Source organism: Cydia splendana, chromosome 16 (assembly GCF_910591565.1).
Source record: "Cydia splendana chromosome 16, ilCydSple1.2, whole genome shotgun sequence".
NCBI lineage: Eukaryota > Metazoa > Arthropoda > Insecta > Lepidoptera > Tortricidae > Cydia > Cydia splendana.
This window is the reverse complement of record NC_085975.1, coordinates 15,863,433-15,935,521: the sequence shown is the minus strand read 5'-3', so window position 1 is coordinate 15,935,521 and position 72,089 is coordinate 15,863,433. Positions and strand designations below refer to the sequence as shown.

General features: G+C 37.3%; 4 protein-coding genes and 1 long non-coding RNA gene across 6 annotated transcripts in view; 4 read left to right on the top strand and 1 right to left on the bottom strand.

Moving 5' to 3' along the window:
• Window positions 1–5,963, top strand: part of LOC134798435 (pupal cuticle protein 36a-like) — a 12,959-nt gene extending 6,996 nt beyond the window's left edge. For both annotated transcript variants that reach the window (XM_063770874.1, XM_063770873.1), the window contains one exon: window positions 4,798–5,963. In XM_063770874.1, the coding sequence (XP_063626944.1) occupies window positions 4,798–5,078 (281 nt within the window). In that variant the 3' untranslated portion in view covers window positions 5,079–5,963. The remainder of the gene's footprint in view (window positions 1–4,797) is intronic.
• Window positions 5,964–22,247: 16,284 nt separating this feature from the next.
• LOC134797919 (filaggrin-2-like) lies at window positions 22,248–24,526 on the top strand. The gene is made up of 3 exons (XM_063770263.1): window positions 22,248–22,420; window positions 23,003–23,345; window positions 23,878–24,526. The coding sequence occupies exons 1-3, from the start codon at window positions 22,412–22,414 to the stop codon at window positions 24,399–24,401; spliced, it is 876 nt and encodes a 291-aa protein (XP_063626333.1). The 5' UTR covers window positions 22,248–22,411; the 3' UTR covers window positions 24,402–24,526.
• Window positions 24,527–42,093: 17,567 nt separating this feature from the next.
• Window positions 42,094–46,176, top strand: LOC134798026 (pupal cuticle protein 27-like). The gene is made up of 4 exons (XM_063770358.1): window positions 42,094–42,249; window positions 43,201–43,423; window positions 43,808–44,056; window positions 46,034–46,176. Exons 1-4 carry the CDS (start codon window positions 42,241–42,243, stop codon window positions 46,174–46,176), a joined length of 624 nt encoding a protein of 207 aa, XP_063626428.1. The 5' UTR covers window positions 42,094–42,240.
• A 1,777-nt stretch (window positions 46,177–47,953) lies between these two features.
• LOC134798449 (cuticle protein 3-like) lies at window positions 47,954–55,926 on the bottom strand. The gene is made up of 4 exons (XM_063770889.1): window positions 55,811–55,926; window positions 54,315–54,509; window positions 50,738–50,936; window positions 47,954–48,645 (listed from the first exon to the last, which is right to left on the bottom strand). Exons 1-4 carry the CDS (start codon window positions 55,817–55,819, stop codon window positions 48,548–48,550), a joined length of 501 nt encoding a protein of 166 aa, XP_063626959.1. The 5' UTR covers window positions 55,820–55,926; the 3' UTR covers window positions 47,954–48,547.
• A 12,220-nt stretch (window positions 55,927–68,146) lies between these two features.
• On the top strand, window positions 68,147–71,399 carry LOC134798390 (uncharacterized). The gene is made up of 3 exons (XR_010145178.1): window positions 68,147–68,201; window positions 68,963–70,063; window positions 70,493–71,399. It is a non-coding gene; the product is annotated as an uncharacterized LOC134798390 (long non-coding RNA).
• The last annotated feature ends 690 nt before the right edge of the window (window positions 71,400–72,089 follow it).

The window sequence follows — 72,089 nt, the reverse complement described above, 5'->3', positions numbered from 1 at the left end:
GCTAACATTTAAAATAAGACAAGTGAAGAAACATTTATAACTGAAAAGGCCAAATCGCCGGTAGCCATCTTTGTTTCTAAAGACTATAGGAGGCCAATTCTGTCGTAACAATTCGATAATGTTAAATTTTGTTTTGATAAGAACTTGCGTCAGTGTGTGGTGCGCATGAGGTGCCTGATGACAGTTCGTATCAAAATGAGGTCAACACCTTATCAAATTGTTTAAACAGAATTGGCATCTAGCCTTAACGTAACTTCTAATTGATGTTTTCACATTTATCAATCTTTCTTTTGTTTTTATAGCAAAGTAGGTACGAAATTTGACAAAGATATTTGATCATACAGAAACACAGGTATAGTCCGACATTGTAGAAAATTATTGAGGGCGCCACTTCCTACGTAACTGTCACATTTTTGACGTAAAATGGCAACAACTTAGTATGGAGATTTTTTTGTTCCATTTTATTTAATTTCTACTATTTTTGTCGCACTCTAAATTAGATAGATAGTAAAATTACTCCTTTAAGTAAATGCCTGAATAAGTCTACATACATATTCAATAGGCATTTAAAGACGTTTAAATTAAAATGACGCATATATACTTAGATATCACCATAAATAGGACTCAATGCACCTATTATAAATCAATTTCACAAATCGCTCTATTCTGCAACCTTAGAGGCACAATTCAAATTCCAAGCTTTTCATGCGTCTTGCTTACATATATGGATATAATTTGATTTTAATGTAAGCCTGAGGCTTTTATGCTCAATTTGGATCAGAGACATGTTACAGCAAAATATCCTTTAAATAAATATACTTATAGTACAGATTTGCGGGACTGATTACATGCCCTCTGGAATGTATCATAATATCCTTTTATATATCTGGAAGTTAGTTAGGAAACCGACGCTTGTTTTTTTTTTGCTGAAACCGAAACTAAAACTTCGGTCGGACACTACTGGAAGTACAGTTTCGGTGCGGCTGAAAGATTTTTGATCGAAACCGAACCTTCAGCTGAAACATGGTTTCGGTAACCTGTCAAAACCGAAACTCAAACCGAAACTTCTGATGAAACTGTGATTCCAGTGACATAGAGTTAAAACCAATAAAAGTTTGCAAAGGTTTTGACAGCAGGCGCAGTGCAAGTGTTATTCATACGTCATAATTTCATAGAAGTCTGACGTTTAAAATAATTTCTTGATCTAACTCTACCTTTCCTACCAATTACTTTATCCTCCTTCCCTTTCTTTTCTTCTTCTTTTTTTTCTTTCCTCTCTTTTCCTTCTTCCCTTTCGATAAATGATTATCAATTTGACTAGGCCCCCTGACCACCTCTTATGCAGTCTTAGCTATTTCTTCAGTTGACTGTACTAGCGAGCAATGATATGCGATCATTTCGTAAAGTCGTTATAAAAGTAAGGATCTCGCGTGACAATCCCACGGTTGGGCAATGTGTGGGAAAGGAGAACAAAGGCTTTCAACTGTGGGTTCTGGATCTGATTTGACTGAATATTACTGTTTTATTCGTGTTATAGGCCAATTCGAGTTTTAGTTCTTCGATCTGTTTCCGATATGATACTGATCTGTTAGTGTCAAAAGTGATCAGTATCGGAAACAGATCGAATTACTAAAACTCGAATTGGCCTATTAGAGCATTTTTTGTTCCAGATAAGTATTTATTATAATGGTTTAAAATTCATGAAAAAAAATACACTTATGCAATGTTGTTTCAATCATGTTTCTACAAAATTTTAGGTATAAAAAGAATCTTTAAAAAAATCTATACAATGTCAATATTTATTTAACAATCTTTGAACATACTCGAATTCACCACAAACAAGTTTCTCCTCACGACTTTGCCTGAGTAAAATTAACATTTACAAATGTAAATCATCCTATATCCATTCCCGGTAGTCAAACTATCTCCATACCAAATTTCGTCCAAATTAGTTCAGCAGTTTAGTAAAGATGTAGGTAAGTGACAGCCAGTTATTTTGCATTTATTATTATTTAAAACCAAAATATTACTTTGCTAATCCGCGAAAAGATAACGTGCTAGTCAATCAGTGCTAACCCGTTATACTTACTTGCGTATCTTTTACATGCATTAATGTTGTAATTTATTATTATTAGTAGGCATTGAATAATGCATTGTATAAATACGCTCGTTTTCATACAGACGGTTCATTTAACCTTTAACCTGCGGTATTTCCGGACCGGTACAACCTTCAAACCTTCAAGAAAAGAGCGTACCTACTCCCATCTTAATCTTTTTGAGGTTCCGTACCTCAAAAGGAAAAAACGGAACCCTTATAGGATCACTCATGCGTCTGTCTGTCTGTCCGTCTGTCACAGGCTATTTTCTCGGAAACTACTGGACCAATTAAGTTGAAATTTGGTACACATATGTAAATTAGTGACCCAAAGATGGCCATGTTTTTTTTAAGATTTTAAAATACATAGGTTCGAAGTTATTTAAGAAAATAACCAAATAAATGACCATTCCCCACCCCTTTATCTCCGAAACTACTGGGTCTAAAATTTTGAAAAAAATACACAAAATAGTTCTTTATCTATAGATGACAGGAAAACCTATTAGAAATGTCCGCTCAAGCGTGAGTCAGACGTAATGTACGGAACCCTTGGAACGCGAGTCCGACTCGCACCTGGCCGGTTTTTTTTTAAAGGCCGGCAACGCACCTACAACCCTTCTGGTGTTGCGGGTGTCCATGGGCGGCGGTAATCGCTTACCATCAGGTGATCCGTCTGCTCGTTTGCCTCCTATATTATTAAAAAAAAACCATTTTCATCATAATACAGTACCTAATAGGTACCTACCTATATATTTTATGACGTAACCATCTCCTACATTTATAATTAACAACAGAGCAACAGAGCTCAACGAGGGTGCGGAGTATTAGGGTTGGCAACGCGCATCTAACACCTCTGGAGTTGCAGGCGTCCACAGGCTACGGAGACTGCTTATCATCATTGGGCCGTATGCTTTTTTGCCACCGACGTAGTATAAAAAAATTAACACCACCCATTAGGAAAGGACCCCTAAAAGCAATGTTGCACCAGTCTCACCTTGCACCTCTGCAATTGCCGTGGTTCCGTTATCACCATCATCATCAACTGTGCCTCGACCTTGAGCTTTCTGAGATGATTGCGGGGCCGTAAAGTTAGCGGTTTTGGGTCTTGGTACTCGTAAATGTTAATCATTCTAGTAACTATCATTCAAGCAGATTGTTATTATTTAAAAACTGCTAAAACTCTGGTATCCTAGGATAGCGGTGCCATCATATAGCGGCCGTCTTCATAAAAAATACTACTCCATCATTATTTATCCGTATTATTTTACTAGACGGCCGCTATATGACGGCACCGCTACCTAGGAAAACGAAGCTTTAAAAGTTTTAAAACCGCGTGTCTCACTTTGGAATTGAGAGAGAGAGAGAATTAAATCTGTTTATTAAAAAAAAAAACATTACAATTTTTTAAAGCTAGTTACAATCTTTAATATTTAAGATTTGCTAAAGTCTGACCAGCGAGTCGTGTCACAAACTATTTTTTTAAATTCTTTATATGGCAACTTTTTTTCCTATCAAATAAGCTGTCAGTTTCAAGCTGTCATTTAATTTCATAGTAATTTTATTGCGAGGTGCGGTTTTGTACTGAAATTCCCGCGTTTTTTTTGTGACACGACTCACTGGTCGGATAATAACACCCGCTGTTCTCCTGGCCACAAGAACTGGCACAAAACAATAACGCAGAAGCTCATGCCCCAGCTATTATTTATTACCAAACGCAATGTTGTAATTCAATGGCCGTGTTCTTTTGGATACATTAGTAAATCATTTGCAACTTTGCTCACGGCTTTACCCTAATATGATGAATGTCTATTGTTTTTCATTAAACGCTTGTCAATTATATTCTTCTCTAATTATCTTCTGATTCTATTGATATATCTGATTGGCCGTTGGCGGTCATCAATTTCTAGTTGCCATAAGACGTACAATTTTAACAAGTGCGTCATATTCGATATATCGAAAGCATCTTTGCCCAAGGGGAAACTGAGACCTTAGCTTCACTCGGTCAATGAATATCAAGGAAGCGCTTTTGTTGTTTGTTACATGTCATTTAGGGCCACTGCTTGCACCATTCACTAACCCGGGGTTAACCGGTTACACCTGGACTTACCATGGTTACCAGTACAATTTGATACTGGGTTAACGGTTTAACCGCTTAACCCCGGGTTAGGGGGATGGCAAAATGATGGCAAAAAAATCTATCTCTACGGCAAAACTACAGCCCCTTCTCAGGTGTGATTCTCCTAAACTTCTATTGTTTGATAAGATAAAAGATTTTTATTCGTGACGATCATAAAACATGTACGAACATGTACAGACAACAACAGCAAGAAAAGAAGAGAACAATAAGTGTGCATCACGAAATTTGCAATTTGTTCAACTCATAGACTATTAGGAATCGGATTCCTCTAGACGGACTTTAGAGCAATTATTTCATGAAACCGATGCTGGCAAAAATACTGGGGTGCGGGGGACGAGGTGAGCGAGTCCCGTGCCGTGATTGGTCCATTCAAAGGCACGGGCGTCACACAAAGACACTTTGACTCGAAAATGGAGTAAATCTACCTTATATTTATGGCAGAGGGGGTAGCGCTACTATGCTAAGTCTGGAGGATGTCTTGTCTGTGGTTCAACTCCAGTTGTATCTCTAATCCTTAACATAGCAGTGTTTTTAATATTGTATCTAAAATTCAAATTTCTTTCAGGCTCATACCACGGCGAGGGCGCTGGCTCCGGCTCCGGCTACTCTGGCAACCAATACCAGCAACCATCCGGCCAGTACGGCGCTCCCAGCCGAACCTTCCAGCAGCCCAAGAACTTCGGCGGCTCCTCGGGTAACTTCGGTGGCTCTTCTGGTAGCTTCGGTGGCTCTTCCAACTTCGGTGGTTCTTCCTTCGGTGGTGCCGCTTCCCGCCAATACCTGGCCCCCAAGGCTGGCCCTAATGGCTCAGGAAACTTCAACTCTAGGACCGGATACCAATATTAGGAGCTCAAGACAAATGGATACTGATGAGTTAAAACCAAACTAACAATAATTAGATCTTATGTCAATGGAATAAGGTTTTCGAATGGTCAATTTATTGTATCAATGATGTTGATGATATTCTATGTACAGATGTAGTGCATAATTATTTTCCATCGTATTTTCACGGTAACTTACGAATGTGTCTTGCTATTTCAGTCAGTCTCGGTAGTCTCGTACTGACATTGACTGAACTAGAAATACGATGGAAAACAATTATGTAAATTATGCAGTACATCTGTAACCATCTTTGATTTGTCAGTTTTGTTGTGTCATATTGTATAGAATTTGCATTGATTGTGATTTGTATCTACTGATTTGCCGTCGGCCGAATTAGCAAAATTTTCACATTTATAAGTTTTGGAAATGTCTCATATTTTGTATGGGGGTCGAAATTTTCCATTTCCATGAAATTTTCCAATTGCACCTCTGTACTTGTATCCCACTGTTTTTTTTCATTATATAGCTTTTTTGTATCTGATGTTGTATAGATTTTGTCATCCATATTGACACTTATTTAATATTCGCTTCTTTCTGTATCATCATTAGAGTTAATTATTATATATAATGGACAAAGCTGTGAACTATTGATGTGATTTATAATAATATAAGAATTATTACTACTGTTGCCATTAACTATTTCTTCTAACTAATATGATCTCAATCTTTCGACAATTCTGTATCAAAAATAAATTTCTACTGTTGTGAAAATAGTCGTAAGTTAATACATATACTCAAATGGACAGTAATATATTTAAGAAAATGACAAAAAAATGTTTGTATTGTAAATGTAAGTCATTGTAAATATCGAACACAATAAACGAAGGTTGAACCTCAGATTTGTAAAAAAAACATACAATTTGTTTGATTCCTTGACGGCTGAGCGGGCTGAGAATACGTTTGTGCCATATCATATCAGCCATATCCATTTTTGGGCAAAATCGTTTTTTATTTATCTCTAAAGTAGCAAAAAATATGCTAATAATTGACACTAACGAATTAAAAAAATATATATGTTTCGAAAATGTAGAACCATATCCGCATTTTATCATAGGATAATTACACTCTGTTATCAGAAAATTATCACAAAAATTGTGACATATCCAAAACTTTGTGTCATGTCATAAATTGTGGCAATAATAAAAATGCTTTTATTTCATGATTACCACTATATTGAAAATATTTGTATGGTACTATAAATAGAAAACATATTATGCGCCTAAATGATAAGTAAGTTGGATATTTCCTAAATATAAAACTTTTCCACAAGGTGGACTGATGACCTGGTACCTAAAGGTCGCGAGAGTCCGCTGGATGCGGGTGGCGCAAGACCGGTCATTGTGGCACTCTTTGGGGGAGGCCTACGTCCAGCAGTGGACGTCCTCTAGTTGATATGATGATGATGATTATAACCCTTAATTTTTTTTTGTTTTTCTTCTTTTCGCTCACCTGCAAATCAATGTAAGTGGCGTATGGCACAAACGTATTCTCACCCTACGTCCTATCACCTATCACCCAGGGAACTATGGAAACGAATTATTTCGTGTATTTAACAAATACATCCCAACCTTTCGAACCCTTTACAGCGTTCGTGGTCAACGGGTGACTAATTTAGTTTTAAATCTAAAACTAATTTACCTACACATGATTTCAGTGAAAAAACTAGTTTGAATGAACCCAATACTAAAATGGAAACTGCGGTAAGAGCAGATGCGCCTCAAGAGTATCGCCTAATAAAGACAAGATGATACCCACTGCGCATGAGCGAGGTCAGTGACGCAAATCAGATTAGATTTATTCTAGACTAGCGACCCGCTCCGGCTTCGCATGGGTTACACAAAACCTTAACAAATTATATACACCTAAACCTTCCTCAAGAATCACTCTATTGATAGGTGAAAACCGCATGAAAATCCGTTCAGTAGTTTTCGAGTTTATCACGAACATACATACACACAGACGGACGCGGCGGGGGACTTTGTTTTATAAGGTGTAATCTAATAGACCCTACTTATAGTGTTGTGTTCCTGCCGGTGAGTAAGGTTGCCAGAGCTCAACGAGGGTGCGGAGTGTTAGAGTCAGCAACACGTAGGTAACGTCTCTGGAGTTGCCTGCGTCCATAAGCTTCGGAGAATGCTTACCAAATTAGAAAATGAGGCATAAGTCATGACCCATGACACAACTACGAGTAGACCATCAGGAAATGACCCTCTTGTACCCAAAAATTAATTGTCTTGCGAAGCATCTCTTAGCGCCACTTGCACCACCCCACTAACCCGGGGTTAACCGGTTAAACCATTAACTCAGTGTTAACTTGTAATGGTAACCATGGTTACTCTGAGAATCAGTTGAGAAATGTGCCATACGGAAGCATAAGCTGAAACGGAGAACTTGTACGGTGAAGCTTGAAGCGTCACTCGGTCAATGAATTACAAGGAAGCGCTTTTGTTGTTTGTTACATGCCATTTAGGGCCACTTACACCATTCACTAACCCGAGGTTAGCCAATTAAACCTAGAGTTACCATGGTTACTAATACTATTTGACACTGGGTTAACGGTTAACACCGGGTTAGTGGGATGGTGCAAGTGTCGCTTAGGGCCACTTGCGCCATTCACTAACGCGGTGTTAACCGGTTAAACCTGGAGTTACCATGGTTACCAGTACAATTTGACACTGGATTAACGGTTTAACCGGTTAACGCCGGATTAGTGGGATGGTGCAAGTGTCGCTTAGTGTTCTTAATTTTCGAGAACAGTACATACATGTATGCCCCAAGGAAAAGTCGCATCATTGAATATATGCATGAATCGGCCATTATACCATTACTGAATCGCATTATGCCGTACATAGCCAATGCACTTATTACTCATCGCCTCGTTTTTTTGCGTCGGCAAACGTTTATTTTAATTGAAGGTGGTGATGAGTCCCTGACTGATAGTAACTATGTCAGGAATGTGATCAAGCTGTGAATAGCCCTACTAAACCAGTAAAAAATATAGAAAAACTAGTTAATTACATTTAAACGCATAATTTGTATATTACGATTAAGTATATTTGTATAAGGTAGGTATATAAGAGCCAGTGTGGCACTGCGGAGCTAGAATTGCTTCTGGCCTGAGAAGGGAAAATAGTGCGTGTAATGGTGTCCCATACAACCATTTCCAGTCGCCGTTACGACGCGGTGTTGACACATCTTGTGTCGACACCGTCTGTTTCGGTCACAATTCCAGTCGCAGAGTCGTCGCCGTGTCGACACAGTTACCAGAAATGGGGAAGGGTCGACACATGACACAAAGTGACATAAAGTGTGGTCGCCGTGTGCACACATTGTTTAGGGTTTGCGACTACTTTATGCCAAAATCATTCGTTCATTCGTTCATTTTGTTCCTGTCAAATGGAAACTGTCAGATGGAAAAATACTTAAATAAAAATAAGTGACATTAATACGCCATCTCTAAAACGGATTACAAGACGTAATTATATATTGTTTGGATTTATATTACAATAGGACTTAAATTATTATGGGAATTAAACTGCTCGAGTGATTTGATAAACTAAGTGTAATATAATCAACGCGCCACCACATTGTTTTAGTTTAGCCGGAAATGAAATTGTTTACTTCTCAGTGCCTGTGTTCATAACTATATTATTTGAAGCATTTTTAGTACTTCGATGCGTATACTATACTTAAATAACAGAAATAACGCTTTACATACTACGAAACTTGTTAATTATGATGTATAAATATGGTTTAAGGCTGAGAAATATTGCAGTCACAAAGTAGTTGCAATGTTTCGACTTTGTGTCGACACTGTGTTGACACATGACACGCGCTGTCAAAAGTAATAACAAATTTACTAGTATGTCACTGGATTTGCAAAATGGCTCCTTGTGTTGATTTGTTTTCAGATATTCTCAAAGTGTAAAAATGCCGTGGTCAGAGATGGGCATTAATCGATTAACTGTTTATTCGACTAATTAATGGAATAAAAAAAATTAATTCTCAAATTTTAATCGCGATTAGTTTAGTCGACCTAACATAGATTGAAATTGAATTAATCTGAATATTAATCGAATAAATTATCGATTAAATCTCGATTGAAAGTTGACAGGGGGCCATTTTTGTACGTAAAAATAATAGAAATGTCTTGCATGCAGATGGTAGCAAAACACTTTGTCATAAAAGTCGAGATGGGTGTCGATATATAGGTTTTAGGGAGTGCCAATTTCGAAAATAATGACCATTTTGGAATCCGAAATGGCGGCCATGCACTGTGTCATAAAAGTCGTCATGGATGTCGTTTTATACGTTTTAGGGGGCCCCAATTTTGAAAATGATGACCATTTTGGAATCCAAAATGGCGGCCATGCACTATGCCATAAAAGTCGTCATGGGTGTCGTTTTATAGGTTTTAGGGGGCGCAGATTTCGAAAATGATGACCATTTTGGATTCCAAGATGGCGGCCATGCACTATGTCATAAAAGTCGTCATGGATGTCGTTTTATAGGTTTTAGGGGGCCCCGATTTAGAAAATGATGACTATTTTGGATTCCACTTTTATGACAAAATACGTAGCCGCCATCTTGGATTATAAAATGATCATCGTTTTCGAATTCTGCACTCCCTAAAACCTATAAATCGACATCCGTGACGACGCAAGTTATCTTTATTTTCAGATCTAACAAATTGCTACAGAATACAAAGGACAAAAAAGAAGCGAGGAGGTAATGAAACAAGCAAAAATACAGATGATTCCTCGACGCAATTGGGTGATTCTTAAATTGTGTCCAGATTTTTTTTGTCATAAAAGTTTTTATTTTTCACATATTACTCTCACAAGTTCCGTGACATTTCGACCTTGTAATTTTTTAAGTAAATGTTTTTGTTTATCTATGAGGATCTCACTAGAATAGTATAATCAAGGTATGTTTATATTTGATGAATGAAATAGTAACGCAAAAAAAAAATATATTTGTGTCTTATATTCCTGCCGAAGACTTTTATTTTACCTTTTCCTTCTACACAAGTTTGGCCAAGTAATAAGAATTTAGGGCTCTCAATTTTATTTTGACTTCTACAACAGTAAAGCTACGAGGCCATGTTTGGTATCGTTTTCGTATAAATTCGCAGTACCAAATTTAGTTAAGGTATCACATTGACACCATTCCGAAGTAAAAACATATAAACTTATTAAAATACTTTCTTTTAAACTCCTCTTCACGCTTAAACTGCTGAACAGTTTTAATTTAAATTTGGTACACATATATTTTGAGTCCCGAGACAGGATATAATAAGTTATCTCAAAAATCATCCTTTAAAGGTGTGAAATGAGGTGTAGGGGGGAATTCAGAATTGACTTCTTGAAGTTAATACTGTTTAAGTTTAGGTTTGAAGTCATGTTTTTTCATCATTTTTAACTAAATCAAAGATGTAGACCATCCCAAATTTCATATAAATCGGTTCAGCGGTTATTGATTTCCCATACAAATTTCCACGCCACTTTTCACACCTTCAAAAGATGATTTTGGTTATAAGATCTATGTCCTGTTCCGGGACGCAAACTATTTCTATACCTAATTTCAACGAAATCGGTTCAGCGGTTAAGCGTCAAGAAGAGTTTCAAAAAAACCGGCCAAGTGCGAGTCGGACTCGCGTATTAAGGGTTCCGTACATTAAGTCCGACTCGCGCTTGACTGCACATTTCTAATAGGTTTTCCTGTCATCTATAGGTAAAGAACTATTTTGTGTATTCAGACGGACATACATACAGACGCACGAGTGATCCTATAAGGGTTCCGTTTTTTCCTTTTGAGGTACGGAACCCTAAAAAGATTTATTTTTATTTTGTGGAATGGTGTCAATGTGATATCTTAAATGGATTCAGCACCCCAGATTTATACGAAAACGATACCAAACACGGCCTAGTACCTTCACTGATATAGATATATCAAGATAAAATTGAGAGCCCTAAATAAACTTTCAAGAGCGGATATCTCAAAAACTATTCAACATATCGAAAAAATTGACAGAATAAACTTGTAACAAATTAAATTAACTTTCATTTTGTATAAGTGGCCATGTCGCTGAGATGCATAGTTTCCGAGATATAATCGAAAAACGGGAAAATGGGACCTTCAAAGCCCCCTCTCTCCCCCCCGCTCAAGGGCTACGGCCGGGGACTTTTGATATGTTCACCTCCTAACTTGTCAAACCGAGTTACGGAGTCAAAAATTGTGTTCCGAGCATTTCCCTCTACAACTTTTGGAGCATTCGTTGCCTGACCTAAGTAGCTTATTGAATTTCTTTAAAAACTTTTCTGTAAAGGGTTGACGGGTGTTGGGTGTTTATATGGTTTCGGTCGATTATTATCATTTGCATTGCCCATGATGACTTACTAGAATTACGAGCACACGAGACACTAATAGTAGTTTGACAAACCTTGGTTTTCAAGAGGTATTTTATATTGACATTTGCTGTCACAAATTTGCTGTCAGATTTAGTCGCAAACCGCACGCAAAGTGCACACAAATGTGTCGACACCTTGTTACGGAAAAGTGTAGACACGGCGACGACACTTTGTTTCGAAACAATTCTAGACACATTGTGTGGACTCTGTTACGACACATCTGACATTTAGTTACCACTTTGTGATTCTGCGACTGGAATGGTTATATGGGGTGTGAACTATTTTCGACACCTCACTTCTTTAGCTAAACTCTGCTGCCAATTGTGTCTCTGAAGTTCTAATAACCCCAGATACAAAAAGTGGGGTGTTACAATTTTGAAACCAATGTACGTCTGTGGCATCGTATCTCTCAAATGGATGGACCTATTTCGATGCGGGGTTTTTTTACGTGAAAGCGAGTTTCCTTGCGCTACTGCCGCTTTCTTAGCTACCTTTGATAGAAATCGACCAACAGTTTAAACAGTATCACCTCTTTCAATTCAATTCAATTCAATTCAATATCTTTAATGTCAAAAAACACATGTCAAAATATACAATAGGTACACAATAAAATTAAAAATACATAATCCACACAAATTAAAAAGGAATATATACAAATGTCAGAGTACATAATATATACAATGTCCAAAATAGTGGTATATACAAATGTCAATAAAACTAACAAAAAATTAAAAATTAAAAAATACAAATGTCAAAAAATATTACTAGACTCATTTTACATTAAACTTACTTTTACATTTTATATTACTTTTCCCAAATGTACATTATTTTATTTAGTACATGGCATTTTTGGCTTAAAAAATAATTAAAATAATTCATTACCCGCAAGATCAAGGGTAATATTGTGCTTTTGACTTTGGAATTTTCTTTTATTTTTATAAAAGTTCAAAACTCGAATTTAAGTAACTTGTATTTGTACAGGCATTTACGAGGTTAATGTTGGTAACGTAACCAGCGCCATCTGCTGCCTTAATCGTTACTCAGCAATCAAAGCTCTTTGTTACCTCTCAGTCGCGTTCTGTAGGATTTAAAATCCATTCAAGCTTTAATAGTTCAAGTCATTGTCAGAAGATGGCGTTGACTTGCTGAATTTTAGTTACTCGTATTTGAAAAAGATCGCTTTATAAGACGCTTTTAATTCCATCACAATCTGCCGAGGTCCAGTACGCAATATTTCTTAAATCTAAAACTACAACTAAATTAATTTAGCTATAACTTTAAAATAGCAAATTAATAAATAATATAATAGGTAGTCATTAAATTATTAAAAACGTGCTACTACAAACCTTTACATTCCAAATATTCTTCTATACAGCGTGACCTTAGCCATTGGACAAACCCTGAAATCCCACGTAGGTTTACTTCTAAGAAATGCCCTAACGGCAATATATTTTTAATTAGAACAAAAGATTTAAAAAAAATCAAACAAAAGTTATTTCCAATAATCGACAACAAAAGAAACATGCTGTATAAATCATTGGCAGTGCTTTTGACAATTTGTTTGAAAATGAGCAGCAATGATGACATTTGTCAAAAGTCAGAATCTTATTAATGTCATAAATACAAAAGATAATCAAAACGGTCGAAGAAGGTTTCATTACTATTTATTACCTCAGGAGCTACTAACACATACAGGTTGCTCCAAAGTAAAAAAATCGTAATTTGTTAATTTCTTCGTAACCGCTACACCGATTGTTATGATACTTTGTATACTGGTTCTAAATACCTTAATGCATATGTACATTTCGGCTTTGTCTAATGGCTAGGGAAACCCTGTATAATGTCAAAATGATGTCTTTTTGTTATCATTCGCCCGTGCGTCTCGCTCGCGCCAACATGTATTGACAATTAGAGCGAAAAGCACGCGTGAATCATAAATAAATGTCATCATTTTGATATCAAAATGTAAGTTCGAGTTGAGCTCCCTGTCAAGAGCATGTCGGTCCATGTGCGGTCAGGGGTGCGAAACTCTTGACTTCTTCGGCCAAACTCGGCTCCGCTCGGCTCAGCATTGCTCCGAGCAATTATTAGGGTTGACACAACTTGACGTCCCTTTGCGTTCACAACCACAGATAAGATAATGGCTTGAATTTTGACAACCCTAAATGGCCGAAAGGGATAGTGCCATATATTAGAAAGGGACAGCATTATTCGACCCTGAACCGTTGTCAAACTTCGGTTTTGTAGGAACTTTCCTTTCTGTACGGTAGTACTATTATTTATTCTGTGCTGTGGTGCAGTGTAGACTTGTAGAGTTCCGTACTTAATAGTCATCAGTCCGTAAGGTTACATAAATGGGGCTTTTATAGAGAATAATATGAATATCAAAGGGAGTACTTCCGCGGCACTTACATCCTTTTACTTGAATGTTTTTTGCGGAAACTCAAAAATGGCCAAACTTTTTTCAGAACTTGGGCACTCATGGTTCATAAGTTAGTACATTTTAGCTTCATTACCCACCTAGTACTTATGCTTTCAAGAACTAGATACACGTTACGGACCGGTTTTACCTCCGATTTTTTAAGATATAGGAGGTAGGAGGGGCATTGTTTTCTGTTGTGTATTCCCATTTGTCCCTGGCAAATGGTGGGGAAAATTGGGAATCATTTACCCCTTATTCCCATCTGTTCCCGGCGGGGATAAATCCCCGTTTTCTGTCAATGTACGACCCAGATAGAAGAGACCGAGGTTGAAGGTAACATATGCCATAAAGATTCTTTACGACACAGATAGCTAATTATGAACGAAGTTCGTGCAAAAATAACGTAGTTTCATCTGAATGTTAAGATAAATACTTACGACTCTTTGTACCAGGACCACAGAAAGATACCATCGATGATGAGAGATGCGTACAAGTACGTGCCCTTGCAAAACGGGCACATGGTTTTAGAATTTCGCATTAAATTTGTTCTTAGATAATTATGTTTCTAGTTTGCTAACTTGCTTTCGGCGTAAATAAATGTTCAATTAGGTATCGCTACATCGAAAATAGACAGTGAGTAGTTCGTGAACGAAAGATTCAAATGAAGTTAGTACTTCACTTGATGTCACTCTCTCATTCACTAATTCAGTTCGGATTCATTTAGTTCTTTACTTCAGCAGTTCAGTATATTTATCTTGTCATTTACTTACTCATTCGCGTAGAAAGTGACCAGAACACCATGTTTAAACCTTGGATTCATAAATTCATTTATTTGAGTGATTCATGTTGAATGAAATTATTAATCAAATCAAAGTTGATAAAGATGGATCTGTTGAGCTACTGAACTAAACTGAACTGCTGAGCTAAAAGAGTGAAGTACTTGACAGCGTACGAAAGATGCATATCGATCTTTTCTTTTCAGAGATACATTTTGCGCATGACTAATCGAAAAATGTTTGTCCGATGCTTCATTTGCCAAAAATGTTCATTTCCCCGAATGCGATTATTTAAACCAATTTTTTTGTTACAATTATGGCCTGGATGCGAGTCCTGTAAGCCAAGTCTTTGTTTTGCTATTATTATAACACTTCATTTGAAGAGTTAAATGGCAGAGAATGCATTGAACCTGTGATTAAACGATAAATAATCCTAGACGTTTTAAAAAGGCATCCTGTAAAGTGTGTAAGTATAAGCCATTAGGTTACTGAAAAACTGATAGGTATATAAAAAAAACGCGTTGAGTCTAATGAAAATTAAAAATAAAACATCAGACAAAAAATATTCCGAGTTTGCGATAGGTACCTAACTTTAAATTCTTCTTTGAACAAGATAACAGGGTTTTGACAGCGATGACATTTTATTTACATTCTTCTACCCACCAACGGAGCGGCAGCTGATGTCCACGAGGGTTCATTATACAATTATAGGTACATCGCCCTTAACCACTTTACGAGTTATCGCCTAGGATACGATGAGTGAAGAATATCGCGCCTGGCTTGCGGTCTATAAGGTTCTACATTCCTTATTTTATATCTGTAGGTGTTTAATGAATGTTCGTTGAGTTTTGATGAGTTTTGGTAAAGTAATAGCTGTAGGAGAATCGTTTCAGCCTTGCGTGAGTATTCCGTATTTGAAGCGCACACGCATGTCACGCTCCCACTTCTATTATATATGTATATACTACCATATTTACTGCAATAAGTAAGTATATTAATATAATATGCCTACGCATGTATAAAATTCAAGGCTGGTATGATTAAAACCTACAAATAACATCTAACTCGGGTGTACATAGTAGGTTTTGTCAGTTAGATGAATTAAAGAGCAAAAAATGCATTCTTACTATAATCCTTTTATTTGACCTTAATTAAATTATCAGCATTGCCGCCTAACACAGGGTTTTCAATTAAACCCCGTCATCAGTATTAAACTTCATTGTAAATAAGGCAAAAAATACGTAGGTACCATAAATTCGATTTTAGTAGGTACCCACATAACTTCGCCTTGCATAACTTCGAGTTGTTTTATAATATAATATATTTACATGTTTGTACGTCGATGAAATTTAATTAAAAAAGTAAATTGTCCTTCACCTGAAAATTACAAAAATCTTATAAAAAAATCAAGCTTGAGACGATCTTATGAAAAAATTAAGAGTATTTTTGGATTTTGATTTTTTTGATGTACAAAATTGTATGATGTAGGTAAGGAATCATTGTATATATGTATTAAGTAAATATATCGTTGCCTACTACCCACAACACAAGTCTCACTGAGAGGCTTATTTAGACGGTGCGAGAACTCGCATGCGAGTTTCATTACATTGCGGTATTTAATTGGTCGGCTGAATTGGATGTAACCAATAGTCGTCAATGAAACTAAAATCGCATACGAGTTCGCGCGCCGTCTAAATCGGCCCTTTCTGTGGGACTGGGACGTAGTCACTAGGTTGAACTTATTATTAGAATAGAATAGAAAAAGTTTATTTGGTGTCAAAATAAAACTTAACCTAAAAATACATCTCATTCTAATACATACTAACACCAAAATGGATGCCACTCAGCATTTGCCGATGGTTAAGATACTTAGCCATGGCGCTGGTTTTCAGGGCAACCAGATTTTGAGGAATAAGTTCGATTCGCACTTCTCGTTTTTAGGGTTCCGTACCCAAAGGGTAAAACGGGACCCTATTACTAAGACTTCGCTGTCCGTCCGTCCGTCCGTCCGTCCGTCCGTCCGTCCGTCTGTCACCAGGCTGTATCTCACGAACCGTGATAGCTAGACAGTTGAAATTTTCACAGATGATGTATTTCTGTTGCCGCTATAACAACAAATACTAAAAACAGAATAAAATAAAGATTTAAATGGGGCTCCCATACAACAAACGTGATTTTTGACCAAAGTTAAGCAACGTCGGGAGTGGTCAGTACTTGGATGGGTGACCGTTTTTTTTTTGCTTTTTTTTTGTTTTTTTTTTTATATGGTACGGAACCCTTCGTGCGGGAGTCCGACTCGCACTTGCCCGATTTTTTTTTGTCATTTACAGTCAGAGGTCAGAGCGAGCCTCCAATCCACACCCACCAACAAGTCAATCAAGACTCACTTAACTACTCATATACACATATATACACGAAACATCCGTCTAGAGTCGTGAACGAGTCGTTAACCGAATCGATTAAAAAATCGTTAATTGATTTCTATCGATCGACACCATAGTGACCCGGAAACCGAAAATTACATCATTAAGGGGTATGCTTTTGTTAAATAGGTTTTAATAGGGTAAGTACCTAATACTATTCCGATTTGGTGATATCACGAATTTAGTTATATGCCCACGTCATCTGTTTATAGTTTAATTAAGAAAAACGAGTCAGACTCGCCCACCGAGGTTTCCGTACTTTTTAGTTTTTCAACAAACCTTGTAGGTATTTATGTAGGCTATTCCTTTCCCACTGAGAATCGTGCACTTATGTATTTCTCTATGGCTCTGCTGATTCTACCCCTTGATGTGACAGTTCCTTCAAGTGTGTTAATAAAAAAACCGGGCAAGTGCAAGTCGGACTCGCGCATGAAGGGTTCCGTACCATAATGCAAAAACGGCAAAAAAAAAAACGGTCACCCATCCAAGTACTGACCCCGCCCGACGTTGCTTAACTTCGGTCAAATATCACGTTTGTTGTATGGGAGCCCCATTTAAATCTTTAGTTTATTCGTTTTTAGTATTTGGTGTTATAGCGGCAACAGAAATACATCATCTGTGAAAATTTCAACCGTCTAGCTATCACGGTTCGTGAGATACAGCCTGGTGACAGAGGGACGGACGGACGGACGGACAGCGGAGTCTTAGTAATAGGGTCCTGTTTTACCCTTTGGGTACGGAACCCTAAAAATTAAATTAAGAAATATGTTTTTATCGTATGATTTTACTTTTTAATTACATTTCCAAATTGAATAAGCGCCACTTGCACCATCCGACTAAGCCGGGGTTAACCAATTAAACCGTTAACATAGTGCCAAATTAAACTGGTAACCGTGGTAACTCCAGGTTTAACCGGTTAACCCCGGGTTAGAGAATGGTGCAATTGGGCTAAGCGTGTTAAACTTCCAAAGCACACCTACAAATATTTTATGTAACATCTACTCCATAATTATTTTTTATAAAAATGAATTGTATATAACTGGGGACTCACGGGCGTCCAACATACTTTGATTCAACTGCATTAATAGGTGAAGAGCCCAATGTATGTAATTGTACTTACGGAACCCTCAGAGCGCGAGTCCGACTCAGGTTTGACAGTATCGTAAAAAAAATTGCTCAAGTGCCAGAGGGCCTGCCGTGAAAACAGAAATTCGCAAATTGCGGGGATCTTTCTCTTTCACTCCCAATGAAGGCGTAAGTATAGGGTGACAGAATATCACGAAATAATTTTGACCAGTAGTACCTATAGATACTTAGTCTAAGGGTCACTAGCATCAATCACTAACCCGGGTTTAACCGGTTAAACCTGGAGTTACCATGGTTACCAGTACAATTTGACACTGGGTTAAAGGTTTAATCCGTTAACCCCGGGTTAGTGGATTGGCGCAAGTGGGCCTAATTATGTATAGCGCCATTTGTCGGTAACGTGGCTAACTAAGTTGCGCGACCTATTGTATGTAGGTATGTTGGGTTTTTCAACGATAATTCTTTATCATGTGCACCGATTTATGTAAGTAAATAAATTATCAAGATAGATGTGTGATTAAGTAATTATATTTTTCCTGTAATATGATGTGATAATGCTCATGTTACATGTTCCTTCGTAAATCATTTATCTGCTAGTAAACAATTAATAACAAAATTGTTTTGTATAAGTATAGTTTTAAGCTCTTTTAAAATGATACTCTTGACTCAGTAACCACACTTTTAAATTTTGCCCTGTCCTTAATGGGCATTTTCCATAGTGAATAAAAGAACACTTCCAATGCGTTTGGGTTATTCTTGTTCATAACTATTCCAAATTTCAAATCGATAGCTTTAGCAGTTTTCGAGATATTTAGCGATGTGCCAGACGGTTAAGGGTAAACGGTAAGGGTAACGGATAAGGGTTTCCTTTGTACCTTTTTGGTAGGGAACCCTAAAAACAGAAACATAAAAGGGGGCGGAAGATATTTTTGCAATCAGATTTAAATGCAGAACGAATTTTAATGGCCTTAATTAATTATGTGCCAAATCTATCGATGCGCTACCTATTTTATTATTTAGGTCATTAGGAATTGAGTTTTTATGGATAGCTGTTTTCGTTTTTTTATTCAGTTTGAATTTTGTTATTTTTTTTAACCCGTCTACGGGAACAAGGTTTCAACAATTTATTTATGCCCACATACACAAACATTGATTTACTACGTGTGTTCCACCGTAATGTTAAAACCACTAAGCTGATTCTGATAAATGAGATGTTAATACATCGAAAAAGGTACATTTTAAGAAACTTTTAAAAAGAAGAGGTTAGTATGCTAGTGGCCATAGTGGCCACAGACAATTTTATTAAGAAATAGTTTAAGGAAATTAAACATATTTTTATATATTATACAAGCAGCTTTTGTGTATTTGTATTAAATTATCGAAAGTGCTGCTTCGTGTTACTTGGGCTCCGCACACGACTTCCAGATGTTCCAGGGTCCCATTTGCACAGGAAAAAAACTTACTAAAAGGATGCTAATAGTACTAGTTAAATAAATAAGTAGGGAAAAACATCATTAATGTAATATTAGACTTACATTGTGATTAATTAGCTGCCGAATTGTTTGACTCTGACAAATTGGTCTAGAATTCTAGATTGTAATAGCTCGCAATAAATCGTAAACCTGTTAGGTATGGATATATTGGGTTCTGCGGTTATAGGTTATATTTTAATTCCAATTGAGACTGCAATGCCGCGCCGCGCCGCATTGCTGCCGGAGGCGGACTTTACGGGCCTGATTTAATTCAAGTATTTGTTATCCCTTTCTTACAAATACATTAAGTCAAAATGACAGATAAAGACAAACGATTTATAGCTAATTCAGGCCAGTAACGCGTCAAAGAGAATAGACAGTATAGAGGGGTCCTGTCATAGTAAATTTTGTAGTCACAGTAAATTTACTGCCATCTATCGACACACGACCAAACCTCAAAATGAAAACGTATAAAATTATCAAGAAAATGTATATATGAATAGAAAATGTATAAATGATTTTATTATTTTTATATCATTTTGACCCATGTTCATTCACTGATATCTGTGTTAAAATTGTTAAATATGAAACGGTGTCGTCACGCCATCTAGCCGACCATAGGCCAAAGGTGTGTGCGCCATCTATCCGAGAATGACTTTTTCTTGATTTCCGAGGCACGTTTTTTCCTTAGACTTTATTCATCTTATACGAAGTTGACATATGTCTTTGAAAGCGTTTATGTATAACGCCATAAGGCGATAGAGTTTGACAAAGCTAACTCAGTATGGCATTTGCAATGACAAAGTGTAGCCATATCATCATTAATGTCAAATTTGTAAAAAAAATAAATAACGCTTATAATGACACTCCAATACTTTGTTCTGTCTAATTCGGTGCAAAGTTAGCTTAGACGGACTCTAGGGTTACTCGCAAAATGTATGTAATCTTCACCTATCTAATCTTTCTATCTATCTATCTATCTATCTATCTTTCTTTCTTTCTAATCTACCGAAATTGACAATTTTTGAGCCATTTCAGGGTCCCTAAGTAAACATTGTTCAGTAAGAGCAAAGACATATGTAACTTCGTATAAGATGAATAAAGTCCTTAGACTTAAGGAAAAAACGTGCCTCGGAAATCAAGAAAAAGTCATTCTCGGATAGATGGCGCACACACCTTTGGCCTATGCTCGGCTAGATGGCGTGACGACACCGTTTCATATTTAACAATTTTAACACATAGATATCAGTGAATGAACATTGGCCAAAATGATATAAAAACAATAAAATAATTTATCCATATATATAATTTTTTTTGATAATTTTATACGTTTTCATTTTGAGTTTTAGTTGTGTGTCGATAGATGGCAGTAAATTTACTGTGACTACAAAACTATGACACTTTACTATGACAGGACCTCTATACTATCTATTCTCTTTGGTAAGAGTGTGACCAACATATTCACATATAGCACAGTTTGTCTAAACATTGCGAGTAGGTATAACACCATGTACTTGTACGGTTAAGTGTAAAAATTATGGGTGCATACAACTTACCAAAAAATATGTCCCATAGTTCTTACTTCGCTGACATAAGAGTTATGGGACATATTTTCTGAGTATGATGAGTGCATCCACATTTTTACACTCGGCTGTACATGTCGGGACCAGGCGGCTTAGCACGGTCGCGTTTTTATCCCTTGTCACCATGCCTGTCACGTTCTAACAAGTATGTAAGTGCGAAAGGGACGCGCATAGTGATAGTCGATAAAAATGGAACCGTGCTGAGCCCGCAGATCATAGAATTTTATCATTTTATGAAATACCATTTTAGAATTGATCGAAATGGTTAGGTTAGGTTTGACTTTTCATCAAATGTAGCCAACCGATCATTTCATGAAATGATTGCCACATCATGGTATGATCAATTCTAGATCTGGCCACGACACACATATGCAATCAAGCAAACTCATTGATCCTACAATAACCTAGAGCCTAGACAATAGTTCTAGACCCGTCAACTTTCCACGGAATCGATTTGTAATTAATTAACAGGATCCTTGAAATCGTTCGTTGCTCCTTATCGGAGATTGACAAGGTCGATCCATCACGTATTTAGAAAAAAAAAACCGGCCAAGTGCGAGTCGGACTCGCGCACGAAGCGTTCAGTACCATTACGCAAAAAACGGCAAAAAAATCACGTTTGTTGTAAATATGGGAGCCCCACTTAAATATTTATTTTATTCTGTTTTTTGTATTTGTTGTTATAGCGGCAACAGAAATATCATCTATGAAAATTTTAAGTCTAGCTATCATGGTTCATGAGTTACAACCTGGTGACAGACAGACGGACGGACGGACAGACGGACAGACGGATAGACTGAGAGACGGACAGACGGACAGATGGACAGACGGACAGAGCGGAGTCTTAGTAATAGGGTCCCGTTTTTACCCTTTAAGGACGGAACCCTAAAAATTTGTAATAGGGTCCCGTTTTTACCCTTTAGGTACGGAACCCTATAAAAAACTATAGCAACTAATTACTCAGCATGCATATCATAAGTCGAATATGGTCGTTTATCTTCTATAAAGTTAAAGCGTGACGTCACGTGCGGGATTAGGATCAGATGTGGTATATAATGGGTCAGTGAGCTCAGAGCATCACAGTTCAAGTCGTGCCTTCCTTTGGTCGTTCACTCCTATCCAAAAATGAAGCTGGTAAATTTAGATTTTTGTTTTTGACTAGATTTAATTTTTAGTTCTGCTATGTGGTTTAGTTTTGCAATATTTGTGGCATTGTTGAAGCTTTTGGAATTTTTGTAGTCGAATAATTTTTGGTATTCCAATTTATTTTGCTGAGAAGATTTAGTTGAAAGTGTTTAAATATTTGCCGTTTAATTATTAGCCATTTACGCTTTACCAAATTTTGTTTAACCATACCAATTGATCATACATTTTTAGACTAATGTTTTAAATGATTTCACAAAGTCACATAACGATAACACAATAATAACTTAATTAGTCAAATTAATACTTTGCCTCGCTTTTGATAACCTCCTGATTAGCCAGCGTTCGTGTAAATGCACTTTCAAATGATGATCAAGTTTAAAATATCTACAGAACGCTGGTATTCAGTAGGTTAAAGATAGGTAAGACATTTAAACTTACCACTAGACCTTGGTTTCTTTTTTAGATCCAGGCGTCAATCCCACCCGTCGGTAACAGTCAGCAGGTGACCACCCCACCTGGTAAAGTTAACGTAACGTATGTAAGAATGTATGAGTGTTTGTCTTTTTCCAGTTCATTCTTGCCGCCCTCATCGCCGTCAGCTCCGCGGCTCGCCTGGAGCATCTGGAGCAGGAGCGAGGGCTTAAAGAGTACCTTCCTCCAGTTCAGTCTGGGCAGGGCCAGTTTGGTCAGCAGAGCTTTGGTCAGAGTTTCGGCGGCCATGGATCTAACGACTTTGCCTCTCAGGGGTCGAACAGTCTTGACGCTGGTGCTGCTGGCTTCGGATCTGCTCCTCAAGGATTGAGGGCTAGCGCTGCTGGTGCCCGTGGTTTCTCCTCGTTCGATGCTGCCCGCTCCAACCAGTACCTGCCTCCGGACCATGGTCCTTCTGGCAGCCACGGTGCTCATGGACAAGGTGAGTTTTAACATATAACATTGACACTCTTTATTGTGTTCTCTATTAGATAGGCAATCTGATGCACGTATATAGATATAATCTTGCAAAAAAAGTAGAATAGCAATAATGACATTCATAAATATACATAAATATTTGGAGACAATCTTACACAGATCGACCTAACCCCAAACTAAGGAAATTTTGTACTGTGGGCACTAGGCGACGATATACTTACCTTACATACTTAGATAAGCACTATACTATTTAGTTAACATCCACACCTCGGGAACCAATATTCGTGATAAACACACAAATAAATGAGCGTACCGGGATTCAAACCCGGAATCTCCCGCTTCGTAGGCAGAATCACTACCGACTAGACTAGGAGTCCGTGATTTATAAATTTTATCATTTCCATTGTGCACATGTTTCATCTAATTTATTGACATAAGTTACTTCAACAGTTCAATATATATCCTTATCAAACCCTAGCTACCTTTCTATTATATTTATTTGTAGACCATAGTATTATTCTATATTTTCTTTTCAGATGCTTTCGGAGCCTCCAGCAACCAGTTCGGTTCCCAGTCGCAGTACGGTCAGAACAACAAGTTTGGCGCCCAGGGCTCCAGCAGCTTCGGATCTCAAGGCTTTGGTTCTCATGGTTCTCATGGATCCCAAGGATCCCATGGTGCCCATGGATCAGGCTTTGGATCTCAGAGCTCTAATGGCTTCGGCGCTCAAGGCTCCAGCTTCGGCTCTCAAGGCTCCCAAGGCTTTGGATCCCAAGGCTCCCATGGCTTTGGATCCCAAGGCTCCCAAAGCTTTGGATCCCAAGGCTCCCAAGGTTTTGGATCTCAAGGCTCCCAAGGCTTTGGATCCCATGGCTCCCAAGGCTCCCAAGGCTCAAAAGGCTTCGGATCCCAAGGCTCCGGCTTCGGATCCCAAAGCTCCAGCTTCGGATCCCAGGGTGCTCGTGGCCAACAGAACCTCCGCCAATACCTTGCGCCTAAGACCTCTCACGACAACATCCCTCAGCAGCCTTTCGACCCGGAGTCTGGCTACATCTACTAAATTCTTCTAGTGACTTTAGTCATTGTCTAAGTCAAGATTCTTGTAATTAATTCACTGTATTAGTCAAACATTGTGTTCTAATAATGCTCATTGTAAAAATATTCAAAGACAATAAAATATTGTAATGTATCTTGATTTTATTTTGACCTATTAACGCCATGTGAGTGTCATGTTTAGTAATAAATCCCAGTCAACATTTTTATTACTACACGCTATCATTGCTGCTGGTTTTAGTTTTTTCAGACGATTTGAAATGATGAAGTGCAAAATGTGCAAGAAAGATAGACAATTTCAAAAGCATGTGTTAGTAAAGTATCACAAAAATTGCAGGTTATGGTTGGTTTGGAAGTTATTCTAGACTAATTTAATACAACGTTAAGCACATATTAAATTATAATATTAAGCTAATTTAATTATTTATATTCGCGAATATCACCAGTGTAACCTGTGCCTAAAAGTAAGCAAAATAAAGTTATGATATTATGATCAGATATCGTAAATTTTATAGCATTTTCGGTGCAGCGGAGTGGTGTTAACGGAATTGGTATAAACAATTTCAACCCTAATGATTAATTAGCGTTAATTACGTTAATATTAAGCTTAATTTACCATTTGAGTTGGAATTATCTAAGTATACCAATTCCGTTAAATGCTATGAAATGTACGATGTCTGGTTATGATTAACTATGTACCTAACTAAATGCAGTCAAGTAGTATTTAGATGTCAAATATATTATTATCTACGTTTACACTTTTGTATCATTGCTGCTTTGTAATAAGACAAAAAATTTAAAAATATAATTAATTGATGTGGACTACACATGACTAAGTATATTGAGTCCAGACATCGTAAATTTTATAGCATTTTTGGTGCAGCGGAGTGGTGTTAACGGAATTGGTATAGATAATTCCAACTGAAATGGTAAATTAAGGTTAATATTAACGTAATTAATGCTAATTAATCATTAGGGTTGAAATTGTTTATACCAATTCCGTTAACACCACTCCGCTGCACCGAAAATGCTATAAAATTTACAATGTCTGTACATTACAGTAGCCTTTAAATCAACGGTTTTACTGTTTTGATTAATAAATGAAAATTAGACTAATGTGCCAGTAAGCGCTATTATAGATGGTCAAGCAAATCTTGTCAGTAGAAAAAGGCGCGAAATTCAAATTTTCTATGAGACGATATCCCTTCGCGCCACTGACTTAATATTAGAAATAGACACACAGAGCGGAATAAAAATGTCAACAAAATGTGGATCAGAATGACATTAGCTGCAAATTTGCATTGATGATAAAAACGCTTACGTAAATTTTGAGTCAAGATAAATGTTTTGTACGGAAAAGAACTTACTGTCGTAAGCATTAAGTGTCAAATTTGTAAACATTATTACCAACACTGTTAAAACTTTAAGTCCGATGGCACTAAACGTAACTTCACCTTTGTATTTACGTCAAACAACGTCAAACGAGAATAATGAACGAATGGAGTCCCTTTGGTACATTTTAATAGGTATTACTGTACAGAAAAACCGAAGTAATAAATGAAACAAATTTGATTTGATCGGGAGTTCAAATAAAATTAATTCATGGTAACAACCCGTGTAAGTTATCATAAAATAAATTTATAAATTTATTATATTTTCCTTGAAATAAATTCAACTTATTAAATAACTGTGTATTTTAGATCTACATAATACTCTTCGCACTTTCGTTCTTTGCAATATAGTGCACGGGGACATTCAGGTCGCTACTGGTACTGATTGGTTATGGTCTTTATCAAAAAAATCCTGTGGTTGTCACTGTGTTCAGACAGGTTTAACATTTACAGTTAGTCGATGTAAGCCCTTATTGATCGTGTATAAACAGGGAAATGCGCCGAACACACAAGTGCCGTTTTGCCTTGTTTAAAACTGCATCACCCCTATCTCTTGCTATAATAGCAGTCCACTCTGCACGTCGCATAGGTTTTCTTGGAAATCTTGAATTTAAACATAATATTATATCTTACGAATTCCATATAAAAATAAAAAAGTATTGGCCTCACATCGACTCATTAGATTTTTGTTCCTTCACATCCCTTCTTTGGTACTAACAAAATAATTTATTCAAAATCATGAAATTACCACCAGATTACATAAATTATGTAATGCTATCCAAAGAACTAACCGAAAGAAATACATTCCATGCTTTTTCCTCGTTTTATCATTGTTGTTTTTGCATATTTTTACGACCATTTTACGACATTGTTGACAACTTCACATTTGAGCGGTCCATACAAGACTAAACGAAAAAGTAACGCGTGATCTGTTTTAACGTTACTTTTGCGGGGCCATTTTTTGCGGCTGATTGGGTATCCAGTTCTTATTCTATATCAATGCTTCGCGCCTACATTTTTCAAATTTGCCGCCTTTTTCTACTGACAAGATCTGCTTGACCAACTATAGCACCTGCAGGTTCCGTCACTAGTGTAAACTCGGGGTTAACCGGTTAAACCTGAAGTTACCATGGTTACCAGTACAATTTGACACTGGGTTAACGATTAACCTCGGGTTTATGGCTAATACTGGCTGACGCAGGGTTTAACATAAATAACCCTTTACAGTAGGTACATAATGGTGCACTATACGTGCGTGTGTTGAAAATGTATAGGGTATGTAGTGTAAAACGTTGTACAATTCACGTGCGAAAAGATAATTCGCAACTCGTGTCGATTTAAAACACAACCTTCGATCGTGTTTTAATTTATCGGCACTCGTTGTATTGTCCATCTTAAAATAAAACTTAATATGAAACCTAAAACGTATTAATAATTAAATCGTGACTACGATGTGTTATCACTATTGGATCAATAAAAATGTATAGTCTATACCAATTTTATTACCAAATAAATTAGTAACTTACATATAATTAATGACTTGTTCCTATTGGCATTGCCGTAATTATAGAACATTGTCTTATTGGGCTATTATCTTAATTTTTTAGTTCCAACCTTGCCTCCCCCCTATGATTTGATATTTACCATTTGCTTTTCGGTGAAGGAAAACATCGTGTGGAAGCCGGACTAATCCTAATAAGGCCTAGTTTCCCCTCTGAGTTCGAAGGTCAGATGGCAGTCGCTTTTGTAAAAATTATAGTGCCTACGTCAATTCTTGGGATTAGTTGCCAAGCCGACCCCAGGCTTCCATGAGCCGTGGAAAAATGCCGGGATAACGCGAGGAAGATGAGAATGAGTCTGATAGTGATAATAATAGTACTACCGTACAGAAAGGACACTTCCTACAAAACCGAAGTTTGACAGTGATTCAGGGGCTAATCATGATATCCCTTTCTCTAACTTATGGCACTATCCCTTTCTCTATTACTATTCAGCGTTTCAGGGTCTATTTAGGGTTGTCAAAATTCAAGTAATTAGCTTATTTGTGGTCGTGCACGCAAAGGGACCTCAAGTTGTGCTAACCCTAATAATTGCTCGGAGCAATGCTAAGCCGAACGGAGCCGAATTTGCCTGAAGTGAGAAGTGTCTCGCCACTGCTCCCGCACGAATTTCACTCCATTCCGCATGCCATAATCAGCGCGAGCGATCTTTGAGGTCGTATCAAAGTAAAATCAAAACAGTATCAGTTGTTAAATTTGAATAGGGCTGCAGGATTGGTACTGAGTTTACTATTACTCCTTCATAACGCAGAGGGGATATATTTTCCACCATATTTTGAACTTTATTTCAAAGTGGTAAGGTTTAATTTTGGATAAATCCTGACACCCTTATGCCTTATAAAGGGTTAACTTTATGGATGTGCTAATAGCTCTAAATAAAATAACTAAGATAATTTTTACAATATTTTATTGTTTATGAACATTATTAGAACACAATATTTTAGAGTTAGACCAAGAAGAGTCTGCAGAGATTTTGATAGCCCACGCAGTGCAAGTGATATTTTAAACGTCAAACTTCTATGACACACATAATAACACTCGCACTGCGTGGGCTATCAAAATCGCTGCAGACTTTTCTTGGTCTAGCTCTAATAGTACATACAGTGAATTAATTACAGACAAGAATCCTGACTTAGAAAGTGAAAAGACTCGAGTCACTCATAGTAGATGTAGCCAAACTTGGGGTCAAAAGCTTGCTGAGGGATGTTGTCGTGAGAGGTCTTAAGGGGCCCACTGATTAACAGTGCGCCGGACGGTATCGGCCTGTCAGAACAAAATGTTGATAGTTCCGAACAACTGACAGGCCGATACCGTCCGGCGGACTGTTAGTCAGTGGGCCCCTTTAGGAGCCAGGTATTGGCCGAGGTTCTGTTGGCTCCGAGCGCCCTGAGACCTGACTCTGGAAAAAATGCCTATATCTTTTGGAATTTTATACAGATCCGCGGGCGACGGCAGCTGTATATACACAAGGATATAGTTTATTGATCAGAATGACTTTTAGTTCAAATCGATAACATTCCAGGTCTGTAGGGACCTTTAAAGTCAGGACATGGTACGGGAAAATGTAGGTCGTGCCGCAAATTTGGCTTTCTCAATACGGGAAGTATATTCACTCGTAAAGCACTGGCAGTAAGTTCGGGTTTTGCGCTGCCGCACCGAATGTGTTAAAACATATATCCACAAACGGAAGTACCTAAGGAATACTTTATTAATACAGCTTATAAATGGTCACTTAAATTACCCGCCCAATAGACAATTAGAATCACGTAACACGAATTAACCTTAAAGTTTAGTACAAAAGAACGATTATGAAGCAGATCACGGTCGGGTGAAGGGCGTGGTCACGCGCATATGACGTCACTGTCAGTATGGCAACCAAAGCGATATGACCTAGGTATTTGCAAAATTTTTAATTTTAAGCAGTGGCGTAGCTACTTAGCTAGGGGGGGACGGGGGCATCTATAAAAATTCGTAAAACTGTGGCAAAATCGATGTTGCTGCCTGAATTGCTTAGTTTTGAGCTAAGATTGTCCGCAAATTCATTCCTGAAAGTGAAAACATTCCAAACGTTCGTAAACAATGTTAAATATATAAAATGTTGCTCCTAAAGTAGTTCCATATAACACGTGAACTAAAAAAATCGCGAATGCCATAATGTTTAACAAAAAACTATTAATGTGTCTTCCCATCAGCAACAGGTGTTAGTTTTTAGAAAAACTGTATGAAAAAACAAAAGTTGTTAAGAAAATTGGCCGTGTCTATACATTGTATGATGATTGATGAGTTAATGATATAGTAATTATCGACGGGTGTTGTTCCAAGTGCGACACATGCAGGAGACCAGGGCTCAGAGAAACCAACAATATACCTATTGTTCCATCTTCCTCTCTGATAGGCGGAAGATTCTGGGGCCTGTCAGAGAGGAAGATGAAACTTGGTGGCGAAGGAAAAATAGGGAGCTAGAGGAGCTGGTTGCGATGCCCAATACAATTGGCGAGATCAAAGCCACACGACTCCGCTGGCTTGGTCACCTGGAGAGGATGGGCGAGGATCGTGCTGTGAGAAGAGAGTATGTGGGGCACCCGGGCGGACGGCGTCTGGGCGTCCTAGATACCGCTGGAGTGACGAAGCCCAAAATGACCTGTCCGCCCTCGGAATACCCAACTGGCGCGAAGTGGCGCAGAATAGGGTAGAGTGGCGCTCTCTTGTGTCAGAGGCCAAGATCCTCTTTGGGTCACTGAGCCAGTGATGTATGTATACCTATTGAACTTTAAGAAGTTTAAGAGGATACATCGCGGCCGCGAGTAATTTATCTCATAAGGCTACCAAAATTTATGCACACCTCTTGGGATGGACCCAAGTCAGACAGAATAGGTAAGGTAAACGTACTAATGCTCGACATGCTAATGCCCAATAGATGACACCTTGCTGTCACCTCTATTGACAATGACTTAAGTTTCAAGATGACATGTACTGGGACCGCGTCGAGCACCAGTACGTTTACCTTACACGCATTTAGAACCAAATGTCAAATTAAAACGATTTCCAGCTTGCTGGGAATTAATTCCTGAAAACGCTATTTTTGGATCTAATTTCATTGGCTGATATCTAGTAAAGTTTGTTTAAGGGGCCGGTATATGACGTTTTCGATTTAGACCTCACTTTGTAACCATAATTTGTTCAATAAATGTTTGATAATTGCATTAAATTACACGTAAATTTATTCACGAAGAAACCGTGTACCGACTCTTTATGCCATTATATTTTTAATTTGCTGTTATTCTCTACAAATCGACACTAAAAGTATCAAAAAATCAAAATATGGAGTTCCGTTTGAGACAGAAGCAAAACAATTTTGTCTTTGACAGTAATTTAATTATTGTATGATTTTGGAAGCTAGATAATTCAGCTACCAATTTATTATAGATTTATATTTTTACTCACAAAGACAACACAGAAATTCAATCTCAAATGTAAACTTTCGAACAATTTCCATACATTGACGACATCACTCAAAATTCTTCTTCAAGTCAGATGCCCGTTGGGGCTACACCGGAGCACACGTGTACTTCTTCAAATGAAAATGACAGCTTGATTTTCTTGCTTTTGACAATTATATTGACATTAAATCATATACGCACACGAGAAAGCATACCAGTAGATAAAATGTATTTCAAAAAATAGGGTAAATAAATATCAGCTCGCGTCTCATTTAAATTTCATTTGCTGTTATTTACGGGTCATTATTGTTGAAAACCGCAGTAAACTATCTTAAAATAATACGATTACAGTCGAATTTAAGTATTATCTTCCTTCAAAACTCGCTAAAAATGAAAAAAGTTTAAAGACTCATCTTTACTGATTGGGATCAATTTTTATTATGCTGGTATCATTTTGCGTCATTTTAAAAACGTATTTGACTTCTGTATGTCAATGAATTTTGATGACAACTGTAATCTTGTATTATATTATAGAACTTTTATACTAAAATATTGCCTATTAACAGGAAGAGTTATGTAATTCGTATAAGTAATACCTGAAAGTCTTGTAACTAGATCTGTAATACCATGGATTGCGACGAATAAATTATTATGATTATGCCGTTCGTTCCGTCTATATGTATAATGCGTGTACGTGCTGTTCTCTGAAAATCTTCAAGAAAAAATAAAGGCTAGACCAGCACTAAGTACTAGCAAGTTTTTGCGGCTTTGGAGACCGAGATGAAGCTTACAGGCCAATAGCGTTGTGGCCTGGTTATTGTTATGTATACCTATGTATCGAATGTTTTATAAATTTACTATAAAAAGCAATGTTTTATTTCGATTAGGTCTACATTTTGTGCATATTGCATATCTGAAGTATTTTCGTATTAAACTTGAAACTTTCGTTGAAACTAAATAAAATAATTATTCCAAATGTACAGTCACCTGCAATTTATGTTACACAACGAAGGCCGCAAAAATATCTGACAAGATCTTATTTGTAGAACCATAAGAGCATGTCACATATTTTTGCGACCTTCGAAGAGTAGGTACCGTCATTACTCATTATCATCAACTTTGCCCGCTTTTTAGGGTTCCGTACCCAAAGGGTAAAACGGGACCCTATTACTAAGACTTCGCTGTCCGTCCGTCCGTCCGTCCGTCCGTCCGTCTGTCACCAGGCTGTATCTCACGAACCGTGATAGCTAGACAGTTGAAATTTTCACAGATGATGTATTTCTGTTGCCGCTATAACAACAAATACTAAAAACAGAATAAAATAAAGATTTTAAATGGGGCTCCCATACAACAAACGTGATTTTTGACCAAAGTTAAGCAACGTCGGGAGTGGTCAGTACTTGGATGGGTGACCGTTTTTTTTTTGCTTTTTTTTTTGTTTTTTTTTATATGGTACGGAACCCTTTGTGCGCGAGTCCGACTCGCACTTGCCCGATTTTTTTTTTAAACACGAATTTCTCAAAAAAAATCACATCATATGACTTTTTTTGCTCAGCACGTCCATTGTGATCAAACGCATCAGTTTATGTGAAGAAAACATTTTTTTATCGTGTTTTTACCCATTTTTTTGCGTTTTAGAGGGCGCGCAAATAAAAAAATATCCGGGGTTTTCGCCAAGATTGCCCACGTCAATTTGGTATTCAAATACAGCTCGTATATATGATGATGATGTCTAAGGATCACTTAAAGGTTTTGGGCAATCCTACCATTCCCTGTTAATAACTTAGCGATAAGTGTAAAAACTTTTAAATAAATTTGCTGGGCAATGTTGCCTACCCGTTTTTGCCCATTTCCAAATAAGGCTCGCCTAAGCATTTTACAAAGGCTAGGGTTGTCACTTTTGAGAAAATCTGTTACAATAGTTTAATGACCAAAAATATGATTTTTGTTGTGTTTTCATTCGTTAACGGGATAAAACATCTAAATAAAGGATAATAAGATAAATTAAATACAGTATATACTTATAAACTTATTTTAGTGTACAAACATAACCTTCTTTTACTTGCGAAGTTGGGTAAATTAGATGAAAGTGACAACCCTAATCCGTTTTTGGTGGTGGGCAATGTTGGTATGGATGCCAAATTACCGGATTACTTTGCCCACCGCTAAAACTTTTGTGTATTTAGGCCTTATTAGTTTAAATCTCAATAGACATAATCTATGCTTCATGTGTTATAACTGAAACCCGGAAATATTTGTCAAAGGGTTCTCAATTTTTTCTACTTGCATTCATTATTTATCAATTTTTTGCCCGCCGAAATATACCCTATATTAGACAACTCGCTCAAACTCAAAATTCCCAAGTCAAGTTATGTACAAGTTTGCACCAATTTTCTACTAAAAACAGCAGGGTGGCCATAACTATTATCAATTTTTCTACATTAACGAATTTGTTTAAAATTGTCGTTTTGGGCAAAGTTTCCCTGGAGGCAAAGTTGGCGCTAATGACGTAACATATTATTGCAGGTACTGTACATAAATGTTTCGGTGATTTTGAGATTATTTTCCAAGTTAGTTTACTAACAATCAAGTTATGCAGATACCGATTTCGTGAACGTATAAGTAGTAAGGTACCGCTATTGTTTAGCGATACCGATTATTTTTGAAGGTAAAACTATACCGGTTGAAATATAAAGATATTAAAATTACAGCAGGGACAATCATTTTTTATAGGTGTACCTAAACCATCATTGGCCGAGCGTTAGCAAAGGTCTCCGTTTCAGCTTGGGCAAAAATGCTTTTGTATGTTCTCCTTTGCAGATCACATTTCTCAACTGATTCTCGTGAAAATTTGTAAGCAGGTTCGATAGAACTATTCTGTTTCGCTTTATCCGCCAAAATGGAATTGCCACCCTGCTGAAACTTTATTTATTTAAATTCCTATTGAATGGATTTTGCACCTTATGAAAAACCGTATAGAGTAGTAAATAACATTTTACATCTGACTTAATGACATCTTGTTTTATTCGCTTTAATTGTACAAAACGCGTATCTCGACAAAGCAATATTAGGTAGTAAAACAGTCAACAATCAAATGAATTAAATAGGTACGTCACGTGTGACATGAACAGACAAGGAAAGCAAGATTAAATGCATTGTTTCTCTTTCATCTTTAAATGGAATGCTTTTACCCTCAAAGGAGGCTAGTGGTCAATACTAAACTAAAAGTCCAATCTTAAAAAAACATGATGGGTCACTGACCTGTCCCAGTAAAGTGAGGTAGTGTGCGTGAAGTGCGCTTGTGTGTGAAATGGGGTAAATTGACAGAATCTGATATTTTACCCACCGCTACCGTCGCCTTAACACTATGGCACGACATGAAACCCTCGCAATGCTTAAGATTTCACTCGTTGTTCAATTTTCCAATATTTCACTGGCTCAAATGCCTCGGATTGTTATCCGATATAATTGTAATAATTGTAAAACAAATCGTCGTATTTAAATGAAAGGTGCGCAAGAAATCGTATGTTGGATGTGATTTTTCGCGCGCAAGCAATGAGAATACACCATGTTTTGACGTAGTCTAGCTTCGAATACTAGAAATACACTAGACTGAGCAAGAGTAGACTTTATTTCGTTGCAAGAAGGCTTAGCAATGGTCAATTAACTGAGTTGACGATACATGGGGGCTTAGTTGATTGGTCTACGTTTTTGTGAATTATGTATCATATAGATAGGTACATATGGGCTTTTATGGTGGTGATCATAAACGAGAATTTATTGCGAATTGTGTATAGTGCGAGTCCAAAAACCGGTCAAAAAAAATTATATAATTTTTATTTCTTACACGTGTTTAACAAACCGGCATTGGCCCACAAACCCACAGAAAGCTCAATTGGGCTTATGTTATTGACGCCTATAGAATTATAGCAGTCTTCGAGTTCATAGCCTCCTAAGGCCCAGCCATACAAATGAAAAACCCAAAATTTGCCATTGAAGTTTAGAACCTATAGTACAGGGAATGGAGTTCATTTTTATTTGTTTGAAAACGAAACAAAACGAAAGCGAAACAAAAGAAATGCAACTCTGTTACTCAACTGAATATGGTTTAAATTTCATCGAACTGAAGAAATACTCTAGGTAGGACCGTGGGCCTTGGGAGGATAAATATGTACCTATACATTTTTTCACCTTATTGCAATACGAAAGAAATGTATACATATTTATAAACTCGGCTGTACCTAGATAAAAATTAAAAACTTAACATCCACAACTCTCGTAAAGTGGGTTAAAATGTCCTATTTTCAGGATAAATGGATCTGATCTGACATTTCTACCAAAAACGTCACTTTTGACACTGCGAGGCCATATCCATATCTAATCCAGATCTAATTCTTAACCTGTTATGAAAATCATAATACGCCTGTTACTGTAAAACAACATCATCTGACATCGCCATACAAAATACCTTTGTAGCCTGAGAACTACTCTATATCCCACTAGTACCATCTTTACTAAACATAATATTATTAACATGGTGAATCTTAATCCATTGACATAAAGTCCACGATAAGTTAAGTCTACACGTAGTATCATCACCGCCAAAGCCACATTTTAATAACCAATTTGAACCTTAATCCAATGGCATAAAGTGCACGGTTTGCCGTTTGTATTATGTACGTTCACTACGGCCAAGACCTTGGTCGACAGGGAAAGTGATCATCGTTGCAAATGTGTAACAAAATAATAATTGAGAGTGTTACCAGATGTGAAGAAAATACTGACATGTCATGAGATTTTAGGGTTCCGTACCCAAAGGGTAAAAACGGGACCCTATTACTAAGATTTCACTGTCCGTCTGTGTGTCCGTCTGTCTGTCACCAGGCTGTATCTCATGAACCGTGATAGCTAGGCAGTTGAAATTTTCACAGATAATGGATTTCTGTTGCCGCTATAACAACAAATACCAAAAACAGAATAAAATAAATACATAATATTTATGTGGGGCTCCCATACAACAAACCCTTCGTACGCGAGTCAGACACGAACTTGGCCGGTTTTTAGGGTTCCGTACCCAAAGGGTAAAACGGGACCCTATTACTAAGACTTCGCTGTCCGTCCGTCCGTCCGTCTGTCACCAGGCTGTATCTCACGAACCGTGATAGCTAGACAGTTGAAATTTTCACAGATGATGTATTTCTGTTGCCGCTATAACAACAAATACTAAAAACAGAATAAAATAAAGATTTAAGTGGGGCTCCCATACAACAAACGTGATTTTTGACCAAAGTTAAGCAACGTCGGGCGTGGTCAGTACTTGGATGGGTGACCGTTTTCTTTTTGCATTTTTTTCCGTTTTTTTTTTTGCATTATGGTACGGAACCCTTCGTGCGCGAGTCCGACTCGCACTTGCCCGGTTTTTTTTATTAAATTAAATAAAACCCATTATACTTACACATTTCTAAGACTAGTGAAATGAAATTCGAAAAATTATTTATTTGTATAAAAAGGTATTCCTTCAAAAATTATAATTACCAACTTCATGCGACTCGTAGAAAAAAAATTGGACGAATTACAGATTATCTACATTTTTAATCGGTACCCCTTAGTGTAAATATTGGATAGCGAGAAGTGACGTACGCGTTTGCGTTAAAAAAGTGTCATTTTGTATGGGATTTTGAGTTTCCAAAACGTCCCGTTTGGCGCGCTGTTCAAAATCCCATATAAAAATAGACGTAACGCTAACGCGAACGCTATCGAATGAAACTTACGGGGTCCCTTTGTTTCCCATATTAAAGTCGTAAGTCATAATGTGTAGTTTGTCATATTATCATTAGTCCTAAAACTGAAACCGTTAACTTTTCAGGATTTTCGTAATCCTATAGATAGGTTAGGTTAGGTTAGGTTTGTTTTATGGCAATCCTGAAAAGTTACGCGTTTCTGAGAAAAACAAATTATGACTAACGAAAATTCGGACAAACAATACAACAACAAAATTTGGTAAAAAGCTGCGTAGTTACCTCGTAAATCGCGTATAGTAATTGTTGAGCATAATTAGTAATGATAGATGTAAACTATTTTGTAATATAATAGAGTAGAGACTGCACGATCCCACAGTCAAACCGTGTAAACTGTTTTGTGGGACACTGTACTTGTATAAGCTGTATATTTTCATGTAAATAAATAAATAAATAATTATGACTTAAAACTTTTTGGGAAACAATAGAGACCCGAAATTTACTCTAGTGGTTCTGGCAACATTTTACTAACACATTAGCAATAAAGTGACCTGTACGGTTACCATCAGTTTCTCACTGACATAAACGCCGTCGAGAACGTAATTTACTTTCTATACATCCCGTTTGCACTAATATGCGAGTGCGAGCGAGATGTATAGAAAGTAAATTACGTTCTCGACGGCGTTTATGTCAGTGACAAACTGATGGTAACCGTACTGCTGACATTTATTACTCTTACCTTGGAGATTCGAGCGAGTGTGACCTTGGCAGTGAAAGCAGGGTGCTTGTTTGTAACACAGTTTACTTCTCGCGGTTTAGGGCGATTATACAACTGTTACTGATGTTATGAAATCGATTGTAATTGTAAGTTTATTTAAGTTTCAGGTAGATGGTAGATACAATAAAAAGAAAAATAAACTAGCTTATTGTAATTTAGATATAAATAGTTGTAAATATGAAATACTGCGATTGACATCGTCAGGTGACAAGCAAAACTCACTAATTACGTGCTGTAATTAAATAAATGTTAAACAAAGGAATCTCCTTTGTGATTTTTTTAAATCAATTTATCGGTTTTATTTGTACCAAACAAGCCTGTAATTGAATTCTGTGGACATCCTTATATTTAGACTACACGATTTTAAATTTTCAATACGATAAATAATTAGTTGTTTAGTTTAGGTACTAGTTTGGCGCTAGCGCCACTTGCACCATCCCACTAACCCGGGGTTAACCGGTTAAACCTGGAGATACCATGGTTACCAGTACAATTTGACACTGGGTTAACGGTTTAACCGGTTAATCCCGGGTTAGTGGGACGGTGCAAGTAGCGCACTAAATTACATGGTGTGATATACCGGGTGTGGCCTGTAACATGAGCAAAAAATTGAACTGTAAGCTGTACTCCTCATACCTCGGAGTAAATATCTATGGAGTAGAGACGCGCACTAATTTCTATCTGAAAAATTCTGTCGTTTTTGGCGCGGGGGACGAGGTAACGCACACAAATAATGTTAACACTAATGCATTTTTAGCATGCGTCGCTACACACGCACACGACAAAATTATCAAACACTAGCAAAAACTATATTCACACAAGTACAAGAACAAACACAGACAACCCTGTCCGTGAACGAGATGACGTCAGTTCTAAGTAAACCTAGATAGTGCGAGGGACGCGCCGATAATATTGTCGATATTTTATTGACAATTAATTTTAATTTCTGCTTTTATCAATTATAATAATATTACAATATCAAGTCTTTCTACCAGCATTTTACTAACTTTCAATTTTTGTATTGTTTTTAGATGTTGTTCTAATAGTTTGTCAATTTGTTTAGGGCGAATCTTGCAAGCTGATATAGAATGATTTTTTATTATCAGTTCATTAGTTAATATTTTACATGTTGGTTTACTTCTGAAAGCAATGCAATATACTATTGAGCATGCAGATCTGATGACAGAGATGGAACGCGGCCATAGGATGTCATTTAAGGGATATTGAGTAGGGGATAATTAGTATATATATCGGCGGTAGATCGTAAAATCGGGCATATCGAGATATTCCTAGGCATATCATGAAACTTCCCCATTTAATAATCTGCCTTTTGCATTTTTTGCCACTGCTAGTGCTGCATTCTATGTGGCATTTGGAGCAGAATGCGTAGGTGCTAGGTAGGTTCTAAAATCATACGCTACCCAAACACGTACTATAAGTAGGCTGTCAAGCCATTTCAATGGTTATCATTTGCTAAAATGTAGGACATCCTACTTATTCGATATGCCTAAATGTTGAGGTTTGCACGGTATGGCTGGTGATCACTAGTCAGAACATGACATACCGGCGTTTCACGATCTGCTTAGGAATATCACACCTTGAAGTTAGCACGATATGGCTGGTGGTCACTAGGCAGATCATAATCTGCCTAGGAATATCACTTCTTGAGGTTTGTACGATATGGCTGGTGTTCGCTAGGCATCATGACCATCTGTATATTATTCATTATGTTTATATCGATTTTACCGATATTGGTTTTTATAGTGTCCCATCACTAATATTGGTACGGTGATACCAGAGTAATAAATTAAAAGTGCCTATTTATGGAAAGTGACAGCCGTAAATACCTTAAATTAATAAAATATTTGACATGTTAAATAAAAATATATAGCTGGTCAAGCAAATCTTGTCAGTAAAAAAGGCGCGAAATTCAAATTTTCTATGGGACGATATCCCTTCCCGCCTACATTTTTCAAATTTGCCGCCTTTTTCTACTGACAAGATCTGCTTGACCAGCTATATGTAGAAACTAAAGAAAAAATTAATTTTCAAAAAATAGTCTATCGGTAATTTTACGTTATTTAGGGGTTGTGCACAAATCACGCGAGATGTTTTCGACTACTTTTTGATCCCCCGTCCCCCTTTTCTTTATTCTTATAGATCTATTTATTTGATTAAATAGATTAGGTTGATATGAAACTAAGGTGTTATATAAAAATAATGTGTTACATAAATTATATAACAAAAAGCAACGCAAATAGGGCGTATTACTGCAATGTTCTGCCGCCAGAGTGTAGCACTAAGCTAGCTAGTAAATTTTCTCTTTTCTCTTTATCGCTCAAATATGCAATAGTGATAGAGATAGAGAGGTTAGATAACGAAATTTAATATTTCTTGTTCCGCGGCGGACCCCCAGATTGTGATGGATTGTGGTAGTCGCGCCCCCTAGGGGCTGTCCATAAATTACGTCATCGATTTTTGACCCCCCCCCCCCCCCCTATAATCATCCAAAAATCATGCTTCAAATGACCCCATTTCCTCCTACTTCATGCTACCGTCATCCGATGTCCAGACCCCCCCCCTAATTTAAAATGACGTAATTTATGAATAACCCCCTACGCAGAGTTTCGCATAATATTTCCTATTAGAAATTCTACTCGTACCTAAATAATATTTAGAAAGTCTTCTTTAGAATTACCCTAAATTAGATCTAATACCATATCACTGGTATCACTGTCAGATTGACAATGTTTTTTAGTTATTTGCAAAGTTAATGCACTATTTGATAATATTTAGATGTAATAGTACCTACATATGATAAGAAACGTGTTCTTTTTGTAGACTAGACGTTTTCGATCTCATTTTGAACGAGAAAACGCTGCAATTCGGCATTTTCGGCTCCTATCATTCCGCTTAGACTGACGTTTGCTGAATGGCGTATGACGTGTGGCAACTAGTTTTATATAACCTCCTTGACCGGCGGCCGCGGACTTTTTGCAGAGGGGAACGCCTGTTAATGGCCGCTCCATAGATATTTACTCCGAGCCTCATACTGACCAACATTTGTTCAGCGACTTTTAAAAATAACTTGTGGTTTGATTTTTAATACACTTTAAAGTTTATTCTAAGACGCAATGTATTGCGAATTTTGTTATGTTTAAGGCGTGACAAGACTGACAAGCAACGTCAATCACAATGATATGGCGTGGCGATGGCGTCCATTGAAGATAATATTTATTTTGTATGAAAAATAGGGAGTCTAAATACCTACTTCATAATTTTTAAAAGTTGTTGAACAAAAGTGTCACCGTTTGAGGAGTACAATCTATGTTTTAATTATTTGCTCGTGTTACAGGCCACACCCGGTATAATATTATCAAAATCGACGTTTTTAAACGTCAAATCAAAATTGCTCTCGTCAAGTACTTTTTGTACGTTTATGTTATGATCATTTTCAGGAGAACTGGAAAAAATATTTATTCAACCCCGGCGCGAAAATTATTATTATGGTAGGGCATTAAATCAAAATTTCATGTACCTAGTCTGACAAAAAATTGTAAAAAAATATTGAGGGCGCCACTTCCTACGTAACTGTAACATTTTTGACGTAAAATGCTTAAAAATATGGCAACAATTTAGTATGGAAAATAGTTCGCCAATAGGCGAACTATGTCTAATAAGACACAATTAGCTAACAGAAGGGGCAAGATGGTTGGCCACCTGATACGGCAAGACAGATTCTTTTTAAACATCCTGGAGGGCAAAATTGAGGAGAAAAGACGCAGAGTAAGGCCCAGGCTCACATATCTCAGCCAAATAAAAGATAAAGTTTATGTCGTGTCGTACGAGGGAGTTAAAAGGCTGGCTCAGCAAAAAGAAGAGTGGCGATTACTCCACCGAAAAGAGCATAGCTCTTAAATATTGATGAGGATGATGATGATTTTAAGTCGCACTATAGGCCTCGATGACGACTAATCGTGACATATTTTATTTTATTTTATTTATTCAAACAAAATTTATACAGTCTGACAGTATAAACCAAATCACTGTACAATTTAGAGTTAACTTATACGCTACGGTACACAACACTTTACAAAAACAGTTTTATAAAATACCACTACCATCCATCGCCTCGCAATACCTCAGACAGATACTACATACACTTGCCCGTCGACTTGCAAACAAATCACTTTTAGAGCGCGAATGAGAGGAGATTTTAGATGTGCTGCAGTACGCGTTGCTGGAACTGCAAGAAGGTTATGGTGTCTAGGCCTAAGTTCCTGCTTGGATAGGAAAGGCACAGAGAGCCTCACTATCTGTGCCACTAGGTCAGGGCAGTCGGAATCTCCGCGCAAGATTCTACAAGCCACTACCAGAAGATTATGGTTACGCCTCACTTGCAGAGAGTTGAATCCCAGGGATCCTAACAAAAATTTTGTAGGGTATAAAAATGGATAGCACTTGTAAACATTTTTGTACAGGAATCTTAGAAATGCCTTCTGTACCTTTTCTAGAAGCAAGGCATACATACTTTCAGCGGGACTCCACACTATGCTAGCGGCTTCAAGCTTACTCCGAACAAGGGCTGTATAAAGTAATTTAATTGCCTTTGGGTTGTTAAAGTCGCGAGCATTCCTAATGATGAATCCCAGCCTTTTAAAACAGTCGGGAGCCAGAGCCTCAATATGATCACGAAAAGTAAGTTTGGTATCAAAGATAACACCGAGGATTTATATAATTAAATCGTATCGGAACCTTTCTGTCGCACACTGTAACTGGCTCGCAATTACAGCATTCTCTCATTACATTAGTACCAAGGTTCCAGAGGTCCGTTTTAGCGTAATCAGGGTAATTTCGAAACCGTATAAAAGTGCCTCAATAGGGTCAACGGGCACAGTTCGATTCTAGGTGTCATCGTCCCTTGTGCTTCGATTACAATCATGTATTTAGTAAGTGTTTTAAGGACTTTGTGTAACTCCATTTTAACGCGGAAGCATAAGAAATTTAGAATAAATTAGAATGATAGTGGTAAAATGGGTAATTTACCTAATGGATTAGCACTGGTATAAGTAGTTATTTCCTGTTTGTAGATTCCGTTCCAAGTTTGTACCTAATTATTCGTATTGTCTTCAATTTGTCACTGAATTACAGTTACCTACCCATAGTTTACTTAGGGCCACTTGCACCATCCCACTAACCCGGGAATAACTGGTTAAATCTGGAGTTATCATGGTTACCAGTACAATTTCACAGTAGGTTAACGGTTTAACCGGTTAACCCCGGGGTGCCCCGGGCTAGTGAGATGGATGGTGCAAGTGGCGCTTAGTTATCTACCTACTCCTTGTCTTGATTTGTATTAAACTGATTACAGATGACAGATGAAGCCAGTACGAATAGCCAATTTACTGACATATTAGGCAGTAAATTGGCCATTCGAACTGCCATTTTAGTGGTATGTAAAAATACGGAGCCGGCTCCCTGTGCAGACACACGCAGACACACTTTCGGTTGTGATATTTGAAACTATACGACAAATGTCACATACATTGCGTTGCGTAAAGTAAGGATGCTAAGCACAAAGAATTTCTAACATTGATCAGTTTTTTCCTATCTCTATCGCACGCGCATTATTATATCGCTTTCCCGCTCGCACTGAGGTATTGACTGCCGGCATCATGGGCGCAGCAATATGGAAATGGCAGATCAATGTATGAAATGTTTAGCTTAGCGTACTGAGGGCCTACCGCGAACCAACGTTCGACGTGTTGTCTTCCCTGTCACACTTACGTACGTATTTACAAGTGCGACAGAGAGGCGACACGTCGAACCCTCACCCTCTGTATTTACCCGTAGCGTAACGTGTGGCGTACACAACGCATAATTCTAAATTCAACTTTCAGTTCCACCTCACTCTCCTTGTGCTCGTCGCCCTCGGTTCCACCGCCCAGCTGCCATCCCGGAGCTACCTTCCGTCCCAAAGCCAAAGCCAGGGCAGCTTCCAAAGCCAGAGTGGCTTCGGCAACTTCCAGAGTTCCTCTGGAGGCACTGGGAACACACGCCCGCAGCAGGCGGTTGAGAAAAATGCTGACATCTTGAAACAGGATACGGAAGTTGGCGAATCTGGTAAGTTAGCACTGACACTACCTGCCCTCGTTCTAAGGTCGAGGAAAGTTCCAGAGCCAGGGCAGCTTTAGCAACTACCAGAGATCCAGCTCTGGAGATACCAGTATCTCCTGAGCAGCAGTTCCCAGGAACAAACGTCCGCAGCAGGAGGCGGAGAAGAATGCTGATATCTGGGAACACGACACGGAAGGTGGGGAATCTGGTAAGTCAATTGGCAAATAAAAGTTTCAAGTAAGGTCATGCCCATGCAGGTGTAGTTAATAATCAATGTTTCTTTTTTCAAATTGTAACTTTGTAAGTTTGTACCAATGTTTAGGTACGTTCACGGTACTTATTTTCATGTTTTCTTGGTAAGCAATACACCAATATGTACGTATGTTACAGGTTTCCACTACAGCTTCGAAACCTCCAACGGCATCAGGGCTGAAGAATCCAACAATGCTGGCCAGTCCCAAGGTGGCTTCTCGTACAAGGGCGACGATGGTAACACCTACACCATCACGTACACGGCCGGAGAGGGGGGCTACAAGCCCCAGGGGGCGCACCTGCCCGTAGCTCCCCCCACCCCTGAGGCTATACTGTTAGCCCTTCAGCAGAACGCTAAGGATGAGGCTGCTGGCATTTTTGACGATGGTAAGTTAAGTTTCATATCGTGAAGTTTTTGTAATGGCAAACAAGCATACGGCCAGCTGACGCTAAGCGGTCACCGTAGCCTATGGACACATGCATCTCCAGGACGGTTATACCATCAAATCTCTATATTAGGGTCAGCAAAGTGCAAAGGACACTCCTAGAATTGCAAGCATCCGTAACTAATGCCAAAGACATATGTATTAACTTCGTATAAGACGAATAAACTCTAAGGAAAAAACGTGCCTCGGAATTCAAGTAAAAGTCATTCTCGAATAGATGCCGCACACACCTTTAGCCTATCCTCGGCTAGATGGCGTGACGACACCGTTTCATATTTAACAATTTTAACACATAGATATCAGTGAATGAACATGGATCAAAATTATATAAAAATAATAAAATCATTTATCCATATATATACATTTTTTGATAACTTTATACGTTTTCATTTTGAGTTTTAGTCGTGTGTCGATAGATGGCATTAAATTTACAGTGACTACATAATTTACAATGACAGGACCCCTCTATACTATCTATTCTTTTTGCTAATGCTAATCCCTTGACATATATATGGCGGGATGTATGCTTTTTTTGCTACCGATCGGTACTTATATTAAGACGAAACAGGAGCTGAGTTTTAAATATTTTAGGTAAATATACCCGTCTCGCTAACGGAAGCGGCACCTAAAAGTAGTGCGATAAGGACAAGGCGAAAAATCCTGCGTAAAAATCTCAAAAATCGAGGTTTCGTACTCCTCTGTTTCCTCCTCCAAAACTTAACCAATCGTAACCAAATTTGGAAATGTAAATGATTATGAAATTATCTGTGTCGGACCGTTTTGCTTTTTTGGCTAATTGATATCAGTTTTGAATGCCACGCCTCTCATTGCGGCATAGTCAATTAGGCCATTTTGGCCATTTTTGAAGGGCTCTAGCGCCTTAAAAAACAAAAATATCAAAAAAAGCAAAACGGTCCGACACAGATATTGACAATATTAATCTGTGTTGAAAAAATCATTGCTCTAGCTTCAAAAACCACGGAGGAAAACGAGGAGTACGTTTGTATGGAGAAATGACCACTCCCGTTGGCTCTTAAAATTGCTTTGGAAACAAATGGAATACTATAAACAACATGAACATTTACTTAGGTACTATAATTCTATATCTGTGAGTGAGAAAGCGCCATCTGTGAGAAATAGCAAGAACTACGCGATAGTGCCCAGTACAAAGAAGTTTCTTAATTGGAGATTTATAAGCACAACAGCGACATCTTTTGAACTTAGTCATAACATTCAACGTAGGATACAAGCAAACCTTAACTACATAAATATTATTTAAAAAGAAAGCTTTTAGTGTGGTGATATAGCCGAGGGATTTAGGGATTTGACTAGAAAAAAAGTAAATCAGAAGAAGGTATAGGTACTTTCAGTGTTATTGGGGTACACGGTAAAACGTTAAGACGAAAGTGGAAGACTCGCGCGAAATCGCCTTTTCATACAAACGTAATTCTCATTTTCCTCTTTGGATATTAACATTATTGAAAATATTAGGAAACAATTGGTTATATATCAACCACAGCTATGTTTGATTTTTTTTTTCGAATTTTAAATTAATATAAGAGTCAGGAGCATTAAAAAATTTGTATGAAATCTGTTTTTCGCTCCTAGTTTTTACGATAATCAAAAAATCTAAAAAAACGTCAAACTTAGGGGCATAGCTATGGTTAATATGCAAATTATGTAAAAATATTTTACATAATGTCAATATCTTCTTAACTTTGAACGCCACGCCTATAGGGGGCGTGCGGCGTGCATGAACTATAGGGGGCAGCATAGGAGCCGTCAGATTATGTTAATATCCATAGAGGAAAATGGGGACCACGTTTGTAATGTATAAGCGGTCGTCTCCTTTGTGAAAGAGCCCTTGACCTGCTTGCAGAATTTTTTTTTGAATTTTTCATGTTTTTCATTGTTTCAGGAAAATACGATGCAGCGAAGCATGGCGGTGGTATGAGCTCCAGCTCATCATCCTCCTACCACTCATCATCATCATCAGCATCTAGCTTCGGATCCACCAGCCACCAGTCCAGTTTCAACCCTAACACTGGATACAGATATTGATCTACAAGAAATGACAATACTAAACTCCGTTTAAGCTAACTCTGCGGCAACGAAGTGTGGCAGCGGCACTATGAACGTCTTATCTTTACAGGATTGTGTGTTTATTGTGCCGCTGCTACACTCTGTCGGATTCGGAGAATCCGATTTCAGATTTGATTAATTTATTCTATAACTTTTCCACTTTTAATATTATTTTTACTTCGGTATTAATAATTTTTTAGTAAAAAAGTTGTATTTTTGTATAATCATACTATTTAATTTTGTTAATTAATTACAAAAACGTTCTATGCTATCTTTTTAACTATAAATTGGTAGGTAACTTTTTATCGGTACAGTCAAAAGTATCTGTCAGTCTCATTGTTTTTCATATAACAGACATATCTCTTTTTATCCTTGATCGTCGATCGCTTTTTCATCTAGCCGAGTATAGGCCAAAGTTATGGCGCCATCTTTTCGAGCATACATTTTTATAGATTTTCGGAGGCACGTTTTTGTCTTAGACTTTATTTATCTTATACGGAGTTATATATTATATCTTTCTTTATCTACTAATAATGCTAACTGTACTACCTTACTTTCAAAGACTGCAAGTGTAATTACTTCTTAAACGACGAACTTGGCATTTTCTCTGGTCATAAATTTGTTACTTGAATTATATATATATTTAATTTTATTTTACGCTACTTAAGTAATTTAGGTATATTTCCTCTTCAGTGGACAAATTCAATCACTGTTTTCTTCCTACGCATAATTAAAACACAGTTTTGAAATAAATACCTTATTAAATACATTTCTCCAGTTTTTTTTATTGATGTGTATTTCGTTTTCTCGGTGACAAAATTTGTTAAACCCTCGTGCCTTGAAACCCTGGCAACGCTCAAGATTCAATTTTTCGAACCACTCGCTGCGCTCGTAGTTCAATTTTGGAATCTTTCGCTTGCTCGGGTATCAATATTAGCACGAGAGGTTAAACAACTTTGCCGCCTTGTAAAACAAATAATTATTGCTTAAAAATATGGCCTTTACTAAATATTATTATCGGGCCACTATGACGATTTATGCATACATTTGGTCATCAACAAGTAAGAACATTATAGGCCAATCAAATTAGATCTAAAAAAAGCGTTTTGAGGAATGAATTCCCAGCAAGCTGGAAATCATTTTAATACCTTCATTTCGTATATGTGTCCTAAATGTGTATAATCTGAGTTTGCTCCATCCCAAGAGGTGTGGATAAATTTTGGGAGCCTTGGGAGCTACATTTTACCTTAGACTGACAAACCCACTCGATGTAGAAGGAACCCACCGTCAAAATCAATGTGACTACCAGCAAGGTGGCTGTAAATTAGACACTGGTAAAAAAATTAGGATTTTAACACGATTTTACCAAAAAAAAAAGAAATTCAAAGTGGCTGCTTTAAATTTTTTACAATGTTTGACTACCTCAGATGTCAATTTTTATCATGATTACCTAGAGCAAATTTTCCGTCGGACGTACCGTTTTTGAACTACAATACAAGCAAAAAACTGAAAAAGAGCAAATTTTTTTCCACAGCTCCTGGAATGGAGCAAACTCGGATTACACTAATTTAGGGCCAAATGAAGGTATTAAGACAATTTCCAGCTTGCTGGGAATTAATTCCTGGAAAAATCAATTTTGATGGGCCTATTAGGCATTGCGAAATTATTATTTGTTTCTTTGTTTTTACCGCTATCCATTGAATTGTCCTTTGATTTTATGGCTAGGTTAAATATTAGGGCAAAAATTAAAAAGATGTTTTTATAAAAAATTTCGTTTTATTCACAGAATAAATAATTTCACCCACATCATCATGGTCATTATTGCTAAGATCAGAGTATTAACCATTGTAACAAAATTAACAACAGAATCTATAGAAATGACGTCAAATTTCAAACTTTATGCTTTATTTTACTTAACACCATTTTGAAATCTTCAATTTCCAACTATAAATAAAGGTGTTTTAGGATTTTTATTATTTCATTTGGTTTATTTCTTTTTGACGTCACTTCAACAGCCTCTATTCTAATTTTGTCTTCATCAATTTCAACATTATTATCAATAGGTATTTTGGGAGTATTGGTAAGTGTAAGTAATTGTGAAACATATTACTTCAATATTTCACAATCACTTTCATTTTCATCTTTGAGTTCAATTGTTTCTGTTGCATGCTACTATTTCTTTGTGTTTAATTTCTTTTGCTTCTTTAACTTCAATTGTTTCTATTTCAGTATGTTTATTATCACCATCTTTGTTTTGTGTACGTATGTCGCTATTGGTTTGTTGTTCTTCGAGTGAGACAGCGTTTTGGTTGGTAGTTGAAACCTTACAGTTAGAGTGAGACGGCGTTATTTAGCCTCTGTAGCCGGCGCTGGCTTGCGCGTGCGCGAAGCCCTGCTGCTGGTGACCGAAGGCGGCGCCGGCGCCGTGCTGCTCGGGCTTGTACTGACCTGGAATTTGAAAATGGAATTTTGTTAAAAAATATTGTTTTCATGAAACGCTGAGCTGTTAAAAGAGTTGGACCAAGCTAACACAGCATGGCATTTGTGGTATTGTCATCATTAGGTAATGTCAATTCTATGAAATTATGAACTATGAATAGGTTTCGTAACAAAAATGTACGTTTGTACTTAATAGTAAAATAAGTAGGTAATGCGTTAGGATTTAATATTTCATGTACCTATCTCTAACAAAGTGTCAAACAAGCTCGTACGTTAAGACAATAGGGAATATTAGGCAAAGCTCTGCGTAGGTGGCACAACTAGCACATACAGTAAACATACATCAATGACACGTTCATGCGTCACTACGTCAATCACATGGCCTACCGTGAAACACGACTATCGAAAGTTCGGTTTCTGCCTCTTTATCACTCTTGCATATTCGAGCGATAAAGAGGCAGATAACTAAATTTCGATTTTCGCGTTTACCGGTAGGCCCTTGTTAACAAACCGCCTTGATGCATCACTGTCATATTTTATTCTCTGTGAAAACTTGTCAAAAAACAGTTTAAAGCACAGTATGTATAAGTTAGTCTATGAATTTACTAGAGTCGGTAGTGCTGCACTCTGGCGGCAGAACATTGCAGTAATATCCCCTATTAGCAATACCCATCCCAAAAAAAATCAGAAAATGGTAATGATAATACAGAACCCGTAGTGTAAATTTTATTCGATAGCGTGACATTTTTTATGGGATTTTGAGTTTCCAAACCTCCCGCTTAACGCGCTGTTAAAAAAGTCATACAAAATGAGACTTAACGCAAACACGTACGTCACGTCACGCTATCGAACGAAATTTACCTCTTTATTTTCGTCACTGCTCATTTTCATGATTAAGGTAAAGCTCATTATCATAAACGTCATGTTTTACACCTTTATAATCGTTTACATCTATTAAGACACCTTCCCTAACCTATTGTTAGTCACCTCTCATTATCCTTCACAAATTCCCATCCCACCATTTACACGGTCTTCTCGAAATTCCAATTTAACAAGGTAATGTCACCTTTAATTGTATAGCATTAAGGAACGGAGCGCAAATGGACTGTTTCCCAAGATCTAGAGTGAGGGGTCATTGTGAAACATCGAAAGGTCAGTACAACAGGTGTGTTCACATAAATTGCTATCCAAACGCCCGGACCAATTGACTGAACGACATAGAGATCTTTTGCAATCCAGTATAGTATGACTTGGATATCAATAACAATTATGAGTAATCAGAGGCCACTATTATGCTGGATTGAATTCGCCGGAATTGTTAGCGAACGGAATTATCTCAGGTAATTTTGCAGCCGTTTTATTACCGTTCTTTGTAGGTTAGATTTTGATACAGGTAATTAGGTTTTAAGGTCGTAATTAGAAAAACATAGATTTAAGAATTTTAATGGAAATATCAGCTACCAGATTAGACAAGGAAACTAAATTTACGTGTGAGATATTCGGAACATTTTCTCATAGTTAAATTGAATAGGAACTAAAGGCATTCGACATTCTTAAAGACACATTTCTTAACAGTGAATATCTGATATGAAAGTATTAATTAATTTTTATGAATATGAATACTTGATTAATGACGCTGGATGTCTTATGAGCGAGGATGAAATAGGCGAAGATAATACTATTTTTTAACAAAATATTGCATTGTTAGACAATCTGGGCGTCTGAGGTTTCCAAGAAGGGGAAAGGGACTAATAAATCAAGTAAAGGGTTTTCGGGTTTCAACTGCAGCTGCATTACTGTTATAACATTACTTCGGCCACGTTTAAGGGACCGCTCTAACTGTCAATTCGCTAGATAACACATTACTGCAGCCATTATGACGTTAAATCCGTCAATCATTTAAGGAAATTGAAATATAAAGCGGCGAGATCAATGCAGCTGGAGTAACATCGCAACTGCATGTAATGTTGTTGACATTCAAACATCACTTTTGAATCAATGTGACGGACAGAATAAGAACATGATTTTTTAAAAGCTTCCCAAGGAGTGAGAAATCCATAGTGTATCATCAAAAGCTGTTTTAGAGAACACTTTTACTCACCATCATCGATGATACCAGCGGCTTCATCAGCAGCGTTCTGTTCCAGAGCCTTAAGGATTTCCTCAGGGACGGGGGGAGCGGTGGGGATGTGGGCGCCCTGGGGCTGGAAGCCTCCCTGGCCGGCGGCGAAGGAGATGGAGTAGACCTGACCGTCGTCGCCGGTGTACTGGAAACCACCCTGGGACTCGATACCGTCGGCCTGAAAAGTCAGAAGTAAATTTAGTAGGTAGTCGAATTTAACATAATTGCGGTGAAATGTTAGAAAATGTTGGAATTCTACGGTTTATAATAATAATCTCTTAGATTATCATATCTAGTCACTTATAAATTAGGAAATAATATAATTATATTACTAAACTATTTTATATTATAATATTTATAATGGTTCAAACTGTCCGTAACTAGTAGCTTCGCGAAAAACTAATAATTATTTAGGTCTATTACAAAATTAAACAAAATATAGGTACAATATTTGGCAAAGTACCTATGTAATAAAATCATGTAGGTAATAGCATTTGATAAAAGAAAACAAATAACTTTAGGCTGCATAAGAAAATCTTTATCCATAATTACATACTTCAGAACAAAAATGCATGACATCCATGACATTTCGAAAACTCAACCTTTGGCTCTTCAAATCATAACAGGAAAACATTTAGATTGTGCCCTTGATACTCTAGGATTCTACGTCAAATACGTCGGCGGTCATCCAAAGTTCAGGACCTTCAAACAACAGGGCTATGCCTTTGTGTCGGCACAATGCAGTTCTCACCTTTGTCAGTATTGTACCATCGCATCATGTTAACTGACAGTTCGTAAACCTTATTACAATAGGCATAAGATCCACAGATGGACAGAGAGTGTTGCTGTTTGTACGAGGAACTTGCATTTACATGCTTTGTCACTTTGGGAATGATTTTAAGATAGCGTTAGCGCCGGAAAATTTTATGTTACAAAAAGTTTGTGCGTTGTTTCATAAGTTTAGACAATGTATTGCAAATTGGTAGCAGAATATATGTGTCGCTTAACTTCAAACTCGGGTAAATCCATTCGACCCTCTCAGCAAATATCTACCCTATTACCTTTTCTTAATACCAAAATCGCATAATCTGACAGATGGATTTACCCGAGTTTGAAGTTAAGCTACTCATATACAGTTTTGAACATTTTTATGCGCTACTGTTTCGAGAAATACATGGCATTATCTGATTGCATTATGTATCCGTGACAAATCGTAACTATGAATACAACTTCTGTGAGCGTCTAAATAACTATAGCGTCTGCCCGCGATTTCGTCTACGTGGAATGATAATTGATAAAAACTATCCTATTTTTCCAGAGCCTCAAACAAAATTTGTATAGGGGCGTACCCATACAAAATTAGTATAGGGATAGTTCATAGATAATATTGCCGAGGGATCTGACATTTAAGCAAAATTTTAAACAGACATATATTTTCACATAGTAATTTAGGTAAAAACCCACGCAATAGCCATTTCTCCCGTCGCAATTTTCGCACAGCGCGTCAATATCTTTTGTTCCCTTCTAATTGCCTGGCTTTACGCCCTCTAAGATTTAACAGACTGACTAACGTCAAACAGCAGGGAAGTATGAAGTTTCCCATAACTTTAGCGAACGCTTTAACGGTGACAGACGGTTTGGTGCAACCGATCCTAAAAGTACTGAAATAGTGTATCAATTGTATCAAATCCGGTTCAAATTGACCTACAGTCTGCGTGCGATTGCCGTGCATCGTAAAGGGCAGTGACCAATACAGACACAAAGGTCAATATGGCAGCGCTAGTACAGATTTATTGGTGTGATTAGGACCGCATATCATTTAACTTTAAATGCTAATTGCTTGATGTGCTTTTATCAATACACCCATTAAATGTCTCTAATAATTAGTTAAAATTTCGACACGATATTTGAACAAGTAGGTAGGTACGGATTTCATCAAATCAAACATTATCAACTTCATCGCAGGTACTTTACCTAATTCGAACTTGACTTTTCTTTATTTAAAGCGATTTCTTCGTTTAGAAAATGTCCTTAACGTCGTTATTATTTATTCTAGGTTAATAAAAGAACACAAAGAACTAATTTAAACGACAGCCTTGTCAGGTAATCTTCAAGTTCAAATAGATCCAGACTAAAACTTTTAATAATTATGTTTAATGCGTCTCTCTGAGATTGACATTGGAGTGTGGTCGGGTGTTGAAATGAGCCATTTTGCGGTTGAGAGCTAAGTTTGACCAAAGATCAAATGTAATTTTATATTCTCAAAGCTATTTCTATATTTCTAACGATAACTTTTTTACGTATATTAAAATATATCCTTCTTTTTTGTACGATGCTTATGAAGATACACAATTAGATCAAAAGTCTTTATATGTGAAGGTTGATTGCTACTGAAACTATCACTCTCAATCAACATCATGTTAATTACCAAGAGGGCCGTGTCATTTAAATGTTAATGGTTATCATTGCATTTGAATGATTATTTGCCGCCGATTTCATTAATTTTCCGTCTAAATTTATATAATGATGTATCGAATTAGAGATCTTCTAGATTTGAAGTGCATAGTTTAAGTACACGTAGACTTACATCGACCGGGATATGAACCGTGATTACCTTTTGTATTGTTTTCGAACTCCCGATATTTCACGGTAAACACGGTCCATATCTCAGTTGATATAAGTCTATTGAAACTAACCGTGAACCATTCAGAACTGTTACATATAAATAAGTAATTCCGTAGTTAATGCAATTTATAATTTCCGCTTTTTGTCTACTACATGAATCGTTTATATTTCACTCTACATCCAATAACCAAGTAGGTCAAACGTAATTACACCCCAACTGACCCATGTCAGTTTATCATGTCCCAAATCCATCATTATCATCTCAATCAACATCCATCCTGCCGAAAGTTTCATCAGTGCCTTGCGCAAACTTGAACCCTGTACGGTCATATCATTACGGTCTTGCAACCATCCGACAATTTTTTTGCATCGTATGTCAAGCTTTCACGATTGGCGATTCTTGAATAATGGGCTCATTTGATGGATGATTCGCGGCATTGCTTTTGATAAGAACCTCAGTATGGTTTCTTAAATAAGTATACTTGTTACTTAATGCCTATACTAGGAAGCGGCCAACTTTTATGAGGAAGATCCAAACGCAATTAGCTACTCGTACATGCATGATTTTTTTGAACTTTTGAAATATGTCAATCGATTCTATTTCCCGTATCCGTGAGATTAAAATATTTTTAATATCTGTCTAGGTAGGTATATCTAATTTACCCTTAGAGTTTTAACAAGTGTTTAATGTACTCGTACGTTTGGGCAATAAAAAATATGTTAAAATTTTACGTTTTTGAACTCGAATATCCTTACAAAAATGTTACAAAATTGTTGATTTGAGATTTTTGCATTAACTTTGTGGTGTTGAACGTGTTTATTGAAAAAACACTATAAAATATTTATCAAGCAAATATCTTATGTGATACATCTATGAAAAATGTTGTGTGATGTTATGTGGGAATGTGATGTGTGATGTGGGTGGGCTTACCTCATGCCCCTGTTCCTCAGCCTTAATTCCATTCTCGGTCTCGTAGTTGTATCTGAAGTTGCCCTCCTTGACATCGGAGTCCAGGGCCAGGATCCTGGCGTTCCTCTCGAACGAGGCCTGGGGCCGGTTGGACTGCTCGGGGTAGGCTGGGGCAAGGCCGGCGGCGGCCACGCCGAGGAGAGCGGAGATCAGGAGCTGGGGGAAAAATGGAATCACCATTTATTTCATGGGAACAAAGGTGTGTTGCGATATTTTTTGCTACTGAAATTTCCAGAAATATTTAAGGCTTGCCACAGATCTTATAAAAGCTTGGCTTTAAGATTTAGACGATAATTATTGCGAAGTTACAAAAGCGGATCAATTTCTGATTAGTCTTTCAAAATATTATACCGGCACCACACCTTAGTCATTGAAATACATCTTACACTATAAGCTTAATCAATTAATAACCGCACATAGTTGCAAAATTAGATACCTGTCATATAACATATTGCCTAAAGCACAACCTGTCATTCTACATGTCAAGTTATGTAACAAAGCTAAACTTAATGCAATAATTGACTGAAGTAAAAACCAGTATAAGTCCCGTATTATTATTTATACGAAACTTATACCTATTCATTAGAGTTATTAATTTTATATGGTTAGGTGTTTATGAGCCTATTGTATGTGATGAGTGAGCTATTGTTCTATTTTGAGCTAGATTTTGTAAGAATGTTACGACGGATTATAAGGAAGTCGCAGTCACTGTCAAAATCGATGTTTTCGAATAACGCAATCCTGTTTAATAATTTTTTGTTGTTGATTTTTTGTTTACGAGTATTAGTTTAGGAAAAAAATGTTAATAAGTTTTTTTTTTATTTAGTTGATCATAAGTGTCCTCATGATTTTGGTTTCTTTATAATATAATGAGGATTATTCTAGGATTATTGCTAAGATAAGATGACAGCGAGATTTATGATTCTGAGAAATAATGATCTAATTCTTAGGAAAGGTTACTTTTTTTCGAATAATACCGAAAATTTTTAAATGGGATAAAAATATTTACATTTTTTATATAAATAACTAAGTAATATTTACATGCATGAATACTTAAATATTAGTGGAAGCATATATGACCTATATCACTATAATTATGGGCGTGGAAGTGCCGATGGCCAAGTTTGATTTTTTTTACATTATGATATAATTAGGTATAACTTGTTATCTTTAATTAGATTATATTAGATTATGCAATATTAGATTATATCAATGTTTTGTTTCATTATAGTCTTGAAAGTTATTAAAGTTCATATAATCACGATGCAATTTTTATTGTAATATGAGTAGGTACTAAAGTAGACATTTTAATAGGTACCTAATTATGTTTTCGTTTTTCTAAAACACTAAAAACAAAAAGGATTTTTTTTACAAAACCACAATTAATTTTTTGAAACTATTTTTTTTTTATTAATATAAAGTAATATTATTATAAACGCCGACACAAAAAAACTCACCAGTTTCATATTTGCGAGTACGTGTGGTATCCAAGGAGTCGAACCTGCGAATGTTCAGTCGACGAGCGCTCCTCCTATATATACTTGAGAGCGGTTGCAAAACGCCTAGGTAATAATGTTACTACTTTTCCTAATAAATAAAGTTCGTTTTTGCGCATGCATATTGTGATAGCTTTATCGGTCGGAGCTTTGAGCTTTTGGACTTGGACTTAATTTAAATTTAGTATAATTTTTTTTTGCAATTTTCCATACTTAAACAATATTTGACGACCTGTCTGGCTTAGTGGGTAGTGACTCTGCCTGTGAAGCCGATGGTCATGGGTTCAAATCTTAGAATCCCGGTAAGGGCATTCATTTGTGCATTGAGCACAGTTTGTTCCTGAGTCATGATTGCTTTCTATGTATTTAAGTATTTATATTACCCACAACACAAGCCTTCTTGAGCTTACTGTGGGGCTTAGTCAATTTGTGTAAAAATGTCCTATAATATTTATTTTTTTATTATTTAATATTAAACATGTATTATTAGTTTTGCTATCGAGGTTCCACTGTATATACGTAAAAGTTAAGCTAGACCCATTTTTGCCACAAATAACCTCCTGAGTCCCTGAGGCCTTTATAAAGGATTTAATCCAAATCGAATTTTGAATTAAAATGGAATACAAGAAGGTTCCAATTCCAAAAGTATTCAAGACTGCAATAAGGGGCTGTCCATAAATGACGTCATCGTTTTTTCACGATTCACTAAAATCACACAAAAATCATGCTTCGAATGACCCTGTTTCCTCCTACGTTATGCTACCATCATCCGAGGTCCAGACCCCCCCCCCTAATTTGAAATGACGTAATTTATGAATAGCCCCTAATGACAAGGGCGACTAAGGAGGATATAGGTACCTGATTTTACTGCAAATTAAATTAAGTGTAAATTTCATTCGATAGCGCGACGTGACACGCGTTTCGCGTTAAGTTTCATTTTGTATGGATTTTGAGTTTCCAAAACGTCCCGCTTGGCGCGCTGTTCAAAATCCCATACAAAAATAGACATAACGCAAACGCGAACGCTGGTCACGCTATCGAATGAAAAAACTAGGGATTCTGAAGTTATTTCCGTACTATTTGTACCATATATTTTATTTTGTTTTTATTTATTTCTTATAATTTTGCACAAAAACACGTTTCTATACCAAATTAAATATTTGTATTAATGCATGCTTATTGCATAATATTATAGCATTACCTACTAATTAAAGTTTTGTGCTTTTGTAGGTTTAGTTTAATAGTTTTTCGATTTTTTGTAAATAAAAAAAAAATCAATAAACATATTTTGTTACAATTACCGTACAGCACTTACAGCTTTTTGGGTCATTAGAGCTTTGAACTTTCGTGTTACTAGTGATAATGATAATTTAATATAGGTACGCTGTCTTATTTTCTGAAATCGTTAATCATATTTTTATGTAATTGCTGATAATAGATAGAATTAGAGGTTAAATAATAACACACGGCACGTACACGTACACGAGTGTTCGGAGTTCCCATATACCTAAACTTATCGTTTTTTTTAAATTGTTGTGATGGATTAGTTATAATTCCTCCTGAGCCCCGATGTCATTTCAAAAGAACAAAATCATATTAAATTTAAACTATAGTTGGTCAAGCAGATCTTGTCAGTCGAAAAAGGCGGAAAATTCGAAAAATGTAGGCGCGAAGGGATATCGTCTCATAGAAAATTTGAATTTCGCGCGTTTTTCTACGGACAAGATTTGCTTGACCATCTATATAAGGAAATAATAGAAGGTTCCAAATTAAAAAACGCAAAAACGACTCTCGAAATTAGGAGGTTAAACATGCCTTTTCCATAGAGAAATAAATGAGCATAGACTGCTAATGGAGTTGGCCGGTTGAAGTATTCAGCAGATAGTGCCAGATATATTCCATTGAATTGTGTCAAATTTTTGTTTTTTAATGGAATTTTATGCCCTGGATGCCAGCCCTTTAAGCCAAATCTCATAGAAAAAAGGCCCAGCTATGACGGCGCCATCTATGCAAACCTTTGACAGTAGCCAACCCCAGTGCCATGCATCAGTTTTCTTATCAAAACGAGGGTTATTTCGCAGCCGACATCTAGCGTCAAGTAGCGGATTTATCAGTTTTGCTATTTGACAATAGATCACAACTTTATTGTCAGATAACAAATGACCCTTTTTTTGTTAGTGTGCCTTAGATTTAATATCATAACGAATGTAATTGCTCCATTTCGGTGATGCATCAATCCGACCCTGACGTTTGACCCGGCCTTATTACAAATGTCAGCGCATCATATTAATATCAACACTTAAGTCTAACCAAACTACTTTCTAATTTACTTAGCACTCCTCTTAGACTTACTTCCTTTTGTTGTACGATTACGGTGGCAAATAAGCGCTCAGTCTGTTGGTTTAAATGACAGAGCAAGCTCGAAGCGCGAGCGAAGTGTCTCTGTTTCACCGTGGGTAAAAATGCTTCCATATTGTATGTCTGTCCGGTTATCCGGTGATTTTTGACCGAAGTTAAGCAACGTCGGGCGGGGTCAGTACTTGGATGGGTGACCGTTTATTTTTGCCGTTTTTTGCCCGGTTCTCTACAAATCGCATTTTTCTACCTATTCTCATGAAATTTTGAGAGGTCGTTAACCAATTTAAATTAAAGGATTTTTTTTTCGATTCCTTTCATGGGAACATTTTTAAATGGCAGAAACATGAAGTTCGCAAGTTCTACAGCTCACAAAGCCACTATAGTACAATATTATAAAGGATGACACGCTAGACCGGGCCGTGCCCGGGCCGAGGCGTACGACATAATTCTATGACCTATACATAGAATATCCTTTACATAGAATACGAAGCGTCGGAAGCTCCGGCCCGGCCCCGGCCCGGACTAGCGTGAGTCATCCTTAAGCGGTCCGGACCGCTAGTTGTCTAGCTAGACTAATACCGGGTGTGGCCTGTAACACAAGCAAATAATTAAAACATGGATTGTACTCCTCAAACGGTAACACTTTTGTTCAACAATTTTTAAAAATGATGAAGTATTTAGACTTCCTAATTTTCATACAAATTAAATATTATCTTCAATGAACGCCATCGCCATGCCATATGATTTATGATTGACGTTGCTTGTCATGCTTTAAACATAACAAAATTCGCAATACATTGCGTCTTAGAATAAACTTTAAAGTGTATTAAAAATCAAACCACAATTTATTTTTAAAAGTTGTTGAACAAATGTTGGTCAGTATGAGGAGTACAGCCTACAGTTAATTTTTTTGCTCGTATTACAGGCCACATCCCGGTATAGCATTTCACGGGTTGTTCCGTATAATTTTTTTGATTTCGTGTATTAGAATTTTTTTCGACATTTAATGCCGATGATTATTTTTCGTGCACATTTTTGACCATTTGTCACAGAAAAAGAAACTCCAATACCTTGGGTTTGCACAATTTCATGGAATGCTTTATTTCAAATTAGCTTAACTACGAGTACACATACTTCTCCTTCGGAGGAATATGTCGAAGTAAAAGTCAACCTGTATACAGGCTGATTCAGGAGACGTGAGCATGACTAACACTGCGCATATCGTTAATTATAAGCAACTGTTTCGTATCAGTATTAGTGAGGTTAACGTTAATTTTCTAGTCGTGTTGAAAAAAAAAATATAATTTTTTTTACGACATGCATGGTCACCCTAGAATTAGAATACTAAACTACCGATATTCTGTGTTTTGAATGTCATTACTGTCATCACGGTCTGGTTACTTTTGAAAACTCGTATCTCACTCAAGTTTGACAGTTTATTTTCTTCGTAATCAAAATGCCATTACGGTTAAAGAGGTTTTATGTTTATTAATTAGGTCCTGTAGGGTGACCATGATTGTTGAGAATTAAATTTGCCCTCACCAAAAAGTTAAAAAGTAGGAAAAAGTGTGGTTGTTTCTCCTAAATACGACGGTGATCGATCAATTATCAGTTACTGAGTGTGCAGGATTAGTCCTGCTCACGTCTCATGAATCATCCTGTATACAGAATTCAGTAGCCATGTCCTCTCGTGTATTTCAAGATAACATCTCGTTAACATACCACACAATTACTAGCTGCTTGTCAGCCATAAAGGATGCATTAATTGAAAATTAATACGAGAATCCATCTTTATATATGAAATGAACCTGTTTTCTGAATGTTTTTAACCAGGAAATATTGAACCTGTTAATTTTGAGATAAGTGCTGGTTATCAAGTGTTTAAGATATGATGTATATGTAAGGTGCGTTGTAAAATTATGAGTGAAATCGAAATAATGAGTCGGAGGTCAAACTAACTCCATAAAAGGACTCCAAAGGACCTAAAGTATGGAAAATGTGGTTTCAGTTAAATATCTTGAGGTTTTGCCATGTTATTAGATTTCAGAGTCCTGAACAAAAATTTCTAGGGGTGGTACCACTGTTTCCGAGTCCCTTTCAGAGTTTCGACTGATTTTGTACTAGATAACAAAGTATTAGACTCGGAAACAGCAAATCTATAACATGGCAAAACCTCAAGATATTTAACTGAAACCACATTTTCTCTCTCTCTCTATCTCAAGATTAACTAAGACCACATTTTCCATATTTTAGGTCCGGGGTCCTTTCATAAAAGGTGTCGTATTTATAATATTAGTAAGTAATAGTTGAATCGGATATTATAAGGGAGACCTATGAGAGTTTACCTAGGCGAATGTATGAGAATGAGAAGTGTAAGGGGAAAATCAAAGGGCTGGTGGGGGTAGCGGCACCACTTTTCACCCTGGCAACATCGAGTTTCTTGAAGCCTAGGAACACCGCTATAAGGTTCAGCCGGCCTAGCCAAGGTGTCAATGATTCAATCGCTATCGCTTCGACAACGAAACGCTTTGTCTCTCTATCACTCCTCCATATTAGTGCGACAGTGACAGTTACGTTTCGATCGCTACGGAGCGTAAGCGATTGGCATGTTGGCTACGCGGCCAGAAGTCAAACTCCGGTCTAACAATATGGAATATTACGCAAAACTCTGCGTAGAGGGCGTCACTAGGCCAATCACATGGCCTACCGTGAAACACGACAGTCGAAAGTTCGGTTTCTGCCTCTCTATCACTCTTGCCTATTCCATCGATAGAGAGGCGGATAAAGAAATTTAGATTTTCGCGTTTCGCGGTAGGCCACCTGTAAACAAACCGCCTTGATGCATCAATGTCATAGTGAAAACTTGTCAAAAAACTGTTTAAGGCCTAGTCTAGTATGTATAAGTTACTCTATGGTTTACTAAACAAATTAGTGCTGCACTCTGGCGGCATTGAAGTAATACTCCCTATTATGCATACGACCTAGCGTCAAATTCCTTTGCCTAGCACGTGCGCTAGGACTCCACCTGAGGGCCTACCGCGAATCACGTTCGACGTGGAGCCTCCCTGTCACACTCACGTACGAATTTACAAGTGCGACAGAGAAGCAACACGTCGAACATGGTTCGCAGTAGACCCTAAGGCTGGGCTGACCTATGAATCGTACGTAAAAGTTCAAGTTCGATCTCTTAAAACATAGCAACTATTTTAAAGCATGATGGAGTTATGCCTATTACATTGTTCGGGCAAGGTCACATTGTGTTGTGACAGCCCTGACTAAATAAAGTCAGACCAAGGAAAGTCTGCAGCGGTATTGATAGCCCACGCAGTGTAAGTGTTATTTTAAACAACAAACTTCTATGAAATGATGACGTATAACATTTGCACTGCGTGGGCTATTTCTTGGTCTGACTTTACACTGCTTAAAAGCAAGGATGTTGCGGATGCACAGTTTTTGACATCTGCGGATGCAGATATTTAAAGCCTCACATCCGCGGATGCGGATGCGGATGTCAAGATTTGGTACTTAAAAAACGTGAAATATTACATTTTTAGTAATTTTTATTAAAAAAAACGAAACGTCTAGTATTTGAGCAAGAATATAGGTGCGTTTTATTTAATAAACAGTAACTTGGCCGACTTTTCGGGATCTAGACGATTTCGTTATATTTAATGACGAAATTACCCAGCACTTACGACGCCGCTAAGACGTTCCTGTTACCGACTTGGTCGACATCCGCATCCGTATGAGCTCCGCATCGATTTTATGCAGATGCGGATGTTGAAAATAATGCGGATGTTCCGCGGATGCGGATGCGGATGCGAATATTCGCAACATAACGCTTAAAAGCTATGGCTGGTTCTAGTATGCTAATGAGAATTTTCAAAAATTGCAAAGTTCCCATGAAATACTATTTTTTCTGCACGTTTATTGCCAAACCTTCTTACAGTTAAAGTATGACTCACGTTAGACCGGGCGTGACCGGGTAGGAGCTTCCGGCGCATCGTTTTCTATGGAAAGCAACACGTGATCACCTGATCACCTGTCATGTCATAGAAAAGTAAGCCCCGGAAGCTCCGGCCCGGACACGGCCCGGTCTAACGTGAGTCATCCTTAATATTGTCTTCGGTTACCGCGATAGTTACTAAGTAAAGTTTGACGACCGGTCTGGCCTAGTGGGTAGTGACACTGCCTGCGAAGCCGATGGTCCTGGGTTCGAATCACAGTAAGGGCATTTATTTGTGTGATGAACACTAATATTTGTTCCTGAGTCATGGGTGTTTTCTATGTATTTATCTATATAAGTATGTATATTTTCGCCTAGCACCCATAGTACAAGCTTTGCTTAGTTTGGGGCTAGGTTGATCTGTGTAAGATGTCCCCAATATTTATTTATTTAAAGACGTTTCAATGTTGACTTGATAATTATCTACATGATGAAACAGGAGCCATCTTATTAATAGTCCAATCGACCTTGATATTATTTAAATGTATTCGAAAGACGAATACAACTGGCCTTCAAGTAATGAAGTTTAATTTACCAGACTATCTTCGAGATTAGGGCCACCCCACATCTAGCGTCTTTCGAGCGTCGGCGTCTCGTCGGCGTCTACAACTCTATGGCCCAACGTCGACGCGACGTCGACGCAACTGCGCAGCGACGTCATTTTCCATAGCGCTGACCGACGCCGACGCTCGAAAGACGCCAGATGTGGGGTGGCCCTTAATGTAATAATCATTTATGATCAATAATGACGCAGCCGCATATCCGACAATCAAGGAGATTTCAGTTCAGTCAAGTGTAAAAATATGGGTGCATACAACTTACTCAAAAATATGTGCTATAGTTCTTAATTCGCTGACATAAGGGCTATGGGACATATTTTTGAGTATGATGTGTGCACCCATATTTTTATACTTGACTGTACATTTGGGTCAAAAACGTTCAGGAAAACCGATTTCTTTTCTGTTGACGTTATTTGATATATTTTATACGACGTTCATGAAAACAATTTTAAAAATTAGAAGGTGTTTTCATGCCATAGACATAGACATTTATTCATAATATTTTAAATATTAATACATGTCAGGCATTATTCAGTCTTATAATTATAACATTAAATTTATTAAAATTTATTTATTTATTAAAATATTAGTATTAAATTATAAAGTAGGTACTAAGATTAGGTTGTAAAGTCCGATTACTTTAATATTACCACAGGAAACTTTTAAGGGGCCCACTGATTAACAGTCCGCCGGACGGTATCGGCCTGTCAGTTGTTCGGAACTGTCAAAATTTTGTTCTAACTGACAGGCCGATACCGTCCGGCGGACTGTTAATCAGTGGGCCCCGTAAGAGCCAACGGGAGTGGACATTTCTCCATACAAACGTACTCCTCGTTTTCCTCTGTGGTTTTTGAAGCTAGAGCAATGATTTTTTCAACACAGATTAATATTGTCAATATCTGTGTCGGACCGTTTTGCTTTTTTTGATATTTTTGTTTTTTAAGGCGCTAGAGCCCTTCAAAGATGGCCAAAATGGCCTAATTGACTATGCCGCAATGAGAGACGTGGCATTCAAAACTGATATCAATTAGCCAAAAAAGCAAAACGGTCCGACACAGATAATTTCATAATCATTTAGATTTCCAAATTTGGTTACGATTGGTTAAGTTTTGGAGGAGGAAACAGAGGAGTACGAAACCTCGATTTTTGAGATTTTTACGCAGGATTTTTCGCCTTGTCCTTATCGCACTACTTTTAGGTGCCGCTTCCGTTAGCGAGACGGGTATATTTACCTAAAATATTTAAAACTCAGCTCCTGTTTCGTCTTAACTGATAGGCAGATATCGTCCGGCGAACTGGTAATCAGTGGGCCCCTTTACAACCTTAATACATAGTTAATTAGCTGTTATTTTTAAACACAATTTCTATTTAATAAATCGGATTGAAATAATAAGTAGGCGAGTTGACCTTGACGTCACTATACTCGTTTTCATATAAATTTCATATTGGCAAATCGTTTTGACAGTTCTAAAAAAGAAGCTGATTTGACTAGTAGGAAACACAGTGTTTTCAGTTCAAAGAAGTATTGAATCCGATGTACTCGGATATGCTTGGGAAACTTAACGACAGAGGGCGTGAAAACCAATTTTATAAGTCTTTCAAATCTTGTATAATCTGTGATGCCGCATCCATCTTTTTCGTTATGCGCAATTAACAAAAGAAAATAAATAACATAATCATTTAGTTTTACTTATTGCTTGCCTGTTAAAATATTTTTGGTTCATATATCTAATAATAAAATATTCATTGAATGTTTTTTCTTTAAATTAGTCCATTTTAAAATCATAATTTGCACAAATTTTAAGATACAATTTAGATAAATATGAAAGGAACGGAACGTTATGGACAGACCCGCCATAACGTTTTTATTTCAATATTTTAGGCCCCGTTCGCACGGCAGCTTTTTCAACGCGCGTTAAAAAAGCGTTTGAATGACGCAAATGGATAACCATGTATGTATTCACACGAAGGCGGTTTTTAAGCGCGGCGCTTTTTTATCGAGCACTGTTCGATTTTCGGCGTTGAGCGTTGGCGTCAAATTGAATAGAGCATACGGATCTCCGTGTATCTGTTCTCACAAGCGTTAAAAAAGCGCCGGCGCTGCTGTCAGTTGGCTGTCAAGTGTCAATTTTTGGTGTCAATCGTCAAGATTATTATTAGTTTCACCTTAAAAATGTCAACTTATGCTTACAAATTCCTGAAATATTCAAGCTATATTCAAATAATACGTCGTAATAGCAAATAAAGTATGGCTTTGCTGAGATGCGTACGTGATAGTACGACTCACAAGTGATTTTTAAGCGTTCGTATGAACACAAATATTGGAAACGGTAAAAAAGCGCCAACGTCGGGTTTTAACGCAACGCTTTTTAAGCTGTCGTGCGAATGGGGCCAAATTTCTTGTTATCCTCGATGCTTGAAAGTGCTCTGAAACGATTCTCTTGTGATTTTATACGACTGCGCTTGCCCTGGACTCTGATAAATCTGTTTTTATGTGAATATACCTGGTGTGCTCAACGGACTCTGATTTGCTGCTTGGATTGGTTATTTGCGACAATGGTTCGAAACAGTGCGATGTGTTGTGTACCTAATTGCGGTAAAACGCGTAAGTATTCATATGAATATTTTTCATTTTCAAGTGTGGGGCAATAATATTTAACCCTGAAATATAAATATGGAACTATGACCCCAGTAAGGCCTACTTCATGTGCAATATAACTTGGCGTTTTCGAATATAACTTTGACAAAATTGTCATGATTTATTAGCACTGCATGGTATTTTATTGACATGTAATAATACTTAGATTATATTTCTTTAATACATATAACACTATCAGTATATACGCAGTCTGGGTATTTTTCCAAATAAGTGTTATAAGTTATATAGAGTAGAGGTATTTTCCTATTAAGGACCGGGTCCTTCGAAGGCTTTTCTTTAGCATTGTTAAAGAACACAATATCAACACTAGGTTTTTATCATTTCTTACCTTGACTTAAGTGCAGTTTCATATGTGATATTTTTTTAACTTATTTAAGTTAATATAGGTATTCATTGAACATCTAAAGATCATTCTGATAGTGTACCTACCTACTTAAGTCTGTACTAGTGTTACTGTAATTATACATATACATTTCTTTTTTTTTTCAGGATTAGATAATGTGATTCTTCACAAATTTCCCTGCCCAATTAATGAGGCTGATCGGTTTCGTACTTGGATTTACTCTGTTGGTGGAGATGTGTTATCTTTGGATAACCAATTTATTCATAAGTACCGAAAAGTGTGTCATATTCACTTTGAGGAAAAATTTATTACTCGAAGCGGAAGACTCAGCGCTATTGCAGTTCCAACACTGCATTTAAAAGGTAAGATACACAATTTTAGCCGCATTGCACACTTGTACGATTTAATTGTTGTGACATTTAGGGTTCATATTACATTGGACATATCATAGTGTTAATATTAGCCCCCAATGACAAAAAAGGTCTGTCATAAGTTCAATGTGTATGTGTATGTAGTAGTTATATATCTCTGTGTATGTAGTTGTATGTCTGCCTGCGGCAATGTATGTAGCACTCGAACGGGTGAACTAATTTGAGTGCAGGTTTTTTATCAAAAGCCTTGTTTATTGGAATCTTCACTTACATTACAGATCACTTACTATTCTAAAATATGGCTTAAGTTTCATGTACTACCTATTATTTTAAGGTGTTTTAGAAAAAAAGACCCGTTGCCCTCTAACTTAACTTTTGGTCTTTCATTGTTATGACTTATGACAACACTTTTTAAGAATAAATATTTCTGTAATAAATTTGTTAAATTTTCAGGAATGGCTATGCAAACCGCATCGGTGCAAATTGCAAGCAATTTCCAACAACCATTGCAAGATGATCATGGACCCCGAGCCCCACTGATCAACATCACGAATCAGTACAATGCGGGTGGTGATGACACTTCTCGGCCCTCAACTTCAGGTCAGTTTGAAAACCTATTAATTTTCTTACAATAATATGTGACGTCCCACGGATAAAGGTATCTTATGGTGGTTGGCGCTTACGCTATTATTAACGCCGCCCTAATATTATTGCGGCGCTATACGACGTAACCGCCAGCCGCCATAAGGTACCTTTTGCCGTGGAACGTCACATATATCAATTTTTAGGGTTCCGTACCTCCAAAGGAAAAATACGGAACCCTTATAGGATCACTCGTGCGTCTGTCTGTCCGTCTGTCACAGCCCATTTTCTCTAAAAGTAGTGGACCAATAGGGAGTATTACTGCAATGTTCTGCCGCCAGAGTGCAGCACTAATTTGTTTAGTAAATCATAAAGTAACTTATACATCAGACAGCGCCTATCAACCACAGTGGAGTCACGCATTCTGACTTTCTTCGGCCATGTTTCTCGTCGTGGTAATGACTCCATAGAGCGTCTCGTAGTGCAGGGAAAGGTCGAAGGCACCAGGCCACGTGGTAGATCACCAATGAGATGGACAGACCAGATCAAGGCCGCAACTAAGTGCTCGGTTTACGAATGTACCCGGAAAGCTGCAGTCCGCGACGAATGGCGCCGTATTAGCAAGATCATCACTCATCGAGATTCACAATGATGACCACGACCACTCTGGCAAGAGTGTACCGACTAAGAAGAAGAAGAACTTATACATACCAGGCCTTAAACAGTTGTTTGACAAGTTTTCACTATGACATTGATGCACCAAGGCGGTTTGTTTACAGGTGGCATACCGCGAAACGCGAAAATCGTAATTTCTTTATCTGCCTCTCTATCGATCGAATAAGCAAGAGTGATAGAGAGGCAGAAACCGAACTTTCGACTGTCGTGTTTCGATTCCGATTGTAGGCCCAGTACCGTCTTTACCATAAGGGCACACGGGGCCCGTGTCCAGGGCCCCCATTCTCAGGGGGCCCCGAAAGACAGACAGTAACAGTATATTTGACTACCCCATAATAAATAGAAGGTCATAGTAGAAAAATGTTAGTTCAATTTTGCTTTCTTTACTTTCCAAAAGGGCTCCAAATTATTATGTGCCTAAGGGCCCCAGCATAGATTAAGACGGCCCTGGGTAGGCCTTGTGATTGACCTAGTGACGCATGATGTGTCATTGATAATGTCAATGAGATTTGTTTACTGTATGTGCTAGTGGTGGCACAAATGAGGACTATTACGTTTGTATGAAAAGGCGATTTCACATGGTTCCTCCGCTTTCGTCTTAACTTTACAAAAAAACAAATATTCTTTAGGTATTAAATTGGTTAAATATATGATTTTCAGGAATGGCTACGCAAACGGTATCGCTGAAAATTGCAAGTATTATACAAGAACCATTGCAAGATGATCATGTACCCCGGGCCCCATTGACCAACATCACAAATGCGGCTGCTCACGACGCTTCTCGGCCCTCAACTTCAGGTCAGTTTGATAATAAACCTGTAAAGTTTCTTACAAATAATATATGCATTTTATTATACTACGTCGGACCGTGGGTGTCAAACAAGCATACGGCCCGCCCGATTGTAAGCAGTCTCCGTAGCCTATGGGCGCCTGCAACTCCAGCGATGTTACATGTGCGTTGCCGACCTTAACACCATAGATAGAGTAATATGTATAAGTAAAGATTATATCAGTACTGCTAGTCGACAATAAATGTCGCGGCGAACAAATACTCTAATGCTCAACAATTTTCAGCTAATATTATGACCGCATTACTCGAAACTCTATTTTCAACTCCTTCTGCTTCTAATATTAGTTGTAAATTGTTTTAGCAGTACATTTTTTCGTCAGTAGGGACACTCGTGCCATCTGGTGTCAAATAGCGGTAGTGATAGTTCCACTACTATGACGTTACATGTCGACTGTGAAATAAAGCGCGTTTTTGTAAGAAAATTGATGTATGGAGTTACCACACTTTCTTTCCCTATGCTTAACCCTCAGCACTTTTTCGCTTACCATAAAGACGAAATTTGCTTGTATCTTTATACGAATAACCTGACACAGCGTCCTTATGGCAAGTGGCAATGTGGTACCTTTTGATTGAGAACGTCACACCTTATGAATAAGTGCTAAGACTGCTAAGTATTTCTTCCTATACTTCTAAGTATTTACTTATATTATAAAATTTATTTCAGATCATAAGCCACCCTACACGACTTATATTATAAAATTTATTTCAGATCATAAGCCACCCTACACGCCACAATTTTGCTCTGAAGCTAGTAGTTTGGCCAAACATATAAAAAAACTTACCGAGACGAAGGACAAATATGCCGTCAGACTAAAAAAAGCTATGTCTCTCTCAACCAACACAGCTTTTCAGAAAGCCATCGGTAAATTTACCACAATGGCTTTGCTATTTGTCATGATGCAATTTAGAGAGATAAATAAAAAGAAAATGGGAAGGAGATTCACAAAACAAGAAAAAATAATGGCATTATCTCTTTATAAGCAAGGACCTAAGGCGTATAGATGGCTGAGGCACATTTTTGTACTACCATCGCCTCTCACATTATCAAGGATGATATCCGCTGCAGCCTTAAAAGCCGGTATAAACGATAACATTTTCGAAAATCTTAAAAAAAAGGCCAGAAAAATGTCGATATCTGAAAGGCTGTGTATTTTATTATTCGACGAGATGGCAATTAAACCTCATTTTGAGTACAATTCAAAAAAAGACATGATCGTCGGATTCGTTGACAACGGAAAAAGGAGGGTCAAAAAAATCGCTGGCCACGTGCTAGTATTTATGATAAGAGGCATCACAAAAAATTATAAACAGCCTATTAGTTACAGCTTTTGTTGTGGAGCCACCGAGAAACACGAATTAGCGCAGGCCATAAAGGACCACATAAGAAAATTAAAATCCAGTGGATTTCACGTGATCGCAACTGTCTGTGACCAAGGCTCATCAAATATGAGTGCCATCAATGCACTCATTGCAGAAACGAAACATGAAAATAAAAATTCGACAGGTTACGTGTTTGACGTGGATGGTGATGAAGTAATACCTCTGTATGACCCTCCTCACCTTATAAAAAATATAAGGAACAATTTAATCACAAAAAATTTGACTTGTTCCATTGATAACGAAAAAAAAACTGCCAAGTGGGAACACATCGTTAAATTATACGAGGAAAATCCAGCTTATAAAGGCATAAGGTTAATGCCCAAGTTAACAGAACTGCATGTAGATCCAAAGAAAATGCCAAAAATGAAAGTCAAATATGCAACACAATTACTTAGCAGTTCAGTCGCTGTCAATATGGGATATTTAGCAGGTAAATATGAACAATATTCAATTTATTTATCACATCACAGCTACACTAGGTAACACTATTTTTTATTCAGTTCCTACGCATCAAACTGCGAACGGTATTTTGACCAGATCACGTTAATTAACTGACAATTCGTAAGCTTTAGTGCAAGATGACGTAAGGGCTAAGGTTAAGCGTTGCTGACAATCCACCTACGCTGTCACGATTTAGCACTGCAGCTTATATTAAGAAAATGAGAAATCTTTTATATGCTCCCGATATCACACATTGCATCCTATTAAAATTAGTTCTTAGACGTACACTTTTCAAGAATATTATTTTCCAGTAAAACTTTTCTTACTTAGGTATGCTACATCTCGATAGTCGATACTTCATCTTTATTTTACGTTATTTTTTAACGCTGACACTATAAGTCTTATCACTATTTTTCAGAGAAAGGAATACTAGATCCGTCAAGCAAAGAAACAGCCGACGTTATTCTTTTTTTTGACGAATTATTCGACTCTGTCAACGGAGGATTCATGAATGAAAATAAAAGACCTGGCAAAGACTTACTGGGTCCACTCACACCCAAATCAAGCCATCAGAGTGTTTGGACGAAAAGTAAAGAGGTTTTAAAAACAATGACATTTGTAACACCCCAAGGACGCAGAAAAAGTCATGTTTCGACCGTGCCTAACTGGCTACGCACCTTAGAAAATTTGGAATATTTAAAAAATCTGCTGTTTCAAAAGCATGAGATAAAGTCCATATGGTTACGCCACTTTAACCAGGATCCACTTGAAAACTTTTTTGGCTGTGTGAGGAGCCATGGTGCAAGAAGCAACAACCCGACGTGTGTACATTTTGAGGTTGCCTTCGCGGCATTGTTAATCAACAATTTAAATTCGTTGCATTCTCCAGGATATAATTGTGAGAAAGACCAGGGACGTGGATTTAAGTCTTTAAGTAAGATCTTTTTTGACAAACCTGCACTTTATCGCGCTCCGGAGAAAAATGACATTAATTTTGATCATGTCAGTGACCATGTCTTGGTGGGAATAAATAATAAGAAAGCTAACGTAAAAATTTTGGCTCAAATTGAGTATGTTACAGGATATATATTAAGGAAAACTAAAATTATATTCAAAGATTGTAAGACATGCAACGGCTGCCTTTACGATTGTAACAAAAGCAGCCGATACATAAAATTAAAAGAATTTAACAAAGGAAAATCATATTTATCATATCCTTCAGATGCTTTAGCTGAATGTTTCTCTAATATTCAAGATGTGGTCACGAACATATTAAAAACGGACTGTGACATGGTCAATATAAAACAATATTTAGAAGATGCTGTAAACATTAATTGTTATTACATTAGTAGTAAATTTTAATTGTTTACAATGTGCTAACCATAAAAGTGCCCTTACCAACAAAATCATAGACTTATCTTGTAGGTTTTTCCTACATAACTGGTGTAAAGACACAAATAAAATATTAAAAGGAACGCGATCCGACTTCGATACAGAAGACAGAATGCGAGAAATGACGAGGAACTATTATTTAAAACGAAGGAAATGCTCCAATCGATGAACAGTGAGCTAAATAAGTTTTTCCATAAGAGTGTAGTCTAATTTGATAGAAGTTTTTACTTATTTCTATACTTTTAATAGATAGCTTGTCTTAAAAGCGATGATTATGAATGAATATTGTCAATTAGCATTGATTTTGTAATGTAAAAATAAAACTGTAATCACATTTATTGTTTTTCAATTACTGGTCTGGGCAAACTGAACGAGGTCACATCATTGTGTGATCTTCGTTAGCGGTTTTCTGGCGAGGACTACAATGAAGGTTCACACTTGATGTGATCTGGTTCCGTTTGCACGGACTCAGAACGCAAACGTCAAACCTTAGCTATTTAAAAAGCCCGCCACTGCTTGTATAGCTGTATTAATAGGTATGGATATATACACATTTGAAAAGTTGCAGTGAACTATCAATAGATGGCGCTGCATTCGAAAACCTTGACTGATAACTCTATACC

Bases quoted from the DNA above. Each gene is read 5' to 3' on its own strand.
- LOC134797919 (XM_063770263.1), top strand. The intron at 23,346-23,877 runs GTGAGTTTTAAC...TTTTCTTTTCAG, and splicing joins CCACGGTGCTCATGGACAAG to ATGCTTTCGGAGCCTCCAGC.
- LOC134798026 (XM_063770358.1), top strand. The intron at 43,424-43,807 runs GTAAGTTAGCAC...CGTATGTTACAG, and splicing joins TACGGAAGTTGGCGAATCTG to GTTTCCACTACAGCTTCGAA. The intron at 44,057-46,033 runs GTAAGTTAAGTT...TCATTGTTTCAG, and splicing joins TGCTGGCATTTTTGACGATG to GAAAATACGATGCAGCGAAG.
- LOC134798449 (XM_063770889.1), bottom strand. The intron at 50,937-54,314 runs GTAAGCCCACCC...CTGACTTTTCAG, and splicing joins CTGAGGAACAGGGGCATGAG to GCCGACGGTATCGAGTCCCA. The intron at 48,646-50,737 runs GTGAGTAAAAGT...TTCAAATTCCAG, and splicing joins CGCTGGTATCATCGATGATG to GTCAGTACAAGCCCGAGCAG.